This window comes from Arvicanthis niloticus, chromosome 1 (genome assembly GCF_011762505.2).
Source record: "Arvicanthis niloticus isolate mArvNil1 chromosome 1, mArvNil1.pat.X, whole genome shotgun sequence".
In the NCBI taxonomy this organism is placed as follows: Eukaryota; Metazoa; Chordata; class Mammalia; order Rodentia; family Muridae; genus Arvicanthis; species Arvicanthis niloticus.
Genome location: NC_047658.1, coordinates 123,901,561 through 123,972,942, shown reverse-complemented (window position 1 = coordinate 123,972,942; position 71,382 = coordinate 123,901,561). Strand labels below are relative to the sequence as shown.

The 71,382-nt window shown below is 43.7% G+C and overlaps 2 protein-coding genes across 2 annotated transcripts in view; both read left to right on the top strand.

Moving 5' to 3' along the window:
* Nucleotides 1-15,160, top strand: part of Cep78 (centrosomal protein 78) — a 31,758-nt gene extending 16,598 nt beyond the window's left edge. The window contains exons 9-15 of the mRNA XM_034490083.1: nt 3,009-3,144; nt 3,483-3,528; nt 4,774-4,902; nt 10,651-10,728; nt 11,941-12,107; nt 13,144-13,312; nt 14,527-15,160. Of these exons, the coding sequence (XP_034345974.1) occupies nt 3,009-3,144; nt 3,483-3,528; nt 4,774-4,902; nt 10,651-10,728; nt 11,941-12,107; nt 13,144-13,312; nt 14,527-15,090 (1,289 nt within the window). The 3' untranslated portion in view covers nt 15,091-15,160. The remainder of the gene's footprint in view (nt 1-3,008; nt 3,145-3,482; nt 3,529-4,773; nt 4,903-10,650; nt 10,729-11,940; nt 12,108-13,143; nt 13,313-14,526) is intronic.
* Nucleotides 15,161-41,838: 26,678 nt separating this feature from the next.
* Nucleotides 41,839-63,726, top strand: Psat1 (phosphoserine aminotransferase 1). Its single transcript, XM_034519945.2, has 9 exons — nt 41,839-42,201; nt 46,487-46,547; nt 47,899-47,968; nt 48,900-49,105; nt 50,063-50,235; nt 53,482-53,651; nt 58,588-58,716; nt 61,748-61,885; nt 62,680-63,726. The coding sequence occupies exons 1-9, from the start codon at nt 42,142-42,144 to the stop codon at nt 62,783-62,785; spliced, it is 1,113 nt and encodes a 370-aa protein (XP_034375836.1). The 5' UTR covers nt 41,839-42,141; the 3' UTR covers nt 62,786-63,726.
* Nucleotides 63,727-71,382: the final 7,656 nt, after the last annotated feature.

Here is a 71,382-nt window from a genome sequence, read left to right as displayed (position 1 = left end):
AAACTAATGTTTGTACGATAAACTTGAGATTCTTCGAAATGCACATTTTATGTAATTTGGCTCTGATATTTTTGTGTTTCTAAAAAGTTTTTTAACTTTTTTTTTTTTTTTTTTTTTTTTTGAGATCAGGCCTTCCTCTGGCTGGCTTTGAATTTGCCATGACTCTCCTGCGTATGCCTGCTAAGTGCTGGGGTTATAGGCACTAACTTTGCAGTAACTTATTTTCTAAAACGCTCTTAGTCTTGGCCCAGGATAGTTTTGAATTCACTGTGTAGCCCCAGATGGTCTTAAACTTTAAATCCTCCTGTTTTTACCTCCGAATGTTGAGGTGACAGACAAGTACCACGATGTCCAGAATTTCATGGTGATGAGTAAGGATGAAACTCAGGCTCTCATAAATGCTAGCACTCTTAACAGCTGAGGTATAGTCCAACCTTAGAACACATTACCTTTAGCACACAGAACTTTTTTGTGATAAGAAAGAATGACAGCATGGAACAAATCCAGGTCTAATAAGAAAGGGATACACACCCGCACACATACACAGACACACATATACACATATATACATATATATACACACATATATATGTATACATGTACATGTGCACATGTATGTACATACATATATATATACATGCATATGTATATATACATATATCTGTGTATGTGTATGTATGTGTGTGTGTGTGTGTGTGTGTGTGTATGTACATATATATATATTGAAACCATAAAGACTAAAATAGAAGAAACAAAATGTTTATTATCAGCCACTTCCAGAAATATGTTTTTGGTGACTTTCTATGCCATATAAACTTTCAAAAAAGAAGAACATTTTCCTTAAGCAGTTGATTTGTAGTAAATAGTGATGAGTGTCCTGAACAGCAGTTGATTGCTTGCTGTGTCAAGAGGAAGTGGTCTGCAGCTTCAAGTTCAGAGCAGCAGTAATAGTGTGTAACAGGAAATAGTGTGTAACTGGGGGTTTAGGTATCGTGTTGTTACCTAAAGTTTATATTGTAAGTATTATTCGAAGTATTTCAGTTGGTGCTTGATACAATATTATAAAATGAAGAAAAGGCTATGCAATATGTCTTGGTGTGGCTTTAGTTGTGACCTGTGGCCAGGCATTTCACAATTAGAAGAGCAAGTATCTGCTTGTTAGTGCTGCCGGAGAGAGGAGCTGTGCTGCAGTTCACAGCGCGCTGAGGAAGAGGAACTTTATTTCTTGGCTCTTTTGCTGTTTGTCTCAGTTGTCTGGAAGCACGGAGGTCAGCTGGCCATCGTCTCCTGTGTAGAGTTTAGTGAGGACAGAGCTTATATGTTATTGTGTAAGTTTTGTTGGGAGTATGTGTTCAAGAAGATGATACAACTACATTTTTTAACACGATACATACCAATTATTTTTGTCATAATTAAAAATATTTTAACATAGCCAGATGGTGGTAGCATTTCTTTAATTCCAGCACTGGGGAGGCATAGGCAGGTGGATTTCTGAGTTTGAGGCCAGCCTGATCTACTGATTAAGTTCTAGGACAGCCAAAGATACACAGAGAAACCCTGTCTTGAAAAACAATCCCCCCCCCCACACACACACAAAAGCTAAGATTTTCTGAAAAATCAAAAAAATGATAAATGCCTATAGGAGGTCATATGTGGTCTACTACCATAGACTGAATTGTTTGTTCTGTGAAGATAATTAACTTAAAAAATGGAAGTACTTGAATGGTAGGGGCATGAGAATCAGAAGTTCAAGGAGATCTTCAGGTATAAGCAAGTTTGAGGCTACGTGAGATTCTGGCATAAAAAATAATAGTAATAAAGTGAAAAATGCAACAGCACAGGATGGTCAGAGTTCCTGTAATGTTTAACATTAATATATGCAGAAAATGGCACAGGACTGAGTGGTGGTGACACACCTGTCTTGGGCCACTGAGATGGCCAGTGGGTGAAGGCAGTTTGTTACCAGCAATCCTGATGCCCTGAGATCAGTTCTCAGGACCCGTGTGGTGGAAGGAGATTACTGACTCCTGCAAGTTGTCCTCTGGTTGTCACCTGTCTGCCACAGTACACATATACAAATCAGTGTAATTTTACAAAAATTAACTTTAGGAGACTGGAGAGATGGCTCCGTGGTTAAGAGCACTGACTGAACTTCCAGAGCACCTAAGTTCAATTCCCAGCACCTATGTAGCAGATCTGTAACTCTAAGATCTGATCCTCACACAGACATTCATGCAGGCAAAACACCAATTCAAATAAAATAAAAATAGATATTTTAAAAATTGGCTCTAAAATAAATATATTGTATATTACTGCATATGCAGCCTCTTAGCTGGCAGCCCAACACTGCTGAAGTCCTAACATGGCCAGAAAGATAAGCACAGCAACCACTTCATTTTGTTTTTATTATATTTTGGGTTTCTTTAAAACAGGATCTCACCATAAGACTGACATAAAACTCTTGGGCTGAGATGAAATAGAACTATTGTAGTAACCCTATGTTATTTGTTTTCAATGGTAGCAGAGACGAAAACTTAAATGCGAACTTGAAGATTTGTTATAATTGTTAATATATGGGTTTAGCTGCTATATGTATTTCATGTTTAAGCCTCTCATTTTATCCTTTTTTTTTTTTTGATAAATTTTGCATTTGTTCTCCTTTCTCTCTCTCTTTGTGTGTGTGTGTGTGTGTGTGTGTGTGTGTAAACTTATGTGAGGACTGAAAGCCATCAAATTGAGGACACCATCCACTCAGCAACCTTTAGCCCATTTGCAGGTATTCCTGTAATCCACATACTTATAAGGGAGAGGCCAGAGGGTTGTGAGTTCAAGTGTAGCCTGAATTACCTAGGGAAAACCTGTTCCAAAAGCAGTTTATAAATTACTCGTACTGTGATGGTTTTGGTGTCTAGTCCGTTGTTCATTTGTGTTCTGTTAGGAGTGTGTGAATGGTACTCTGTAGACCTTTAGTGCATCCTGGTTTTCTTTAATCACTTCCTTGAACATAGGTTTAGCTACAAAGAAACCTGTGAGTAATGGGAGAAAGCACGGGCTCAGTAAAGACTGCTACGCTCCCGACCCTCTGCCTCCAGGAGCGTCTGGTTTCTTGCCCTGGCGCACGGCAGAACGTGCAAAAAGAAGCAGGTAAGGTGTTCTTTCCTGTGCCTTAGTCCTGACAGCTGTAATTTGGGAATTTCTATTGTGTAGTTCTCCTATTGATTCTGGGAGTGGAAGGGGCCGGCTCACACACAGCCTCTGCCCAAAGAGTGCCTTAAGGAAAGATAACAAAATATTGTGGATCCCTGGAGCTGAATGTGTACAAGTAACCTGTCAGCCATTCTGCTCAGTCTGGTTTTTTTTCATAGCTTATTGAGGTATTTAGTACTCTGGTTCTATATGAATGGTGTACATAATACAAATAAGTTTTGATCCTTTAGTGTGCATACATCAAAATGTAACTTAATTTGTTGATATCTTTTTAGGAGTTCTTCAGTAATCAAAACTCGTGATCTATCTAATCACCTGAAGGTATGTATTTGTCATATTTCTAACATAAGGGATTACAGTAGGTCATCTGAAAGGAGCTTTGTAAAATGGATTTCCCTTCCTGAAATAAATAAATTTAAAGTCTCCTGATTCCTGTCCCAGTGCCATGGTACAGGGCATTGTACCTTCTATGCATATGCCACACACTGGGGAGGTCTTGTTTCATCCATAGATACCCCATTTCTCCAGGCAACATACAAGCTGATGCTCACAGTTGGTTTGACCAATTGTTTCTTACCATTACAGAACTCATCACTAAAACATGTCCCAATTTTTAAGGAATGTTGTTTTGGGTACAGGTATATGTTATATACATTCTCTCTCTCTCTCTCTCTCTCTCTCTCTCTCTCTCTCTCTCTCTCTCTCACTCACTCTACATGTTAAACTTAGGGCTACAAACAATTCCTATCCCACTGGCTCAGATCTGGAGCAGGCTAATTCTGCCAGACTCCTGTATCCTCCTGTAGTTAGTTGTTCATGGAGGCCACAGATCTCTAAAGAGTAGGAAGAGACCATCTAATGTACCACCCTGCGTGTCAGCACTATACTCTACACACGGAGGTGTTAGGATGCCATCTTGTTCTGTCATGGAGGATTTGCTTATCCTGCAGAGTTGTTCCTGCACTGGCTCAGTCTGTACATTTTCAGTAGTGTTACGACCACATCAGTTTTTAGCTAAAGGGAAACCTTATCTTAGCTTGACAGGAGAATCAGACTGTTCGTACACTAGTTCAGGCTGTAGGATGAAGAGAAGATGAGGTGGGCTGCTTTCAGTTGTGTATATGGATGTGATTTAATTTTTAAAACCATTCTAGTATTTATTAATTACACTTACTGACTTTATATTCTGTTCATTCTTTTCCTCCTAAGAATTATACTTCTGCACTCTTTATGTCTCATAGTAGAGAATAAATTTATCATCTGTGTTACAAAAGTTGACCTGAAAAAGAAGTGTTTATTTTGGCTCCCCACTTGATTCATCTAAGAGGAACTTAGCAAATATGTGCAATGCCAAGCAGTAATCAGCCATGTGTCGTTCGTGGTTTTGTAGTTAACAGCAAGAATAAGTTAGTGGCATTTTTCTGTCACTGATTGTTTTGGGCTAAGCAACAGTGAGATGCATTTATAGAAAATCACTTGATATTTTAGAGATCGATTTGATTAGGTGTCCTCTGGTGTTTTGTATTTGGCTTATAGTATTAATAAGTCATGTCCTGTTTATTTAAGCAATCAGATTTCCCTGTGACTGTGACAGTAGAAAGTCCTTCGTCCTCAGAAAGTGACGAGACTGAAGATTCTTCAGAAAGTGTCCATGAAGTGCCTCAGAAAACCAGCGTCAGACAAGAAACATTACAGGTACACAGCTCCTCCTTTCAAGGTACAGAGACCATTGCAAACACCATTTCAAAGTGCAATCGCTTCTCGTGGTGAAGCTTGATTGAAACAAACCCAGGCAGCTCACTGGAGCCCTGTTTGCCCCTCTCTTGTAACTCTTACTCTCCTCAGTGGTGCAGAACAAGGCAAGATGAGAGTATGCATACTCTGCAAAATAAAACATGGCACCAATATCTCCTCTTTTTAGAATCAGAATTTTAGCTGTAGTGAGAACTTTAATGACCATAAAATAAACTTAAGGAACTTGAGTACTGACACATAGTCCACTGATTCAGTGTTCTGTGTGTGTGTGTGTGTGTGTGTGTGTGTGTGTGTGTGTACCTATACATGTGCTCCTTAGATATGCATGTGGAGGCCTGAGGACAGCCTTAGCTGTCGTTCCTCACTTGTCATCCACACTGGGTTTGTTGTTTGGTTTTAAGATAACGTCTTTCATTGGTTCAGAATCTGCCAGTTAGGCTTGTCTGCCTGGCTAGTGCTCTGCCCACTTCTTCTGGGGTGCTGAGACTGTGAGTGTCCACACCACACCCTGCTTCTTCCCATGCTCTGAGGGTCACCTTAGGTCCTTATGCATGTGTGGCCTGCCTTTGACTGGGCTAAAACTCTTGAGTACAGCACGGTGATATGAAAGGCCAGCAAATTGATGATAGTGCTAATTGAACTTTTATCATGATTGAAATATAACTTTGTTTTTAGTAAAAGTAAAATTGGAAAAGGGTTCTTTTGTTTTAAGATAGAGTCTTACATAGCTTAAGTTGTCCTTAAAGTCATTGCACCTCAGACTGGCCTTGGGTTCCTGGTCTTCTCCTAGCCTCCTATGTAAGCTACCACCCCTGGCTTTGAAAAACTTTTGCTACTGATACTACCCTTTCACAATTTTAAAAAATGAAGAAGCTATACTTTATTTTAAAACTGGGCATCTAATGTTATTTCATTTTTCTGTTTAAGTAAGCAAAAAAGAAAATTAGCTTACTTAGCAGATTTTTGTACCTTAAACATGAGGTTTATTTGGACGTTAAAGCAGAGCTGATTTGTACTAAGTTCTGGGAGAACTTGCCTTTTCTTGTGGGTTATATGATTCACATGTAATTAGGGGAAGCAGCTAGGACCTGCGTTTGAACTTAAAACCTCATACTGTTCAACATGCGTGCTATGACTGAGCCACACTACAGCCCCACAGTGACTGCTTAGAACTTGGTCTGCCTTGGTATAGAACTTACAAATCCAGAAATGGCTATTCATCCGTTTTTGTTTGTTTATTTATTGGCTTAAAACAGCAGAAATTTGATTTTCACATTTCTGAGAGCAAGGACGTCCATAATCAAGGTCCACCTGGTTTGTGTGTGGTTAGGGCTCAGATTTCTAGTTCCCACATGGTACCTTCTCAAAATGTCATTAATGGTTGAAGGACAGTCACATATTTCATTTATTTTATTTAAAGCCCGCTATAGGATACAGCTTCAATGGCAAACCAGTTTCCTAGCCAGCATGTAAGGCCTTAGGTTTAGCCCCAAGCATTGCACATGCCCTGAGGATACATGCCACAGCTGCTTTTCTGTTTTAATTAAAATTCACAAGGCTTATATAGAGAAGTCTTGAAGTAATCACTTAGAAAAGTACAGACTTTAGGAGAGAACCTGTGTGGACCACGTGGGAACGCTGGTCGTCTTGGTTGTACAGAGCCCGAGCCGTTTGTTGCTAAGGTGCAGAGGAGCATTGAGCCCTCAGCATTGTTTTCTAGGCGTTGGATTGGTTTCCTTCTCCATCGAGAGAGCTTGATCAGTTTTATGAGGTTGTTCTGTTTTGTTTTCCTTCTGATTGTTTAAATGCTAGAGACTGCACTTTATTCATGATAGACAAGCTTTCTATTACTGGTCTGTGACTGTGACAGGAGACAATTCATCAAAAGTGTCTGTAGTCACTGAGGAAGACCAAGGCTAGGAACTGCAACTAGAGAGTTTCTTACTTGAGTTGCGTTGAGGACCCTCTTAGTGTATATTCACTTTGAGAATCAACTAAACCGTGTAAGCCCACAGTAAAGAGAATAGAAGGGATTCTCACTTAACTAAAACAGGAGGTGCGTGGAAAGAAGTGTACCTGATCCAGTACAGCATGGGAAATCACCACTTAGTGCTGGGGCAGCCTATAGCTCGGAGGGAGCCTAACCTGGGTTCCACTGTGCAGTTGGAAATGGGACATGCCAGCAGGCTTCCTGGGGGTCTGGGGGTGGTGCTGGGCAGCCTTAGGTGGTCTGTCCGTGAGTATTCTCTGTGGACTTCATTCTGTGCACATTTTGGCATATCAGTATTCTGTGGCTAAAAGCCTGCCTCAGGCGGTGGCTGCCCTAGAGTGCTGAATGTGCGTGTGGGAAGAGGCTGATCATAAGCTTGTCTATAGTAATTGAATTCACATGTTCATTCATTTGCACTGACCAATTGTGAATTCATGCATTCCTCTGAGTTTGTATATATGCTGATTCACTTAATCACTGTGCATTCAATAGATAAGGAAATCAGGGCCCAGAGTTATAGAATTTGCCAGTTAATGGGCCAGGACTTTGCCCTCAGAGAATTTTCAGTTTTTAGGGAAAAAAGTCAAAAACCAAAATTGGTCATTAATTGAGAAAATGCCTTACAGCTGGATCTTATGGAGGCATCTCCTCAATTGAGGGTTCTTCCTCTGACTCCAGCTTGTGTCAAGTTGACATAAAACCATCCAGTACATCGACTTTGTTAGTGGAAGCAGTGTCAAGTCCTAGGCATGTGTCAGAAAGCTGTTAGGACACAGGTTCATCCAGTACATACCTCTAAACCAGGAGACTGACGAAGGAGGATGGAGAGTTTGAGTGCAGACTGAGCTACATAGTAAGCCATTATCTCAAGAAGAGTGCTGAGAGGAGGGACACTTGATACAAATCTGACATTGTCTGACTCCCTCCACTAGGGGGAGAAGCTGTTTTGTGTCATTGCACTTGGCTGTGCTGTGGAGAGCCTGTCAGAAATGGAGATGTCAATAGATTGCCCAGCCCATGCCCCTTTAAGTAACCCCTCATTTGTATCATACAAGTGAGTCCAGGAAGCTCATTGGCTTGCAAAGGAAAGGCACACTGTAGTCTCCTTTCTCAAGCTGTGGTGTGTTAAATCATGTGAATCATAAACACAGGAGTTTGCAGTATCTTTCCATAAATGAATTTTATGTGCTGGTGAGACAGCTCAGTAGTTGACGGAGTCCTGGTGCCAAGCCTCATAACCTGAGTTTCATCACCAGCATCCCCATATCCCCATGGTGGAAGAGAAGGTGTTGTCTGACCTCCATGTATGCACTGTGGCACACGTATGCCTCACACATAGACACTGTGCCATAAAATGTACTGAACATTTTATGTTAGTTCTAGGAACTGTTAGTTGTCTCTCTGGAAACGGGGCTCAGCAGCTAAGAGCATGTGGCACTTTTACAGAGGACTTGAGTTCAGTTCCTACTGCTCTTGTCACGTGGCTCTCAACTACGTGTAATTCCAGTTCCAGGGGACCCCGTGCCCTCTTCTCCCTCTACAGGCACTGCATGCACATGCAGAAATCCATCCCCACATGCACACAGTAGAAGTTTTTAAAAGATCAATCTTTAAAGAGAAAAGGAATTTGATATGATCAAAGCGTTTAGCAATATTCAGACATACAGTCTGAGTGTAAAAGTACTCATTTCCATTGAGGAAGTATTTTAAAACAGTTGGTAGAAAGGGAAATAATTTTGCTGACACACACTTAGATATTTTATATATTTGTTTTCCTTAAATATATGACATTACTTTTTAAAAGATTTTTATTTTATGTATATGAATGTTTTGAGGTATGTATGTACCACATGTATGTCTAATATCCAACAAAGCCCGAAAAGGGATCAGATCCCCAGCAACAGTTGTGAGCTGCTATGTGGATGCTAGAAATGCAGCTACTGAGCTATCTCAGTGGTCCCAAACTTATTTTCAATTAAAATTCTGTGTTTAAGTAAATGTTCAGAAGCGCTTAAAATATAACCCCAGAGGCCACATGTTAGCTCAATGTTTAACTACTTATCATTAAAGCTTAAGGGCTGTTTGGATCAGAACCGGCAGAAATGCAAGGTGTGTGTGGTGGCTCACCTGTACTTCCAGGCTCTGAATGTAAAGATGGACTCCTCAGAGCCAGCTGAGCAGCAGGACCACCTATGTTTGTGACCTCTGCATTTGATTAGGAGACCTGCCACAGGAAAGGTAGAACAGTGAAGAGCAGTTCCCAACATCAACCTCTGGACATGCACATTCACGTACATGCACACAATGCAAAGCCAAGCGTTGGGCTACAAACCTGCAATCCCAGCACTTGTGACGCTAAGGTAGTATCTGTGGGTATAAGTACATTGTGAGATTTTAATAGATCCAGGTTTTATTTACTATTATACAATCAACTACTCAAAAAATGGTGGTTTATGACAATAGCAGATACTTGTTTTATTCCTAAGCCTGAAAGTTGAATTTGGTGCTGTAAGTTTGACGGCTTAATATGGTCCCTTTTTATGAGCTCACAGTTCTGACATGAAAGTCCAGACAGGAATACCCTGCTCAGAGTGTCACAAAAACTGAGACCATGCTGTAGGCCAGACTATTGCCATCTGGCAGTGCTGGGAAGGAATCCTCTTCCAGGCGTGCTGGTGTGGGCAGCGTAAATCGGCTCTGAGGGCCTATTGCTTGCTACTTGTCACTCAGGGAACCCTCTCATCTTCTGTGGGCCACCTCCTCTTCAGAGCTGTCAATGAAGAACTTCTCTGTTGTCTTAACTCCTCTGTACTGAAAATATTTTTCATGAAGAGTCTGGTACTTTTAAATAGGTTCCCTAATTATGTCATGCCCACCCATCCTAAGGTCACTTGCTGTGACAGTCTTACTTATCCCCTCACAGCAGCCCCTGCATGAGCCATGGCATTGGGGAAATATTACAGCCTGAGAAGCCTTGGGGACCACTTCAGGGCTTTATCTACAACAAATAATCACACCTCCACCATTAAAGACCACAAAATCTCACTCAGTTCCTGGAAATGAGGAGCAGGTTTGCTCACAGGTCTGTTTTTCCCTGATCCTGGTAAAGAGCAAGGTGAGGCCTTGTGCAGCCTAGACTCTGAATTCAGTGCCAGCCATGTGGGCAGGCGGGGTGTGTTCTGCTCCGTCCGCCGTAGCCGCCGTAGCCGTAGCCTGCTTTCCTTGTAGGGCTTGATGCTTAGGTAGGGAGCGCCTAGAGAAGGAAGCACAGTGCTTTGCATGCAGTAAAGCGCTTTAAGAGTGTTACATTTTTAAGTATGCATTTTTGTACCAGCTGCATGATTTTGGTATGTTAAGAATGATACACAGTTTTCTATTATGAAGAACCCACAAGTAAGAATAAAAATTTCCTTTTTCAACTTTAAGTTTGTATTGGTGATTTACTGTTATGTGTTATCTACTTTTTCTGGTAAGCACTGCAACCATAGGGTGGGATTTAAGTGAATCTGTAATATGCTAATTTGATACATTTTAGTAACTAAGTGCACTAGGTGGTATGTGTACAGTAATGACATGTCTTCCCACTGCCTGAGGTTACTTTGGCTCTGCCCTCAGTTCTTAGTGGTCTGTGTAGCTGGGAGAGTGGAGGGACAAGAGTGCACTGTAATCACCGCATTTACTCCATCTCTTCTTCCTAGGAGAAACTGCAGGAGTGCCTAAAGCAGCTAAAGGAGGAGAGGGCGGTCCGCTTCAAGGCTGACAAGCGCGTCAGTGAGGTAAGCACGACTTTCCCCCAGATTTTGAGTTACTTGTTGGTTTTGGTTTGGTTTCAAGTTGCTCTGTACTTACAAACTTTAAAATACTTGAAAATGATAAGGCACAGTGTATTGTGAACTGTGTTGAGCGTTTTAACCTTGCATTCATTCATTTAGTGTGACTAGACATGTTCCAAAGAGTGTATTGTAAAAAATGTAAGAAATAGCTCACTGGGTGGTGGTGGCGCACGCCTTTAATGTCAGCACTTGGGAGGCAGAGGCAGGTGGATTTCTGAGTTCGAGGCTAGCCTGGTCTACAGAGTGAGTTCCAGGACAGCCAGGGCTACACAGAGAAACCCTGTCTCGGGGGGGGGGGGGGGACAAAAACAAAAACAAAAAAAGAAATAGCTCGCCCCTCCCTCCTGGCTTTTAACTGCCATGTAGGAAATGTATTTATTTGGCTTATACTGTGTAAGTGACGTAAGTGGAGGTGAAGCTGTCTTCTCACAGTGGATTAGGGAAGCAAATTCTCCAAGCCTGGCTGTGGCACCAGTGCTGAGGTGGCCAAGTCTTGGGGACTATGCCTGGCCGGACGCAGTTTTTTAAAATAGAAGTCTAAGGTAATGGCAAGTTCCTGAGAATGCTGTGGGAGATAGAAATTTATAGTGTGAGCACTGAATTAGACTACTGGGCTACTTTGCATAACATTGACAACTCTACGGTAGTGCTTTTTTAACCACCAAGTAAGTGTAAAGAAGAGTCTTCAAAGTGTATGTATTGTAACAAGTTCTGACCACTAGAAGACATACATATATGTTAAACAAAAAAAGTTGGCATATTGAAATCAATCCTTAGTAGATTATAGCAGGATTATAATTTTGCTTGGATCAGACTGTTGTGTTTTCTAATATCAAATGAACCTTGGGTGGTTAAATCTCTGCTGCATACTGGTCCAATGTGAATCTAAGCAGTTAAGGATGTGTTCTTTGGAAACACCAGTAAAACAATAACTCTTTTCATCTACTTGTTATACAGCAAATTTCACCAAGTGTCTCCAGTGAAGATCATTATGTGTCATGGTTAATGTCTTCATTGATTGAGAATTAGATTAGTTAAGTGGTTTAAAAAATGTGATAAGTTAATTACATTTTTGAATGTTTTAGTTTAGGTATTGAAAACGTTTCTTTAAATAGCTGTGAAGAAATCACACTACATTTTCACCTTCTTTTGTAGCTGGAACATGAAAATGCCCAGCTAAGAAATATAAATTTCTCCCTGTCTGAAGCCCTCCAAGCCCAGTCGCTGACAAGCATGGTTCTGGATGATGAAGGAGTCTTGGGCAGCATTGAGAGCTCTTTTCAGAAGTTCCATGCTTTTTTGGATCTCCTTAAAGATGCTGGGTATATCTGGATGGGGAGAGGCATTCTTTCTTTAGTGGCGTTAATGGTAGCTTGCTGAGGAACTCGACATTTTTTAGCTTCCACGGGACATTTAACATGATTTCAACAGTATGTTTGATTTGCTTTTCAGTGGGAAATTCCTTTTAGAAGAAATGCACAATGGTAAACCTGTCTTCTTAGAAATCCCATCATAAAAAAGTAGCATAAAGAGTGCTTGGTGGTCTTGGTAAAGATAAGCTACTGCATTGGGCGTGTGAATTATATACAATTTTGTCTGCTATAAATATATCTTTTAACATGTTTTTTAAAAGACTAAGTTAAAGATTATTTCATTGAAAGTATTTAAGAATATACAGGAGATTTCTTACCTTTTATTCATCTTGCTTAATAAATAAGTTTTGAGTTAAATTCTTCTGACCGCTAGGCTTCAGGATGTAGTTGATGTCCACAGGTGCTGTAGACACAGGAGTAGGTCAGGGTTCTCACCTAAGAACAGTAGTGTCAGAAGAAGATGCCACTCAGGCATGGTGGCACACACCTGTAGTCCAGCACGTGAGTGGTAGAAGGAGGAGCAGAGTTCAAAGTCACCCTTAACTACATAAAAATTTTGAGTGTAGTTTGGGCTACGTGAATCTCAAAAAGAAAAAATTGATGCTAAAAGAGAGAGCTGAAGGAGGCTGATGGAGTGTTGGGGAGTGCGTAGTGGCTGGAAGGGGAGCTGAGGAGATGTATGGAAATGGGTCAGATGTGTGGAAATGGAGAGGATGAGCTGTTGGAATAGTCTTTAAAATGAAGTAGTGATGGCTGCTATGGAAAGTCAGGTGATACGAATGTATCCCTGAGGGGAATTGGGCTGCTAGGAGGATGGGATGATGTGGTCCAGAGGTCACAGAACAGGGTAGAAAGGCGGCAGTTAGGATGGGGCTATTGTGTGAAGTAGGCATCGGCTCCTAAGATTTTTAGATCTTGGTGTTCATTTATGTACCTATTTGATGCTTGTGGGTGTGGGTGACTTTCCTCCTCTTCCTGTCGGCAGGCTTGGGCAGCTTGCCACTATGGCTGGTATAGATCAGTCAGACTTCCACCTGTTAGGTCGTCCCCAGATGAATTCTACGGTTAATACACCTGTAGAAGAGCAGAAAGCACCTGAAGATGAAAATCTGGGTCTGAAACAGACTGCCATAGCACAAATGCAGGATATCCAGGTAAGTGGACCTATTAGACCTTGGTTCAAGCCATTAGCCAGGAGTTCCCCAGGTTAGAGAAAGTAACGGTGGTCTATCTCTGGCACAGTTAGGTTTGTACATAGCTATTTTCAGATGCTGCATCATTGTCAATAAGGAAACGGGTATGGGCGTGGCGATGCACACCTTTGATCCCAGTGCTTGGGAGGCAAGGACAGGCGAGTCTGTGAGGTTGAGACTAGCCTGGTCTGCATAATGAATTCCAGACCAGTCAAGACTACATAGTGAGACCTTATCTCAAGGGGAAAAAAAAAGACAAAATTGGAAGTTTTTTGATAATTTATACTTGGAATAAGCAATCTTATTCCAAGTCAGTAAAGAAAGAAAGAGTAAAAAAGTAATTGGAATTTAAAGTGTTGTAAACTTTACAGTTTAAAGTGTTCATGTCTCCTCTAGGCTTCTGTCTGTATGCAGTCAATTTACAATGAAGGGACACTGATAAAGGTCCAGGTGCTAGTGCAGAGAGCATCTGAGAGCAGTAATCTAGACAGACTAGCATGCTTACAGCCCCTGTTAGTGGATGGAGGATGCTGGCCGTCACAGGACAACCCCTCCACACCCCCACCCCCGATAGTTTTTCTTCTGCCTCACCAAGACCTAGCAGCCAGTCTAAGACTTGTCTGAGGAGCCATTGTCTTGAGAGCTCAGTCATGTCACACCTTGGATACTTCACATACAGAGAGAGGCTAGAAATTAGGTTTGTAGAAATTTTAAGCTAATTATAGAGAACAAAAATTCTAAAAAATATACAGCTAATTCTGGATATATATATATATATATATATATATATATATATATATATATATGTTGCCAATCACATGGCATCGTATAATTAAGAAAACAAATTGACTGTAGAATGTTCTGAGTGGTGAACTGACTGCTCAGCAAGGGCTGGAGAGCAGCCTGACTGTTGAGACAGCTTAGCTCTTCTATAGGATGTGAGTAGAGTGCCTAGCTCCCATGTTAGGTGGCTCACAACCACCTCTCACTATAGCTCCAGGGAGCCTATGCCTCTTCTAGCCTCTGCAGTCAGATACACATCACACACATGCGCACGCATGCATACCTCTAACTAAAAATAGTAAAAGTAAACATGAAAAAAGTCACAGTTACAGTGAGACTTTCACCTCTATAGTGGCTCGCTTTGTTCTCAAGCTTTATTGTTTTCCTCGTAGATTCAGAAGATTACAAGTGATGCTACGATCCCTGTACCTCTCGACACTGTCCAGGTTTCAGCTTCTACACAAGAGGCAGCAGTAGCTTCTAGAGACAACCTGGGAGTTGTAGCCCTGGAGCAGCAGGAGGGATCTGCCGCAGGATTCATTGCTATAACAGGCTCTCCCTTAGCAGATGGCATTTCTGGAGGCAGGAGTCAAAGAGAAGAGGTGGTGTTGTCTAAACACAGCAGGTCCTCGTCAGAGAAAGGGAGCACGGCAAGTGAGCCCTCCAGAAGGCACTCTGCTGAGAGACACTTCAGGAAGGACCTCCTTTCTGACTCTGACTCTCCTGTGAACTCAAAAAGCAAAGGACCTGGGGAAAAAAGGTCTTTGCTTAATGAGCCAATTAAAAGTGAATCTTTGAAACAATGCACGTCTATCAAGAAAGAAAATAGAATAGTGACTGTCTCAACCAAGACTATCAAAAGTAAACCCAATCCACTAGAACATTCTGAAAGTGATACTCTTGGGTCTGACTTTGAATTTCAGGAACGTGTCCATTCGTCAGCACACCTGACCTGACATAGGTCTAACCTTTTGAAATTATTATTTTTGCTTTTAAATTTTAATAAATTTTCTTATGTTTTTATTATATTGAGTGATATATTAAAATACAGGGCTAGAAATACTATAGGGCAATTTTTCTGTACTTATTTTAAAATCTTGTTTTTTCTTTTCACTCACATAATTTATTTGGCATATATTTGTGGAAAGTCTTAATTTATAAACACTTGTGGGTGTGGTGGCTTCCAGCAAATAAGGAAGCAAAGTCTTTGCCTTCGTGGAACTGCTACTGTGTGGAGGGGACAAAATGAGAAAGCAGGGTGTGGGGCCAGCAAGGGATGGGACTAACTACCTGAAAGGCTGCAGCGTCTGGTCAAGTGTGGAAGAAGGAGTCACTCCAGAGAGCAATGGCCTACCCTAGTAACTGCCCAGAGCAGCAGACAGCTTTCTAAGTCCTTAACTACATTTTCAACAGCTTGGTTAAGGAATACTGGGCCTTTTTATAAATTAATTTGAAGAAACAGTATGTGAATAGCCCAAAGTTGTAACCACTTAGAAATAGGTGGTACTGTGGAAGTTCAGAGTGGATCCTGTGTGCTACATCATTTAGTTACCCTGTTTTCCTGTTAGGAACTGGACAGTTCAAAGAAGATGCCAAAGAAAATCTTTCGGACACTGGCAGTTCATGAGCAGGGCTATCAGAGGCACATCTGTCCCTTACCCCAGCTGGGCAGAGTATGTTAGAGTTAGTTATCCTAGGGATAACTCTAGGCTAGTTATCCCTGCCTGGCAAAACACAGAGAAGGTGTGAGGAAAGCTGGTGGTGGTAGCATCTCTTGTAGATAGCCCTGCGTGATGGTAAAGGAGGCTATGAGTTTATTAATCATAGATTGTCACAGGGAAAACTGCACAGGATATAGTCTAGTCTCTGCCCTTGAACAGAAGGGAAGACTTACATGCAAGCAAATGTCTTTACCGTATTATATTCTATAGTGGTGATGCTGAGAATTTAATCATAAAGGAGGGAGGCCATCTAAAGAGAATAAAGGTTGTGTCTGTCCAACAAGCAGTTACCTCACATCCTCAGTGAAGTTAATCTGGTTAGATTCTGGTGGGTGAGAACCTGAAGAGAAGGCGGTACCTAGGACAGGGAGCAGCGGTGTCTTGTGTTTGGAAACTACAGACAGTTTTAGCCTACTGGAGCCATACAGGCAGTGTCCAGGGAGACCACAGAAACTCTTACAGTCCGTGCTGCATTGGGGTAGAAAAAGTGAACAGAACACCAAAATTACATGTGTAGGTTTCATTTTTATTTTTTAACTTTTTCATGCTTGAGATTTCAGGAGTGAACCAAGGCCTCACGTGCCAAGGTTTACCTTCCAGATCCTTAGCCTTACTGTGGGAGCAGTGGCCGAGTTTTCTGTACTTTTCTTTAATCCCAAGTGCTAGGAGTAAGGCATGTGCTACTGTGCCTGGCTGTGGTTTTTGTCTTGGTTTATTTTTATTGTTTTTTGTTGTTTTATTGGTTTTTTTTTATTTTGATTTTGGGTTTTTTGTTTGGTGTTTGTATATGTGTGTATGTTTGTGTTTGTGTACAAGCGTGCTACAGAATGGAGCCCAGGACCTTGCACACAGAAGATACTGTATCACTGAGTTGTATCTTACCGAACTTTTTCCTCTCCTACCCCTCACCCTGCTGGGATTCTAAGTATATTCCAGCACACCTGTAACTTGTTTCTTTATTTTTCAGTTTTGTTTGCTGAAAAAAGAAATTTTAGATGTATTTATTTTTATTACATGGTTGACTGTTTTGCCTCCATGCATGTTTGTGCATGTCTGATGCCCACAGAGGTGAAACAGGAACTGAAATAGTTGTGAGCCACTGTATGCGAGCTGGAAACTGAACCCAGGTCCTCTGCAAGAACAAGTGTCCTTAACTTCTGAGCTACCTCCTCAGCTTCCTTAGTTGTGTTTTGAAACTGTTTCTGTGTGTATTCCTGGATATCCTTGACTTTGGGACAGTTCTGCCTTTTGAATGCTAGGAATACAGGCACAAGCTACCATGCCTGGCCTTGTTTTTGTTTTCCATATTAAGTTTTTAGTGGAGTAGTGTTAAATGATAAAACGTAATAATTTAAAACTTTTACTTTGTGTGTTGGTGGTGGTATGTTCGTGTGTGTGTGTGTGTGTGTGTGTGTGTGTGTGTGTGTGTGTGTGTCTGTCTGTCTGTCTTGGGGTGCCCATGTGCCATGGTGTGTGTGTGTCAGTCAGAACAACTCTGGAGTCTGTTCATGTCCATCTTTACATGAGTTCCAGGGATCAAGCATAAGTTGTCACAGTTGCACAATAAATGCCCTTACCTGGTGAGCCATCTCATCTGCCTTGGAATAATTGTAAAACATTGTGTGTATATGTATATGTTTTAAAAATTGTCAGGAGCTGAAGAGATGGCTTAGTGGTTAGGATCACTCAGTACCTGTGGCAGTGCACAGCTACCTAACTCCAGTTCCGGGAAACTGATGCCCCTTTCTGGCTTTTGAGGTCATGAGACACTCATGTGCTGCACAGAAATACATGCAGGCAAAACATTAGCCCACTTTTTTTTTTTTTTAAGATTGTAATCATAGAGAACATTCTCAGGTCTCTCCACTTTGATCCTGTCTGCTTGCTCTAATGGCATACAATTAATTGTTTTAAAAATTAGTATTTTTAAAGCTGGCCCTTTCTGATGTTATCTGTTTCTCAGACTTAATGCTAATGTAAGAATTTCCAATGATGACCTCAAAATGATCTGTTCAATCTGTCTTTATGAAATGGGGGTCGCCAGGCGGTGGTGGCACACGCCTTTAATCCCAGCACTTGGGAGGCAGAGGCAGGTGGATTTCTGAGTTTGAGGCCAGCCTGGTCTACAGAGTGAGTTCCAGGACAGCCAGAGCTATACAGAGAAACCCTGTCTTGAAAAACAAAAAAAAAAGAAAGAAAGAAAAAAAGAAATGGGGGTCAGGGTGTGTCTTATAGCCTAAGATAACCTCAAACTTGCTTTGTACAGGCTGTAATTGAACTCATGGCTGTCCCCCGGTCTCCACCTCCCAAATTAGGTTCCATTTTAAAGAGCAGAACCCAGGGACCCTGGAGGAGCACACAGGAGAGACACCTGTTTATCTTCCCCTTCCCCTCAGCTCTGCCTTGGGTGAAGCAGCTGCCATAGGGCGTCTACCCACTTTCCGCAGAACCAGATTGTGGCACTCTGTCGCTTGCCCTGTGCAGTCCCTGCTGTGCACAGGCCAGGGGGTGAGAGGCTGCCGCAAAGCCCAGCTGCAGCCTCTTGCAGTTTTCTATCTCTTCCCTTCCCTTTCCGTCCACTTTTCCCTTTGGTCTTATGTGGGCCTGAAATAATTCTATTAGGTCTTAACTACTCCTGAAACCACGTCTGAGGTCGTCCGCCTTCCTTTGCGATTGTTTCTCCTCTCTGAAGTAGAACCTAATGTGCAGCATAGATGTCTCTCTCTTTCCCATTTCTTCTTTCTCTTTAGTTTCACATGTGTCTAAATTACAAAGCATCTGTTGCCGAGATCCAGACGTAAAGAACGTGATTTATAATTGTACTGTGGTTTTGCTTGAATGGTTTTCAAGCCTATGTGTAGAGGCATGAGGAGATTTGAAGGGAGGGAGACACAAAATAAAGGCAGGGACACCAGACATTTTTTTTCTTTATTCTTCCTTCATAGATTACATTCCAACTGCAGTTCATCCCCCCCCCCCCCCCCTTTTCTGACATTCCCCCTTCACCCTCTCTTCCCAAGATCCACTCCTTTCAGAACAGGGCAAGCTTCCCAGGTTATCAACCAAACATGGCATCTCAAGTTACAATAAGACTAGGCACAAACCCTCATATGAAGGCCACCCATTAGGAGAAAAGGGGCCCTAAAAGCAGGCAAAAGAAACAGCCCAGGTTTCTACTCTTAGGAGTCCCACAAGAACACCAAGCTACAGAGCCATAACATGGAGAGGACCTAGGTCAGCGGTCCCTGGTCATCATTCAGTCTCTATGAGCCCTGGCTAGATGATTATATGGGCCATTTTCTTGGAACACCAGGCTCTTCTTTGTCCAGGAAATAAGTTCCCTCCCTGAATGAGGACCCCTTTCCATTACCCCCACTTGGCTGTTCCTGTCTTTAAAACATCTGTTTTCTGTGATCAAGGAGCTCAGGTTAAACAGTTAAAAGCAAGGATTCCCAACCAAACTTGCTAGTTCAGCCTACTGTGAGCCACAGACCTCATAGTGAAAGGACAAAGTCGAGAAGGAAATTTTCTAGCCTTGAGACAGGAAAGAATGTTATTTTCTTACCTCCTGGCTAGCTCTGCCAGATGTGTTACCAGTGGTCAGAACCTGGGCTGGGTGTTTGCAAGTTCTTGACCTCTTTTTCAAGAGTAAAACAAATACAATGGGAGAAAGCCACAGGAGTGAAGGTGCTCCCAGGACACTCACGGGAGGGAAGCTAGTGAGGGCTCCAGGTACTGTTTGGAGCTTTCTGTCATGGGGCTTAAAAGGGGAGGAGTTTGGTTATTAGGAACATAGTTTGGATGATTCTCTTAACTTTGATTGACAGACAGCCTTTGTTCACTCATGTCCCTTCCCATAATTCATCTCATTTTAATCATTTACACCCCCTCAATTATTCACAGACATAAGATGGTACGTAGGGGATTCTCCCTAAAAGCTCACTTGGAGACATAGTTTTGTTTCATATTCCCAGTTCTATCTGAGTTGGCCCTCATACCTTGGACCAGGATGTATTAGGAGTAAGATTGAATTGGAACTGTCCAAGACTAGGCTGGTAAGATGTGAGTAGAGGCACTTGCCACTAAGCCTGGTGACCTGATTCAAGCCCTAGAACCCACACAATGTCCTCTGGTCATGTGTGCTCTGGCATGCCCCCTCGACAACTACATAGGGGCTGAAGAGATGGCTCAGCAGTTTAGACCTCTTGCTGCTTTGTAGAGGGACCTGGGTTGAATTTCCAGCACCCATGTAACAGTTCACTATCTTCGATAACTCCAGTTCCAGGGGTTCTGACTCCTTTGGGGACATGCCATGTATGTGGTGCACATATATAAAGGCAGGCAAAACACTCAATAAATCTTAAAAGAAGTAAAACAACTCTTGAAAGTGTGCCAGGTTTGTTGGCCATAAAGGAGAGGGAGAAACTTGCTCCATTGTTTGGAGTTCTCCAGTGTTTGGTGTGCAGCTCTTTGCAAAAGCAACACTACCTTCCAGACAGGTTCTTCTGAGGCTCCTGACTCAGGGTTTGGTGTGTATGGATAGTGCATTCAGGTGAGGCTCTCAGGTACCACATGCATTATTAATAGACTGCTGTGTGCACAACTCAAACCAAGTAGAGTCCCAACTTATGAAACTTAAGCTGCCTGCCTAAAAGTGTCCATGCTATGTGTCTTAGTTAGGGTTTCTATTGCTATAATGAAACACCATGTTCAAAAGGCAAGTTGGGGAGGAAAGGGTTTATTCAGCTTACACTTCCACATTGCTGTTCATCACCAAACGAAGTCAGGATAGGAACTCAAATAAGGCAGAAACCTGGAGACCTGAGTCCAGAGAGAGGCTGTGGAGGGGGTGCTACTTACTGGCTTGCTCCTCATGGCTTGCTCAGCCTGCTTTCTTACAGAACTCAGGACCTCCAGTCCAGGGATGGCACCACCCATAATGGGCTGGGCCCTCCCCCATCAATCACTAGGAAAATGCTTTACAGTTGGATCTCATGGAGGCATTTCCTCATTTGAGGCTCCTTCCTCTTTGATGACTCCAGCTTGTGTCAAGTTGACATAAAACCATCCAGTACATAGGCTTTGTTGCTGGACAGTGTCAAATCCTAGGCACCTGTCAGAAAGCTGTTGGGACGCAGGTATTTAAGGGCCCCAGAAATGTTCGTCTAATGTATACCTCTAAACCAGGAGGCTGAGGCAGGAGAATGGAGAGTCTGAGGCTAGACTGAACTGCATAACGAGCCACCATGAATCTCAGGGATTGAACTCAGGTCACTGAGTTTGGCAACAAGTGCCTTAACTTTATTAGCCATGTTGCCCCCTTACTGTAAAAAATGCTTTTGTTACATTTATTTATATATTGCTGTGTGCTCAGGTGCATATCTGTGAAGAGATTTAACACAGGTATTTAAGTACCAGGACTATGAGAAAGTCCTTTCAGGACTTTCATTCAGAAAGGAGGGAAGCCATCTAAGAACATGGGTGTAGGCTTTTCAAAGGAGAGACTCTGGATTCTGTTGGGGAGGGAGGCTGGCAGTGAATCGTTCCATATCCTGACTTAGGTGGCTGGCAGCAGGCATCCACTTATGTTTGTTAAAATGAACAGAACTGTATACCACAGGACTAGTTTTACTATATAACAATGTCAGAACTTACAGTCGGATCTCTCCTACCCTTCACTTGATTAAGATGAGGAAGACAGGTGTTGGAGCGGGCCTTTTGTGCCTGCAGCCCCAATGCTGGGAGCTGAGGTGGGAGGGGCAAAAACAACTTAGAAAATTCAAGAAGGCAAGGTGTTGTACTATACCCTAGATGTTTTCTTTGTATCTAACATAACAGGAAGCTTAATCTTTTGGAAAACTTATGCAACCTTGTAAAAGTGATTTGTGGAAGGCAAAGAAAAATAGACGTAAAATGCAAAAATCCTAAAAAGCAAATATTGTTTGGAAAAAAAACCACAATAAAAATCTAATCCTTTTAAAACTGATATAAACTGAAATGAATCCAAAAGTCCTATAGATAACCTCTTTCTGTGCCATTTAATAAAAGCAGACAACAAAAGGCCTAACCACCTGGAAACATTCACATGATCTAAACTCATTTAAAAGGAATCACGTGCACTTCTGAATATTTCGACTTCAATCCCTGTCTGTTTCCCGTTATTTTCCCTATCTTGCCTTATTGCTCCAGTTCCTGCCTCCAGCATTATGCTGAAGAAGAGTGGGGATCATGCCCAGCCTCATCTCATCCCTGATTTTAACGGGATTGCTTTGAGGTTTTCTAATTTAACAAGATGCTGGATGTGGGTTTGTCATACACAAATCCTGTATCCTGTTAGGGGCTGTTCCCTCCAGTCCTCCTCTCTCTAAGGCTTTCATCATGATTTTGTCAGAGTTTATCTGTTTGTTTGTTTTCTGAGTCTTTTGAGATGATACTGTGATTTTTTTTTTCCTTCAAGTCCATTTATATAATTTATTTCATTTGCTGACTTCCATATGTTGAACCATCCCTGCGTTTCTGGGATAAAGCTAATGTGATCATGGTGGATGATCTTAACATGTGCCTGTATTTGGTTTGTTAGTATTTTATTGAGTCCGAGTTGTTGTTGGAGTGTATTTTTATTGGAGTAAAACTGGCTTATTAGAATGAGTTTGGGGTGCTTCTGCTTTTGTTTATTTTTGAATGATTTAAGAAGGATTGGCTTTAGATCTTTCAAAATCCATAGCGTTTTACTGTGAATCTCTCTGGGTCTGGGCTTTTTCAGTCAGAAGATTTTTTTTTATTACTGTTTCAATCTCCTCAGATGTTATGGGTCTGTTCAGGTTGTTTATCTCATCTTAGTTTAACTTTCATGATTTGGATGACTCTAGAAATTCAGTCAAGTATTCCAACTTAATGAAATAAAAATATTTCCTTGGGAAGATACCCAGAGACCTGCTTGCTGGGCGGCCCAGAGCAAGAGCCGCTACAGTGTGCAAGTATATGGTGGAGAGATGCAAGAGAAAGAGAAGCAGAGTGGTGTGAACATTATGAAAAAAGATGGGCTGGAGACTGGAGGGTGGAGAGGAACAGCCAGGTGTGAATAGCCTGCCTTGCCATCAGAGGCCATGGTGAAGCCCTGGCCCATGCTACTGCTAAGGGCCATGTCTGGGTGTCTGCCATAATCAAGTCTGGTGGCCATGCAGCACCAGAGATCTGGGTCGATGTCTGTGGCCAATAGTACTACCAAAGACCGTGCAGACATCCCTGCTCTGGGCTGCAGCCTGGGACCATGTTGATGTCTAAGGGCTGTATAGAGCTGGCCTGGTCCTTGCTGGCTGTAGCACTCAGGAAGATGCCATGGGCAGCACGGTAGAGCTGACTATGGTGGCCGGGAGCTCAAGCAAGCCAGACTGAGGGTGTGAAAGCGGCAGAGCTGGCCCCGCCTCTCACCTTCCCAGTGGTGGCATGGGCAAGGGAGAGATGCTCTCCCCTATTTCAGCCTTCGCCACCTGTACCTTGCCTGAACAGCACGGTTGAGTTGGCTCTGGTTGAGTGGACACAGGTGAGTTGCTGGAGGGCAGGAGAACGGGAGATCTGCCTTCGCTCCTTACTGGCTGAGCCTTTGGGTGAGGTAGCCAGGCTAGGGCTGGAAAGCTGGTGGGCGCGGCAACCCAGCTACAACCTAGGTCTTTGAGTTGGCCCGCCCCAACGTCTACCTCATCTATAAACTGCTGGAGCACATGAAAGGGCCAATCCTGCAGATCCAAAGCTACAGGTTCTCCATGACACAAGGCAACTACAGGATATCTGAGAGGAGTCCCTGTGAGGATCCAGTACTGATAGGGTAGCAGAATCCAGAGGCTTCGAACCAAACCAATGACTCATTGCAAAGAACATTTGCAAATAAAGATGTGTGGACACAAAGGTAGACTGTATGACACACTGTGACACAGGGCAGCTTCCACAACAAGACGGCCTTGTTGTTGTTCTTAATTTTTACTTTTATTTTTTTATTTTCTTTTGAGAAGGAGGTTGCAAGGGTGGAGGGCAGATATGAAGTGATGGGGAGGCGAGAGGGATGATGTGAAACTCACAAAGAAATAAAAAGTCCTTGGATCCTCACAGGGACTACTCTCAGATATCCCGTTGTTGCCCTGTGTCATGGAATTTTTTAAAAATCCCTTATTCTGAATTTCTTTAGTAACAGTTGTAACGTTCTCTTGTTCATTTCTGATTCTATTAATTTGGGTCCTCCTTTGTTTTTTTTGGTTACTCAGGCCAAGGGTCTCTCAATTTTTTTTTTATCTTCTCAAAGAACCAGTTTTTAGATGTATTGGTTCTTTGTACTGTTTTCTTTGTTTCTACTTCATTAATTCTGCTTTGATTATTGTTTTTGTTGCTTTGGGTTTGGTTGGTTCTTTTCCAAATTCTTGAGTTGTATCATTAAGTCATTTCTTTGTGTTCTGATTTTCTTTTTAAGATTTATTTGTTTGTTTTATGTGAGTACACTGTCGCTGTCTTCAGACACACCAGAAAAGGATTTGGATCCCATTACAGATGGCTGTGGTTGCTGGGAATTTAACTTAGGACCTCTGGAAAAGCAGTCAGTGTTCCTAACTGCTGAGCCATCTCTCCAGCCCTCTTGTGCACTGATTTTTTAAGTGTAGGCACTTAATGGTATGAATTTCTGTCTTAGGGTTGCTTTTAGTATGTTCCAGAGGGTTGTTTTAATTTTAATTTTTCGATTTATTTGTTTTTTTATTTTATGTGTATTGTAGTTTTGCATATGTATGTCTGTGCACAATGTGCATGCAATGCCCACAGTGGCCAGAAGAGGGCACCAGATGCCCTCCCACTGGAAATAACAGATGGTTGTAGACCGCCTGCTGTGATGAACCTCTGTCCTCTAGAAGAGTACACAGTACTTTTAACCCCTGAGCCTTCGATCTAACCTTTATTTCAGAGGTTTTGTTGTGTTCCAGGCATATTTTAACTTCTCTCTTGTTTTCTTTGATCTAGTCATCATTCAGTAATGAGTTTATGCACTTACTAGAGATTGGTTTGCTGTTGATTTAAAGTTTTATCACATAATACTCAGATAGGATTCATGGAATTATTTCTTTTTTTTTTTTCTGATTCTGTTATGGTTTGTTTTTGTGTCCCAGAATGTGATCTATTTTAGAGAAGCTTCCATGGGTTGCTGAATAGAGTGTGTATGTTCTTTAGTGTATATTCTTGGGTGGAATATTCTTTAAACAACTGTTACATTCATTTGATGTCTGATGTAAATTAATTTTGATGTTTCTTTGTTTACTTTTTGTGTGGATGATTTGCCTATTGAGAAAGTGGGGTATTTAAATCACCTACTATTACTGGGTTGGTGTTAATCTATGCCTTTAATTTCAGAAGTATGCTTTTTATAAAGTTGGGTACACCAGAGTTTCACGAATATATGTTTAGGATAATAATGTTTCCTTGATTAGATGTCCCATTGATTAGAACAAAGTGTCCTTCCTTCTCTTCTGATTGCTGTTGGTTTAAAGGCTTTTTTGCTGGATGTTAGGATAGCAACACCTGCTTGCTTCCTGATTTCATTTGCTCAGAATACTTCCTTCTACCCTTTTGCTTTAAGGTGTTACCTTTCTATAAAACTGAGTTTCTTGTAGACAGAAGAAAAATGGGTTTTGTCCCTTTATACATTCAACTAGCCTATATCTTTTTGTAGGGAGTTGAGGCCATTAATATTTAAAGTTATTAATGAAAGATGTATTGATTGCCATCTCTTTTTTGCTGTTTATGTTCTTGTTTGTGCCTTATATTTTATTAATTATGGCTTCATTCGGTTTCTTTCTACAGTCTCTTGTTCTCTTTAATTCAAAGTATTGTATCCAATATTCTCTTTAGGGTTGTTCTGGTGATCATGAAATTTGGGGGCTTTTTGTGTCATGGGAAATGTTTATTTCTCCTTCTATTACAACAGATAGTTTTGCTGAGTATAGTCCCATGAACCATAGACTAACAAAACTGCCAGTGCCAGACATGAGAAATCTCCATTCGAATTGTTGGTCAGGGTAGTCCAAGTGACTCCAAAACAACAGAGGGTACACTGTAGCCCATTGTTGCCCCTGAGGGGTTGAAGGTAATCCCTATTGTTGAAGACACCACACACTTCACACATGAGACTCAGAAGATCGAACTGGATCTCACCTGAAAGCCTCCATCCTGGATTCTAATTATCATATTGCTAGAAAGCACTATATAACCTGCCAAGGGATGGAAGTAATCCACACTCCTGCCCAGCTCTGATGCTTATGAGTCACAATGACCAGCACGACAGGATATCCCTAAAGTTGCAATGGTGGTGCATATATCTCGGTGGTAACCAACAGCTGTTTAACTGGCCTCAAGGCATACTCAACAGGAAGGAAATCGAGCCTGGTACGAGAAATCTAGCCAATCACCTGTTGCTGGCTAGTGAGGTCATGAATCTTAGATGAGAACCCACCACATCAACTTCACTAGACCAAGAGTTCCTTACTAAAATTTTACTCTAAAATGTATTCTTATCGCCACAGATAAGTGTAACTCTCACTACTCCTCAAAGAAGCATCTCCTCGCAGCAGATAGAAACAATTACAGAAAAACACAACTAGTCATAATGCAGATATCCATGTGTCATGGGAAGCCCAGCGCTAAAGACCATATAACACACCACCTACAGGTCTATAACACACTGCCTACAGGTCTGTAACACACTGCCTGCTCCGGGGCCGTCTCTGAAGAGGAGCTGAAAAGACTGGTAAGAGCCAGAGGACCAAGGAAGTCTGTCATGATATTGTAACTCCTAGAAAAGACAGAAAAGTTACACCTTATCTTCTCCTTCCTCTCTGTCCCAAGTCCCCGGAATCCTGAAAGCCCTGTCTCTGTCTGCCCTGCCCAGCCATTGGCTGTCAGCATCTTTATTTACCAATCAGAACCAACTGGAGGCAGGATTCCTCAGCGTCTTCCGTGTGGACATTCCTATGAGCAGTTTGGGGAATGTAATTAGCATGAGAATACAAGCAGCCACAGTTACACGGTATTTAAAATGTATCTGCCTTGTTCTAACTGTAGTCATGCAGCATAAAAAGCGATCCATGCATTTGTCAGAGAGCCAGGTGTGGGAATATATACAGAGGCATTTTTCTAAACATTAGAAAACATAATTGCACATGAAGGCAGGAATTGATGAACTGGAGAATACTAACCTATGCCATGTAATATTCTGCAGCAGATAAAGCGTGAGCATAAAAATGTTCCTAAACATACTGAACCGACAGCGCCATGATCAATCATATCCTTTGGCTCAAGCTGGCTCACATCAATCTAATGAATATTTAGTCTGTGCGCCTACAAAATAGCAACAAAATAGACCAAGTCATCAACAGGGGTTTCTCTGGCCAGAGGCAGCTGCGTTGGTAGGTGTGAAAGGTGATGTCACATTTTACTCTACTTACTTAAGGGTTTTTGATTTTCTTTTAAATAAGCATGTTTCTATGTTTGACAAGTAAATAGGTAATTTCCCCTCAGAAAATTTGCAAAATGAAAATGTATCATCTTCTATTCTTTATCTCTCAGGTCCAATCTATCTCTATGTTTCTGCTAATTTCTTATCTATATGAATTGAAATGAGCTTAAAACCTTTAAGAACAGCCAGGCAGTTGTGGTGAATCCTTTAATCCCAGCACTTGGGAGGTAGAGGCAGGCAGACCTCTGAGCTTCAGGCTAGCCTGGTCTGTGAATCTAGTCACAGGACAGCCAGGGTTACCAGAGAAACTCTATCAAAAAAACAAAAACAGAACAAAACAAAACAAAAATCTGTAAGAACTTTGAGTCTGTATCGTTGATATATATATATATATATATTTAACTGTAGTTTACGGTAAAAAGTAATGGTTTCTGTAAAGTGAATGGTAGTGAGGGCTGGGGCTGTAGCTCAGTATAGTGCTTGCCTGTGCATAAACCCTGCATTTGATCCTGCCCCACCTGCCTGGGTGCACACAAATGGAAAATTCCACCAAGCAAGGCGGTGCATCCAGTGACTCACACAGATAGGGGCTGCTCTAGTTCGTGTCTTTAGAGAAAATCCCTTCACAGCTTACTGTTTCGCAATCCACCACAGGTCATGTCCTGCTGTTTGAAAAGCGTTTCCCACATCTACGCTATGGACCCTGACAAAGCAGTTCCTCGTGCACAAGTTCCTTCCACTTTATGGGCAAAAGGCATTGCGGTGCTGCTGTCTGACCTCCAGAGCCTAGCTCCCGTGAGCTGGGTAATGCTCAACAGGTCGCTTTCATTAAATTCTCTTTTAAAACCCTTTCATGGACTAAAAGCTTGAGCTTTCAAAGGGACACATCTATCTGAGAGCTTTTAAATCCTGTTCGGATAAAATAAAGCAAGAAGACTCTCAATGATGGAAGGCAATCACTGGATATGCCCCGCAGCACCACAGGCACAGGACGTACCTGAAAGGAAACGCCTCCAATGAGGGCCGGCTTCTCAGTACAGAATGTAAAATTTAAACCAATGTGAATGTACAAAGAAAGAAACAGAGGTACTTTAGAACTAGATAAGAACATCCTCCCCCTGGATGACATAAATCATTAACTTTGTTCAGGGGGACCTGCGGAGATGGGTTGTTTGTTCAGTGTTTCAGAAAGATAATCCTCACCGGGCAGTGGTGGCATACGCCTTTAATCCCAGAATTTGGGAGGCAGAGACAGGCAGATTTCTGAGTTCAAGGCCAGCCTGGTCTACAGAGTGAGTTCCAGGACAGCTAGGGCTAAATGGAGAAACCCTGTCTCGAAACCCACCCTACCCCCGCCCCCCCACCCAAAAAAGATCCTCAGGATCCCTGCCATTCAGGGGAGGTGTTTACCTCCCGCCCCCCCCCCCAAAAAAAAAAAAAAACCAGACACCTTCCATAACATCTTAGTAATGGATCATCCTAACTGAGGATCTTGAAGGGTTAAATTTGAGTAGGGCCCGGGAATATTTAAATTCGTTTGCCTACCAATCAGCACTGAGTCTGTTGCTAAAGTTATAGTACCTAACTCTCAGAGATGGACTGTGTTGTTGAATCGCAGAGACAGGATGCACCTTCTCTTTATGTCCTGTCTCACTGACTTACAAGATGCCCGTGTTCTCTTTTGAAGGACAGCAGTGCTGTTAGGAGGCTGCAGAGAAGCAACGGGCAGGAGCTGGATCTACTTCCAACCTGGTTTCTTCCCAGTGTGGGTTGCTTCCAGCCACTTCCACAGGCACAGACTCCAGACAGTTACAGTCTCCTACCACTGCCACGTAAAGCCTGTTGACAGACCCTGGGCCCAAAGAGCCTGAGCAGGACACTGCTTTAGACTTTAATTTCCTTTATTATTTTATTATTATTGTTCTTTTATTTGCATAGGTGTTTTGCCTACATGTAAGTCTGTGTACCACATGTGTGTGCCCGGTAGCTGCAGAATCCTAAAGAAAACGTTGGATCCCCTGGAACTGGAGTTATAGACAGTTGGGTGCCGGTAATCAAACCCGAGTCCTCTGCAAGAGCAGCCAGTGTTTTTAACCACTGAGCCATCTCTCCAGCCCCTAGACTTTACTTTCTTTAGCTCAACGTCCAAACTAAAGGGGACTTTAATGATTTTAATAATTCCTTGAGAATGTAAAATATGTGTAACATATATTTGCTCAAATCAGAGCAATGTGATGTTGCCGGCATGTATTAACTGGAGAAATGAAATGCTTCCACCTGAGTGAGTTGTATAGTCTCTGGAGAGCTGGACAGATTGGCCTGCTCAGGAAAATGTAAGGTAGAACACTGATTGGGGGAAAGAGCTTTTACGTTAGAGCGTGGATAGCCTTGGGAAAGTTCAACTCATGCTCTCTTCAGACCTACGTCAGAGACTTCAGAATCAATCCTGTCACTGGTCTCAGGAGGATGCCTGCAGGAATGGGCATGGGGAATAACCTCTAGGACTGTCTCTCAAACAGTTTCCAGGTAGGATGGCTGCACCAGGCTGTGCAGAGCCTGTTCTTCAGATGTCAGGATAAATCAATGAATTGGTGGCTGAGTGTCTACTTCCCCAGAGTTTGGGGAGCTGCGTTTTCCCTCTTCTTTGCAGGCTCCTGCTTTACCCAGTAGAGTGATTCATTCAGGCTGGTAGTAGGAGAGGCAAAGGCCTTAAGCACAAGGCCTCTCCTCTTCTGGCTCTTGCCCATCCTCAGGCGGTCTACAGTCTTCTGCCTTTTGCCATTCTTCTCTAACAAATTCACTAGCACTTTTTTTTTTCTGCCTCTGTTGCAAAACAGGGTATACCAGGTCAGCCCTTGCCACCTAAGTAAACTCCATTTGTTGGGGAAGAAAGGGAAGACTGTCCTGGATATGACTTCCAGTTTAGTTGACAATCCACCTCTGTAGCTGTGCCCAATTAACACTATTCAAATTGATCCTGTCAGCAGCGTTTTCCTTGATACCGGCCCTAGTGTTCTGGGTTCCCAATGAAAGACACATACCCTCAGCTTTTATATTTATATGTGCCTCAAACAGCTCAATGGCTGGGCCACTTTGTTTGTTTGTTTGTTTGTTTGTTTGTTTTTTGAGACAGGGTTTCTCTGTATAGTCCTGGCTGTCCTGGAACTCACTCTGTAGACCAGGCTGGCCTCAAACTCAGAAATCTGCCTGGGCTGGGCCACTTTCTATCCTCTACGTGGCTAATCTACCTTCCTCTGATATTCCTAAATTATTACTTACTATATTCCATCTTAACTGCCCTGGTCCCAGTTGGGCAGCCTTCCTGTGACCACCCTTCCCCAGGTCCTACATAGTGGTGATCACTCTGTCCTCCATCTTCTCAAGTGTGGCATCTTTCCTATCCTCCTCCTGTCATGGTGGATCTCCTTCCTCCCTTGGTCCACATCTGTCTCCCTGCCCAGCACACTAGCCACTGGCAACTCTATTTACCAATCAAAACCAACTGGGGGCAAGGTTCCCTCAGCGTCTTATGTGCAGATGTGTGGATTCTTGTGTAATTTTGAGGACCCAGATTAATGTAATACAAGCATCATTGGACCAAACAGGATCTAGAAGTCCTGTTGACAAATATGGCAACTCCAGAAAATAGCTGTGTGCTGTGTAATCTAGTCAAAATCAATTCAAATTTTAAAAATAGGTAAAGATAGAATGAGCATAGGCTAGTTAGTATTCAATTTCTATAGGAGCTTCTAATATTTATGGTAAGTTTTATTTGGGCTCAAAACTTTGTCAGGAACTGAGCTGTAGGACCGTGATAGGATGGCTGGTTTTGGTTGAAGCGCTGGCTGGAAATAGCTTGGAGACCCAACAGGTGTCCATTGCCTGTGAGGGACGGGCATCTGTTCCGCCGCGCTCCCAGAATCCAGGCTCCTGACACGTGGCGTGATATCCATTTGATCTACACCTTGCAGTCACGTTTGGCTAGAGAGGGCATGACTATAGGGTCTACAGGCTTCATATTCAGAGATTTACATATTCCTGAGTTACCTAAAGGTGGGGGGGAGGGGGCATAGCTAAATTAAGTTAATCCTTTTCCCAACCCCTCCTCTTTCCCCCTCCCTATTTAAGTCAGGCCCGCCTTGGCTTAGACTGGGGGGTGCACACCATGACAATAAAACTCTTGGAACCCACGGACTTTCTTGAGTTATTGGGACCTGCCTTCGTGGAAAGTACCCCCTCCCCGCTGCAGTTTTTTCCCCACACTGAGTAGGCTTAATTGATATTGTAAAAACTCAATAGAATGTCTTCCTTCGCAAATTGAGGAGCACAACAGTGAGCTTCAGAGTCCCACCAATACATTGTTGCTCTGTCATATAGAGAGATGGACTTCCACAGGAAACAATCTCACATCCATTAAGAGAGATACTATTAAAAGCAGCAAATCAAGCTGGGCCTGGTAGTGCAGGCCCCCAATTCCAGCTGCTTGGGAGGCTAAAGTGTGAGGATAGCAAGTTTGCGACTTGCCTGGGCTACAGAGTGAGTTCAAATCCCACCCTGGTAACTGAATGAGACCTTGCCTCAAGATACAGAAAGTAAACAGACGGCCCAGCATGTAGTTCAGCAGTAGGCCACTTGTTAAAAATAGAACTGTCACATGTGCTAGCCTTCACTCCTGGATATCCAAAAGAAGTGAAAGCAAGGCTTTGGATGGAGCTTGCACTCCCTTTTCTCTGTGTCCTGACCTGTGGAGTCCTGACAGTAAGCTGCCCCACACTCCTGCTGCCCCACACTCCTGCTGCCATGGCCTTCTTTACCAGGATAAATTGCACCTTTAAACCAGGTAGCTCCCCAGGGCACTGTAGCTGGGAGAAGGTGCCAATCTACGACTCAAGCTGTCAGGGTCACTAGCTCAGTGGCACATGTGTGTCTGTAATCCGCGTCCTAGGGAGGTGGGAGCAAAAGGATCAGAGGTTCCAAGTCATCTTTAGCTAAAAACTGATGACATCATCCTCAAGGTGCTAGTGTTTCAGGGATTCAAGGGGTAACAGTTAACAGAGGCATGTACCAAGCTTCCAGAAAGCCACAATGGGCTGGAAATGTAACACAGACATGCATTCCTGGAGAGGAGCCCCTGAGAGGCCATTTCTGCAAGGAAACTGTGAAGGTGAAGTCTGAGTTGCAGCTGAGACTCTAGCAATGTGGAACATGGAGCCTTTTCTGAGAAAAGATGCAGACACTGAATGGCACTGGCCAGTGAGAGAACTTTGTGGGCTGCAGACAACAGAACTGGACCAGTAGGGATGCCAGATCTGTTGGAGGCTGGATGATGCCACCAAAAGACTCAGGTGTTGGACTTGAAACTCTATAGTCTGGTGTTTGTTCTGCTGAGTCTCAAAGTCCTTATGGTCCTGCCTTTCCTGCTGTGTTCTGACACTTCCATTTAGAGCAACATTACTCTGTGCTGCTGTATTTTGGATATATATATATATATATATATATATATATATATATATATATATGTGTATATATATATATATTTATATTCACAGATTTATTATTTTTATTTAATGTGTATGGGTGTTATACCTACACATGTCTGTGTACCACATGCTTATAGTGCCCATGGAGAACAGAAGATCACATAGGAACCTTTGAAACTGGACTTACAGACAGCTTGTTAGCCATGTGAGTGCTGGCAAACCAGACCATTTCTGTAGTTTTATTACAAAACGAGAGTTGAGCTGTTTATTTATTTATTTATTTATTGAGGTTTTCAATCAGAAAAATAAAATCAATCAATCTCAGGTATTCAATCTGAGGTGACCAGCTGGTAAGTGCAGAGATGTTTTCGAGAAATAACTTTTAAACATTTATTTACTTAGTGTGTGTAGGTGGGATGGCTGGATGCTGCAGCAATCTTGCAGAGGCCAGAGAGCAACTTGGAAGATTGGTTCTCTCCTTCCTTGTGTGGGTTTTGGAGATGATACCTAGGCTGCCAGGCTTTGAGGCTAATGCCTTACCTGCTGGGCTATCTCCTCAACCCAGTGATTATTGTTTATTTATATTTGAGACAGGGTTTCCTGTAGTGCTAGCAGACCTGGCCTTGAATTTCTGATCTTCCTCCCTCCCTCCCCCAAGTGCTGGGATTGCAGGTGTGCACCACCACTCTCTGCTAAGATGCATTTTTTAAAGCGCTAGAGTGGATAAGAATGTTCTTGTGTGATTTATGTCTTCCAGTAAGGTATTGTACTCTGAATTCAGCTGCGTAAGGTTATATGTAATTTAGAGCCATCAATATTTAAAGAAAACCTTTTTGCTTTTGTAACATCACCTTGCGCCTTGGTTCGTAAAACATGGTAAGTGAGGATTTTCTGTGGGGACACGTAACTCATGTTTAGGTAGCCTCTTCACATGGATAATAAATTTAAATGTCCGGGAGATTGGGAAAGTTATAAAAGGTCCTCAGGATTTGGGGATGAGGTTCTGGGAAGATCTGTGTAAAGGAGGAAAAGCAAGGTATAGACATGGTGCATGTTTCCCAGCCCCCGGGCATTCCTGCAGACAGCATCCCCTTTGTGGGGGTGAATTACTCCCACCTCTTTCTGATACTGTTGTTTTAGTGAGTGCTGCCTACCCTGTCACTATACTCTGCTGGGTGCGGGAGTGGGTGTGTAACCTGAAGACATTGGAGTCCTTCCAAGATGATTTCAATCCAGGAACAAGACAGAAGAGTCTCTTCTTAATGACGAAGATGGTGCAATCACTGGCGCTGGTTGGGCCTTGGAGCAACTTCCAGAATGAGTGAAGAAAAGGATATAAAAACAGAAGCAAGAAGGACTGCACTCGGGATTTTTGTTTAGCTAGTCACTGACCGGCAGCCTCGCCTCAGTCCACCTACACTGAGGTTTGGTTCTGTGACTATCATTTTTCTTTAGCCTAAAGTGGTTGGAGTTGTATTTCTGTTACCTTCCATTAAGGGTCTAGGAGTGCAGCTCAAGGCACTGGGTACAGGCTAGCTAGCCTACACACGGAATAAAGAAATAGAAAATAATAATAAAATAAAGAAAGCAAAGAGTGTCTAGAAAGCGTCCTCCTCGCCTATCTTTTGAAGGGCCAGAATCTTATTGAGTAGAGTCATAGCTCTGTGCAGCAGGAAGCTCTGAAAACAGGTTTCCCAAGAAAATAGGTTGCATGTCATACCCTGAGGGAAGTTAGCCATTTGTCAGACAGCTGCAGAAAAACTGGACACCAGGGCAATGACGTCATCAAACTTGGCGATAACCAGATGAACAGAAGTGAAAATCAGTTTAGAATGAAATGTCACAGCTCTACAGAGAGAGATGGGAAGCCTTAGCAAAGGTTGTGAAGGGCTCAGCAGATTAAATCTATGGCTGCAGACACAGCGGGCCTTTCTCAGGGACAGAGTCAGGCCTCGGGAACTCTCTTCTACAACCTGGATCCTGTTGGAAAGAATGCACTAGCCATGGTCAAGCAGCAGAGCGAGGCAGGGTACTGCCATCCCATGCTGGTTCAACAGTTTCCTCTGTTCGCACCCTCCATTTTCTAGATTTTATCTGATCATGCAGGTTCAGCTTATGTTCTGCTGAACTGGTTTCCTTCCTGGGAGAATTGAAATGGCTTTTCTGACAGCTTTAGATCGCTTTTGAAAGCAAGGCAGTGTGCATCACAAGGGCGATATCTGCTAGAACAGAGATGCTGCAGGTTGATGTCCTCTCTTGGTTCAATGATTAGAGACTTGTCGACCCTGGACATGTCCTCAGTTTGCAGGTTTGGAATGTGGCTCAATGGTACAGAGCTTTCCAAGCAAGCATGAGTTTCTGTTTAACCCTCAACACTGGAAAGGAACCAAAACAGAATGAAACACATTTAATTTGAGTTCACCTTTTCCCTTTATGAAATGCAAAAATAGTTACCACTGATGTACAGAGAGGTCACAGGGAAGGCCTGTGTCTTAGTTAGGGTTTTACTGCTGTGAACAGATACCATGACCAAGGCAACTCTTGTAAGGATACTATTTAATTGGGGCTAGCTTACAGGTTCAGAGGTTCAGTCCATTATCACCAAAGTGGGAGCATGGCAGCATTCAGGCAGGCATGGTGCAGGCAGAGCTGAGAGCTCTACATCTTCATCTGAAGGCTGCTAGTGGAAGACTGGCTTCCAGGTAGCTAGGATGAGAGTCTTATAGCCCACACCCACAGTGATACACCTACTCCAACAGGGCCATACCTTCTAATAGTGCCACTCCCTGGGCTGAGCATATACAAACCATTACAACCTGTGTATCTTGCAGCACCAAGTTATCCCTTTGGGACACTTTATAAAGTAAAGGAGTTGCCCTAAATCCCTAAGATTTGGGTCTTGGATTACATAGTTCACCATCAAATGCTGTACATTCACACATACAGCACACAATGAAAATATTTTAGGGCTGGCTAGATGGCTCAGAGGATAAAGCACTTACTATGCAAAGCTGTTGATCTGAGTTCAATCCCCAGGACCTGCATAAAGATGGAGGAAGAGCTGCCCTCACACCTCCATGTTCGTGGCGGTGGTGCACACCTGTTACCTTAATAACAGTGGATAAAATGTATTAAAATGAAAAGATTGGTTGTTTGGCACCTGAAAATAGTTCTGTATTGCTTGGGGCTTTTGACTTGATTTTTCATAAATATCTTCTTCAGAAGTTCTGGATATATCCAGGACAAAAAAAAAAAAAAAAAAAGAGAGAGAAGAAAAGGAAAGAAAATGGAATTCATGCAGCCGCCCATGGTCCTGAGTTATACAGAGTCAGTAAATCAGGCTATGGTTCATTCTTCATCCAATTGTCCAAAAGAGTTTGTTTGAAGATTTGAGCACACAACACCAACTGCAGATGCCACTCCCTGTCACCTAAGTGTCCCGTTGTCACACAGCTAAAGGATGCTAGAAAATTTAGAGTTAATGTGTTTAATTTATTTTTTTTTTAAAGAATTATCTTTTCCATTTCTAACGTCTGGAAACCAATTCCCAAATTCTCAAGGCCAGTCTTCAGGAAATGACTTAGCTCCACAGGAGAATATGACTGTTCCTTTCCAATGCTTCAGGGCAATGCTGGGAGAGGGTAGCTGTCAGACCATGTGGGCAAGATGTTTCTAAATGGCATTCCAACATCCAAGGTAGCTTACTGTGTGGCAAATGGAACCATGCTAGACAGAAGAACTGGTAAGGTTGAAGCAGTTTCAAAAACCCTGGTAAATCTCATAATTGAGAACGTTAGGTGTTAGAATCAGCTTTCAGCCAGACTACCTGTCCTGGAACACGTGACCATGACACCCCACTAAGAGGACCACGACTATCAAAACCTAGGGTTCTCCATGATAATGAGGTATCTGGATAGGCCCCAAGTGTTTAGCCAATGAGCTTCCCTTCCTGGGCATCCCTTCCTGCAAAAGGTATTTAATTCCTGGTTCACCCTGAGTAAGACACATGCATTTTCATCTGCCATGAATAAAACAGTTTGGACAACAAGGACTGCCCTACACACACACACACACACACACACACACACACACACACACACGAATGCGCCCATGCCTATCGATAGATTCCCCACCACATGGGTGCTTGGATACAGAGAGAGCCGCACTATGCCACAGTTCTGGACAGCCACCTCCTGATGATGTCTTGCTCTATGCATGGAAAGATGGAAAGTACAGATGTGAGCTGGTCATTATGCACTCTGCCACAGATGGGCAATGTGTTCTCAGTTTACACAATTCCTCTCTCATTTCTTTTCCTGTGTTGTCCCTGGAGGCATGCATTTGTGGCTCTAAGCCTCTGCCCTAAGGGTGGTGGGTAGATCTTACAGAAGCATAGAAGGTGGCAGATTTTATTTCCAACAAAAAGGATTCCTATTGTACAGGAAAATGTTTAAATTTTAAGACATGTACGTGTTGAGTGACTAAATGAGATTTTCCTGGGCTAGAAGGAAGGCACACACCTCACTGTGGTGTGATCATATTCCATAAAATATGTTACTAGAAACTGCTCGCCTGCTGGGCAGTGGTGGTGCACACCTTTAATCCCAGTACTTGGGAGGCAGTGGCAGGCGGATTTCTGAGTTCAAGGCCAGCCTGGTCTACAGAGTGAGTTCCAGGACAGCCAGAACTACACAGAAAAACCCTGTCTGGAAAAACCAAAACCAAAACCAAAACAAAACAAACAAACAAACAAACAAAAAACTGCACGCCCCCAGGGAGGAATGGCTATATATTAGCATATAGAATGTTAACTATCTGTGTCCCTTGTGGAAACTGTATTAGTCAGGGTTTTCTAGAGTTACAGAACTTATGGAATATCTCTATATATTAAGGGAATATATTGTAATGACTTACACTCTGTGGTCAAACTAACCCAATGGGCAGCTGTGGATGGGAAGTCCAAGAATCTAGTAGTCGCTCAGTCCCACAGCTGTTTCAGCTGGTCTTCTGTAGAGGGAGGTTCCAACAAATGTGCTGGCAAGTAAGTGCAAGCAGTCAAAGGCAGTCAAAGACAAGAGTGAGTCTTCCCTCTTCCAATGTCCTTATATAGGCTTCCAGCAGAAGGAGTGGCCTGGATTAAAGTGTACACTTACCATGCCTGATCCTGGGACTTGCTTTGTCCCAGGCTGACCTTGAATTTAGAGATCTCCTTGCCTCAGTCTCCTGGGATTAAAGGTGTGTGCTACTTTACCTGGGCCTAAGCTTTTTTTTTGTTTGTTTGTTTGTTTTTGTTTTTTGAGACAGCGTTTCTCTGTGTAGTCCTGACTGTCCTAGAACTCACTCTGTAGACCAGGCTGGCCTCGAACTCAGAAATCCGCCTGCCTCTGCCTCCCAAGTGCTGGGATTAAAGGCTTGTGCCACCACTGCCCTGTGGGCCTAAGCTTTTCATGGCCACTATACCTTAAGATTTCCATGCCAAGATCCAGTTCAGAAACTTGTGTCTTCCAGTCTCAAGATCTGGATCACAGTTGTGCCCTCCATTTCTGGATCATTCCAGATATAGTCAAGTTGACAAGCAGGGATAGATAGCCACCTCAGGACCCAAAACTAGTAGGAAACTGAGAATAGGCATATAAAGCTGGACAGTGGAGATAACAGTCAGATTTCCTGGTACAGAGGGCAAAATGAATGTGTAGTCATTCTCTCCTGTCAGTGGATAGGGAGAAGAACCCAGCACTGTGCCACAGCCTGAAGAATCTCTTCTCCCTTAGTGACCTCTGCTCAGATAAAGTTGGGTCATTGACTGTGCAGCAGAAAACAATTCTAGGAAGTCAGAGTGAAGCAGTTGGTGAGTTTATTACATATCCAAACAGAGAGACATTTGAGAAGGATTACACCCACTGAAGACAGGGGTGTGGGCTTCCAAATAGTCACACAGCTGCCTTTGCAACACCTGAATATAGGATTCTGTGGCTTTAAATTTCATTGTTCACAGGCTGTAACTTCCAATAGTTTAATGGTCCAGCAAAGCTTAGAACTTTTAGTAAAAATTAAATAAATGTACAGGCTAGTTTAGTTACTTCTTTTAAAGAACTTCTTTTGATAATGAAACTGAAGGTGGTTTTTATGAGGTGCATTGTTGAGATTTGGGGATGAGAACTCACAGGCATGCTGTTCTTACACATTTATTTACTTGTTTTGCAGGGAGGTGCCTATGAGCCACGGACCAGGTCATCAGGCTTGGTGGCAAGCACCTTTACGCACTGAGCCATCTTGCTGGCCCTGCTGATGATCGAGCTGCCTCTAAGCAAGCTGGCGCTGAGAACCGGACCCAGGGCTTCACACACACTAAGCAAGAGCTTTATCACAGCTATGTTTTTAACCCTAGTTGGTTGTTTTTAATATCTTTATTTGTGAAGTCTTTTACTTTATACATATGGGTGTTTTGTTTGCCTTGAGGTCAGAGGTGGGTGCCATGTCTCCTGGGACTGGAGTTAGAGATGTTTCTGAGCTACCATGTAGTGGGTCTTTTATGTCTTTTGGAAGAGCAGCCAGTTCTCTGGTTCTCTTAACTACTGACTCAGCTCTCCAGGTCTATATTGAGTTTCTTGATCCTCATTCAGCAAACCACAGTGTGGGAAACTTGATTTTTTTTCCTGTCCTTCTATCTTGCCTCATCCCCATTCACTCTCTGGGACTGAGCTCGTGTTTAAAGCTCAAAGAAGACCAAAAGCAAACATTGTTCTAGTAGATTAACTCTCTCTCTCTCTCTCTCTCTCTCTCTCTCTCTCTCTCTCTCTCTCACTGTGTGTGTGTGTGTGTGTGAATTGTTTAAAACTACTATATTACACAAACAGTGGGTATTGTTGCATCTTATTTGTCTGGTTTAAGGGCTGGGAATCAAACTGTTCATTTATGCAATTTTCTTTTCTTTTTTAAAAAAAATCTTTTCTTTATTTTTAAAGACCAAGTTTTTGCAGGATATTTGATCACACTGTGAACCCCTGAGTTTGTTATTTACTGAAATAACTCGTTTCCAGTGTGGCATGGCTCATCCCTTAGCATACACTTTTAATCCTAAACAAGGAAGATAGTAAGTTAAAACTAAAAGTTAGTAAACCTAAAAGTAAAATAAAATAAAAACTAAAAGCTAATTTGTAGAAAGAAGCAGCCCTGTTTGAAAGTGCTATCTAACTGAGTGGCAGACAAAGTGATGAATCAGAGAAAGATTTGACAGAGGAGAGAGTATGTTCAACTATCACAAGGAAAAGGGAGCTACTAAAGAGAGAGGAGCAGAGGGAGGAAGAGAGGAAGGGAGGGAAAGAGAGAAGAGAGAAAGGGAGAGAGGAGGCAGTTTTATTGGGACAGTTGTTGTACAGAGACAGGTTGAAGAAAGAACAAGCTAGACACAGGTAAAGACAGAACAAGCCAGAGAATGAGGAACCAGCAGATTAGACTAGATTGCCAAATTAGTATGAGGCCAAGCAGAGAAATTCAGGAGAGGTTGAGAGAGAGAAGCCAGATAGAGAAGTCAGCTTGGAGAGGAGTTTTGAGCCAGCCAAGTTGAACCAGTCAACAAGCATACGGAAAGAGCTGATAAGGGCAAGCTTATTGAGCAGTAAGTCTCAGAGGCTGAAAATATTATAGGTCTATCTTAGATTATATTGAGGCCAGAAGCTTCCAGGACCTCGTCCTGTTAGTTAGCAGACTGAGGCAGTTAGGCTCCAGACAACAATGAAATCGGTGAATACAAGTTAAATTTTTACCAAGTTTTTCTTTAATAGTCCCCGCTGTCCTGGAACTTGCTTTGTAAACCAGGCTGGCCTTGAACTGGAGATCCGTTTGCCTCTACTTCTACCTCTGAGATTAAAAGTGTGAGACACCACCCCTCTCCAGTTATGCAAGTTTTTAAACTAAGGTGCTGAAGAAGGCTGTGACCTGGCTTTATTCAGCTTTCTCAAACAATTTTGCTCTACTACTCAGACTCAAAGCAGTGTTTCTGTTCTCAGCCACATCCCTTCTATAGGCTATAAAAAACAAACAAGAGCCCAAATTCAGAAAGGCTGGATTGCAAGCCTGTGAAACCAAGGCCACAGATGCTGAGGTCGGCACTAACGCTCAGCAGGCACCGTGCCTATTCCTGCCATCCACTGCACAAAAAGAACTTGGGAAAATGTTTTCGTAGTAAAGGAATCTGGGTTAAACTGCAAAGTAGGGGAAAATGCTTTTAAAATGTTCTGGACTTCAAAAGAATTACCCTAGCATAGAAGGGGTCTTCTTGTTCCAGGATCTCAAGTGAGCCTCCAGCACAGTTCTTTTGAAAAGGGAACTTGTGTGGAAAAGTTTGAACAGATTTGGCCCTGTGCCCAGCTCGGCTCAGGGCCACATTCCTCTGGTCCTGACTACTTTCAGCTTGCTTATTACGCTCCTGTTAATACCGCCTCACAGCTTGAGGGGCTCCCGCAGAAGAGCCAAAATTCAGGTTTCTGCTCCTCAGTTCATGAAAGAGATAACGACAGAACTGAGACTCAGCAACTTGAAAGAGGCTGTCCAGGATGAGGGTGGCTGTAGGGGTGGGGTGGGCCGCCCCAAAGTTCTTAGCCACCTCTGTCCTTTCGTGGTGCAGTGAGTTAGAGCCCAGGTGCAAATACAAAAGCTTCTTATGTTATTTTTTGAGACAGGGTCCCTCTGTGTGGCCCTTGGCTGGCCTCCAAGTAGCTATCCTCCTGTCTCATCCTCCTGAGTGCTTTATCAGGTGCACCGGGTCACAATCCTATGACCTCACTCTTCAGCCCTTTTTTCACCCTGCACATCCATCTTTGGGTGTCCTGTCTCTATATCGGAGTGTCTGTAAGGGTCTTAGGAAAGTCTGGTGAACTAATGGGGGACTGGTTCTGGAACAAATGCAGCAGAGCCCAGCCCAGCTGGGGGCGGGCCAGGAGCAACGGGTTTGGGCGCCACCTAGAAGTTGTTTAGAGGCCAGGGCAGGGGATTCTGCGCCCAAACGTGTGCGAAGGCAGTGTAGGCACCTCGCCAAGCTGGTGGCTGGTGCAATCCCCTGCTCTCTTGCGTTGAGTGCTAAGGCGGATTGAAATTCTAAACTCCAGGAGGAGCAATTGATCACAGGCTCCGATAGTGAGCGTGGCCAATGGGGGAGGCGAGCTTCTGAGTGAGAGCCAACCAGTGAGCGGCCTGAGAAAGCGAACCAATGGAGCGCCGACTCTGCAAGCTGAAGCCCGCCCTACCTTTGCATCCGGAGACGCGGGCTGTTCGCGTGGTCTCTGCCCCTGCCATTTCCCTCGCTGTCGCTTTAGCACCATGGACGCCACTAAGCAAGTGATTAACTTTGGGCCCGGGCCTGCCAAGCTGCCACACTCGGTAAGATGGCTGGGGTTCAATCAGAGTGCGGGCATCGGGATGCGGGGCATCGGGATGTGGCTGTTGAGATACAGACGTCAGTGAGCAGGGATGCCACCTTGGAGAGATAGTTGCTGAGGCCAAAGTGCGCTCTTGTGCACAGATGCAGGCGCTTACCTGTAGCCTCAGGCCGGGCCTCCCGGCGGTGTGGCCTGGGCGGCTCCTGCACGCACCGACGAGCGTGGGAGTGTAAATGAATGGGTGGTCGGCTGGCGGGCCAGGGGCGAGCAAGTCTCCTTCCGGGGAGCGCAGGCTAAGCTCCGCACGATGGGAACGTAGACCTCAGAGCTCGGAAATTGAAAACTGACAGCTTCTCCGTCTTCACCCCCACCCAACCCACCCAGCCCTCAAGCCTTTCTCCTGGAAACCTGCTTGTCTTCGCAGACTCTGAAAGACTTTAGTCTGTTTGGCCAAGTTCCATTCATTCACTTGATCTGGGTGCCGTCCCGTCCCGTCCTGCGCGGGTTCCTCCCGCACCCCAGCTGTGCGGAATGAGATGCCTCTTAGTGGCCTGGAGCCCATGGACCAGCTGCCCAGGCTGCTATCTGATAACTGGTTGACACAACGCGCAGGCATGGCCAAGAATTGTACAATTATCTTTTGTTGAACACTGGCGATCTCCCCGGGACACCACGGTCTCTGTTGGGTAGAAACAGGATCTCACAGTGTGAGAGGGGGAAAGACGCCTTGCTTTTGTAGGGACTGCCACACAAGCTGGGAACAGGGCTTATTCTGCAGTCAATGTACTTCATCTTCTGTGACGTTCTTTGCTAGAACTGTGGGAACTTCTGGAGTCCTCCCCCACCCCCACTCCTCTCTGTTTTGGAGAGCTCTGTGGTTTTTGTTTTTGTTTTTTTTCCAGGTAGGGTAAGGCAATGTCTCAGTACAGGCTAGCTCAGAATCTACTTTGTACCGGAAGCTGGTTTTGAACTAACTATTCCTGCCTCCACCTCCCAAGAGAGGGTGTTTTAGGGTTACTATTGCTGTGATGAAACACTGGGACCAAAAGCAACTTGTGGAAGCAAGGGTTTATCTCACTCACAGTTCCCTATAACAGTTCATTATCAAAAGTAGTGAGGAACCTGGAGGCAGGAGCTGACACAGAGGCCATGGAGGGGTGCTGCTTACTGGCTTGGTCTCCGTGACTTTCTCAGCCTTTATAGCACTCCAGATCACCCACAATCAATTAGACTCTCCTTCATCAATTACAAATTCAGAAAATGCCCTTCAGGCTTGCTAACAGCCGGATCTAATTGAGACATTTTCTCAATTGCGGTCCCCTTTTTTCAGATGACTGTAGCTTGTGTCAAGTTGACATAAAACTAGTCAGCATGTAGGAATTACAGGCATGTGTGATTAACTTCAATGTAGGAATCTTGATTTAATTGGATTATAAGGATTAGAGACGCTTTTGAAATTTTTGACTGTCGTCCTTAAAGAAAAAATGATTTTTTGAAATGCTGTACGTGAGGCTGCAGAGATGGGCTGTAGCATCTGGCTAGGAGTCTCTCTCCTCTCTCTTTTTTTTAAATAGTGGTTTTGGTTATAAAATTTTTATTTTTAAAAAATTATGTGTATGCATGTGTGGGTGTGTGTACACGGGTTCAGGTGCCTGAGGAAGTGAGTTAGATGGTTGTGACCCAGCTGATGTGGCTTCTGGAGCTCAGACTCCAGACTCCTGGAAGAGCAGTGTGTGCTCATCCCAGCTGAGCCATCTCTTCCATGACTCTTCCGACTGTCATTTAAAGGAATGCACTTAGAAAAATACAGTGCTGGAGAGATGACTTAGCACTTGAGAGTGGAGGACACAAATTGTATTCCCGGCACCCACTTTGGTTGGTTCACAACCAAAATTTGTAAGACTCCAGCTCCAGGGTATTGGATGTCTTCTGGCTTCTGAGGGTATATGTACAAATAAGTGAATAATAAAGTACATGAAAAGACTAAAAAGTTCAAAGATGGTTTCAGGTAGTTGGTGAAGGGATCTGGTAGAGAGCTCTTGTCTGCCAAGGCAGGTCCTGTTTAATCCCGTTTAACACAAAAACCAAGATCTTTTGCAGGTTTGTTTTTTTGTTTTTGTTTTTGTTTTTTTTTTTTTTTTTTTTTTTTTTTTCCTCGAGACAGGGTTTCTCTGTGTAGTCCTGGCTGGCGTGGAACTCACTCTGTAGACCAGGCTGGCCTTGAACTCAGAAATCCGCCTGCCTCTGCCTCCCTAGTGCTGGGATTAAAGGCGTGAGCCACCACCGCCCAGCGCAGGTGTTTCTTTTACAGATTTATTTATTTGTTTTTGTTTTGAAACAGGGTTTCTCTGTATAGCCCAGGCTGGCGTGGAACTCACTCTGTAGACCAGGCTGGCCTTGAACTCAGAAATCCGCCTGCCTCTGCCTCCCTAGTGCTGGGATTAAAGGCGTGCGCCACCACTGCCCGGCTTCAGGTGTTTCTTTTAATATGAATGTGTTCACTAAAATTTACTTGAAAGTTTTTGGTGTGTGTGTGTGTGTGTGTGTGTGTGTGTGTGTTTGTGTATGTATGTATGTATGTGTTCAAGAATCTGTTGCAGGTTTCTTTTAATATGAATGTGTTCATTAAAAATTACTCAATTTTTTATTGATATATACACAATATGTACATACTGATATAGATGTATATTACATGCACATATGGCCAGTGCAGTTTCAACATATAATTTAATGATATCTCATTTTCTCTCCTTTTTTTTTAAAGCTAGATCAGCAGGGTGGGATTTGGACCCTTGTCAATCTTCCACTAGTTAAGGTTACAGAACTCCTGTCTACCCCATCCAGTTCTTAGATAGTGTCTCTTTTTGTTTGAGATAAGGTCTCATTATATAGCTGTGGCTGACCTATTACTAATTATTTAGACCAGGGTGGCTTCAAACTCAGATATCTGCTTACTTCTGCTTCCCAAGTGCTGAGATTAAAGGCATGTGCCACCACACCTGGCCTGAGCCTTTCTTTATTAATGGATATCTTTTATTTACCTGCCATTTCTTGTCTCATCAACATTCAACATATTAACATTCTTATTTAGGCAAACTGAGCTCTCGTAGTTTTAATACTGTTTTTTAAAATTTCCTGCCTTAGATAAGGAGAACATATATCCTATTTTCTATCCCTCCTTCCCCCCTTTTACTTCTGATTCCTCTCTTCCTTTTCTTCCTCATGATTTCCTTTCTTTTGGTGTTGTGAATTGAACCAAGGACCCCGAGTGTGCCCAACACATTTTATACTACTGAGCTACATCCCTTGCTTCTGGTTTCCATTGCATTATAGGGGGATTGATATTGCTTATTTGATTTAATAAGAGATGTTTATGTGATTGGTTTCCCAATTAATGTCACATCAATAAATTTCCATGGCCCTTCAAAGGCTGCTTTATCAGAATGGAATAATTGTATGCAAAGTCAAGATGTAGCCCACAACTGAAAGAAAACCTTTCTTTCAGTCTGGGTTGAATGCATTTTTCTTTCCTCCACCTCCTCCCAGCTTTGCTGCAAATGAAACCCGGGTGTTTCCTATGTGCCAAGCAACCGCTTTACCTCTATCTGTATTTATCAATACTACTATTGGTTCTCATGTAGTATAGCCTCAGCTCCTAGAGTTTATTTTAATTCACAGCAAGTTCTTTCCCTTGCCACCCATCCGAATCTTTGTGGCCCCTCATGCCCAACTGGCCTGCCTGTATATGATTTGGACATGACATAGCTTTTGTTGCTGTTGGTCTCTGAACTGAGAACGTTCTATGTTTAGTAAGTGAGCTGCTGCTCCTTTTTTTTTTTTTGGTTTTTCGAGACAGGGTTTCTCTGTGTAGCCCTGGCTGTCCTGGAACTCACTCAGTAGACCAGGCTGGCCTCAACTCAGAAATCCGCCTGCCTCTGCCTCCCAAGTGCTGGGATTAAAGGCATGAGCCACCACCACCCAGCTAGTAAGTGAGCTTTTAAGAGAGAGGTGAATGAGATTTCTAGGGGGCACGTTTTCTAGGAAATTGGTAAATTTGTGTCTTTGAAAAAGTTAGACTCAGTCATGTTGCCTAACTTCAGCCTCAGGTTGTGTAAGTTGTACCCTCGAGGCTCTGGGGAGGGAGGGAGGGAAGGGGCTTGGCTAGGAACAGAAGCCTGACACCTCCCAGGCCTCTGCTCAGCTGTTCCCCCCCCCCCACACCCCCAGGTGTGTGTGAAGAGGAAAGTTGTACACAACATGGTGAAATCTTTCTTTTCTTCTCCCAGGTATTGTTAGAGATACAGAAACAGCTACTAGACTACAAAGGACTTGGCATCAGTGTGCTTGGTAAGGTTTACTTTTGGATTCTGTTACTATCCCAGTTTAAAAAGGAACAAATCCCTCAAGCCCAGGCTTTGCCCTGTATGGTCTTCCATACAGAGTAGTAGGTTAAAGGTACAGTATAGACTACAGTATGAGAGTATGAGTATGAGTTGGCACAGGCCTTTAATACCAGTTACAGGTCTACTTTAATGTCTTGGGTCACATGTTTGCTGGAATCAAGATTAACAAAGCCAAAGTGCGAGTGAGAAGTTTAGACATGGCTCACTGGTTCATAATTGGTTTTTACTGAGCACAAGATGTGAGATAAGCAGATACTATACATTTGCATAAGGGGGCCACCAAGTGTATGTAATAATGCTTTACATTCACTATAAAGTTTTTAATTAAACTTTAAATAAAAATTTGTAAGTTAAGTTCACAAGCCTCTATGAAGATCTTGCTCATTAATAATTTATTTATTAAACTTTTGCTGTTGTTTAGGAAGAGAACCTCTAAGCTCTAAAATTTACACATGTCTATCTGTATGTATGTATGTATGTATGTATGTATCTATCATTTTCTTGCAAGTTTCATGGGCTGCCCTGTATGAAGGGACTGTCTTCTGTATTAATTTTTGTTCATGTGTGTTTGGCGTTTGGGGCTATACTTAAATTTAATTTTAAATTTTTGATACAGGGTCTCTTTATGTCTACATAAAGGCTATCTACACAGGCTGTCCTCTGTGTAGACCAGGTTGGCCTCACAGAGATCCTCCTTCTGTGCCTCCCAAGTGCTAGGATTAAAGGTGTGTGTCATCATACCTGACTTTTTTTTTCCTAAGACAGGCTCTCATATAGTAGTCTAGGCTGGCCTCAGACTCTTTGACAGTGGCAATCCTCCTGCCTCAGTCTCTGAATACTAAGGATATAGGAGTAAGTCACCATGCTTGCTTCTTCTTTTATCTTTAGACAAAAATCATGCTATTAGCTCAGGTTAGCCTTGAATTTAAATCCTCAGCTTCCTGAATGCTGGGATTAGGGAATGACCTGGGTGTGACACTACTCTTGCTTGGTCTCTGTGTCTAGACTGGGAAAAGAGATAGAGCAGGGTCTGATAAGAAAGAACCTAAGACTCAGTTAGTGTTGTACCTGAAAAACCACTGTGCTGTGAGTGCAGGACTGAGATGTGACAGTTCCAACATCAGCCTGAAGTCAGTCACCTCCTGGCACAGTAAGTGAGCATGTGTCTACCGTCTGAACTCAGAACTTTCCTTAGATTATTTCACCATAAATTTCACAACCATTTTTATTTGGTATTATACATGAACTTTTTGTTGTTGGTTGTTGTTGTTGTTTTGTTTTTGTTTCTTCCACAGAAATGAGTCACAGGTCGTCAGATTTCGCTAAGATTATTGGCAACACAGAGAATCTTGTGAGGGAATTGCTGTAAGTTTTAACAAGTATATAAAACATTATTTTATTTTATTTTATTTTATTTTATTTTATTTTATTTTATGTGTGTGTATGCCTGAGTATGTGCATCACATGGGAGCATGTAGAGGTCAGAGTAGGTGTTAGATCCCCTGGAACAGGAACTACAGACTGTTGTGAGCCACTGTGTGGGTGCTGGGAATTGAACCTAGGTTCCCTGCAAGAGCAGTAAATGCTGTCAACCAGTGACCAGCTCTGCATCCCCACATTGTGCCGTTTCTTAAAAGACTAACTTATTAGTTTAGTTCTCCATGCCACAAACCTGGGTGTCTATTACATTATTTTCTATACTACATACTTTGTTTAGAGTGTCCACAGGAGGCCAAAATCATCATGATTTGAGCCAAGATCTCGGCCAGTGGAATCTGGCCGAAGAGCCAGCTTTGCTCACTGCTCACTCCCTGAGTTGGGGTTGGCTGCAGTTGAATTCTGAGGGTTGTGCAGCAGAAGTGGGATTCCCTATAGAAAGCAGGGCGTTTCTAGGAAAAGGGAAGTCACTGTAGGTTTCTACCATCATCAGTGTCTAAGAAATCAGTAAATAAATGACTAAATTGGCTAAAGTGATAGTGAGCCTTTACTGTATCTTTTTCTTATTAAGGTTTATTTTGGATGTGTGTCTTTGTGTATGTGTGTGTACCCACAGAGGCCAGAAGGGGACATTGGATACCCTGGGGCTGGAGTTACAGACATTTGCCAGCTGCTTGAATGTGGGTGCTGGAAACTGAACCTACATTCTCTGCAAGAGCAGACTGTGCATTTAACCACTGAGCCACCTCCCCAGCCTCTGGAGAGGAAGATGGAAAGTATGCATTTAGTGGAGCAGCCCTCGTTCTCCATATTTGACATGTTAGTTTAAGTATTTATGGTCACTTGTTTTTATGCCCAGAGCTGTTCCCAACAACTACAAGGTGATCTTTGTACAAGGAGGTGGGTCTGGCCAGTTCAGTGCTGTCCCCTTAAATCTGATTGCCCTGAAACCTGGAAGGTGTGCGGACTATGTGGTGACCGGAGCTTGGTCAGCTAAGGCTGCGGAAGAAGCCAAGAAGTTTGGGACTGTGAACATTGTCCACCCCAAACTTGGAAGTTACACCAGTAAGTTCTGGGAACTGAAGATGCAAGGGGAGGTGGTGGCTGGCCATTGCCCTTCCTGTTCTGTTGCTACTCTCCTCCTGACAGTAGTGATCTCTGTTAGATTGTGTGGCAATGGTGGTCTACTGGCTACTTTAGAATGATGAGAGTCTTACTTACCTAAAAGCCAAGGAGTAGTTTGGTGTTTTTTATGGGGAGCTCAAGGGCCCCAGGGATGCTGTCCAGGGATGCTGTCCATGTCTTAGTCGCTCCTTACCTCCTCCAGAGTAGAATGTAGTCTGGAAGTTGGTCCCTTTTCTAGGAAGATGGCTGCAGCCGCTCTTGAGCTTGTTATATTCTAAGTTTCAGTGCCCTTGCTAGAGCATCCCAATAATACTATCAGATGCCCTGCTGTGAAGCAGTCACTGACTCTGCCTGAGTCCCAGTTTATCCCTTGGGGGTATAGATTTGATTGGCTCTGCTGGAACCATATGCATCCAGAGTAGGTAAGCACTGAGGTCCTAAGAAAAAGATAGACACCAACAGGAATAGGGTACATGGATGCTTGGTGACCAACTTTCAGATAACCTTCATCCGTTTTGGCTCGTTCCTTTGGTCTTTTGAGACAGGGTCTTTTCTACCTCTGTGTCTGACCTGGTAGTTTTGATGTAGCACAGGCTGGCCTTGAACTCAGAGTAGTCTTTTTGCCTTAACCTTCCAAGTGCTGGGTTACATGTTCGCTTCAGAACACTTGGCCCCTTTGTGCTTTACTTGAATGCTTGTGCCCAATGCTAAGAGTGTGACAGGTCATCCCCAGCTGTTAGTGGTGATGGCAAGAGTGAGTGGGTAGGTCCCTGTTCTTGTCAAGCGCTTTGGAGTTAGTCTTCCCCTCAGGAAGTTAGCCAGTCTCCTGGGTGACATCGTCTACATATGGAAAAAGGAAGGAAGTCTGCAGAGTCTCAAATTTGCCCTCTTTGACAGAAATTCCAGACCCAAGCACCTGGAACCTCAACCCGGACGCCTCTTATGTGTACTTCTGTGCGAACGAGACTGTCCATGGGGTGGAGTTTGACTTCATACCTGACGTCAAGGGAGCAGTGCTGGTCTGTGACATGTCTTCAAACTTCTTATCCAGGCCAGTGGACATTTCCAAGGTAGAGTATGAAAGGTTGGTTTGGCGGAACCAGTGAATGTTTCTTTGAGCTGTTTTGATATGTGGACTCATAGGAAAGACTTTGGGGAGTCTGGGGCTGGCAGAGACTCTGAAGCCAGGATAGATGTCAATACATAGGCTGACAAGTGCTTCCTTCATCATTAGCTGTCTGAACATCTGAGTCTGATTGCTCATGGCCTACCTGCCAGGCTTTGGGGAACTTGCCTGCCTTTGGCAGTGGCTCTTGAAAACTTGATGGCCAGCATACTACGAGTGGCATGCTCATTTAGAAGTCAGGTTACCAAGCTCTGGAGTTTACCCCTGTGTGAACTTGAACAAGAGAGAGATGCATGTGTAGAGTCAGAGGGTAACTTCATGGAGTTGGTTCTTTTTGTTTACCTTCATGTGGTTCCAGGTGTGGCATTCTGGTTACCAGCTGAGCCATCTCCATACTCCGCCTTTGTGGTGGTGTAGATGTTGTTGTTGGTGGTAGTGGTGGCAGTGTTTCCGAATAAAGGTCAGAAATCCTGCTAGACAATTTTTTTTTTTTTTTTTGGTTTTTGGTTTTTGGTTTTTTCAAGACAGGATTTCTCTGTGTAGCCCTGGCTATCCTGGAACTTATTCTGTAGACCAGGCTGGCCTCAAACTCAGAAATCTGCCTGCCTCTGCCTCCCAAGTGCTGGGATTAAAGGCGTGTGCCACCACTGCCTGGCCTAGACACTTCTAAAAGGATCTGTAACAGTTCTGCCACTCTCTCCACCCCTGATTTGCTAGTTTTGAGCCAGGGTCTCTGTATAACCCTATCCTTCGCTGTCCTAGAACTCCTATGTCCTGTGTAGACCATGTTGGCTTTGAACTCAGAGATCCTCTGCCTACGGTGGGCCACAATACCTAGCTATATTCCCCCTTTTAATGTGGTAAATTATGCTTAAAACAAAATGTATTGTTATAGTCATAGTTTAAAAAAATATTTAAGTCAAAAACAATTTAAGTCAACTATTTAAGTGGTGGTGCATCCCTTTAATCCTAGAGCTGGGGAGGCTGAGGTAGGCAGATCTCTGAGTTCAAGGCTGGCCTGGTGTGCAGAGTGAGTTCCAGGACAGCCAAGACTGTGAGAAAACCTGTTTCAAAACAACAATAAAAATTAACTCTACGTGTGGTGGCATAAACCTTTAATCTCAGCATTCAAGAAGCAGAGGCAGGTGGCTCTCTATGTTTATTGGGTAGCCTGGTTTATATTTTGAGTTCCAGGCTAGCCAAAGATGTACAGTGAGACTGTTTACGTATTTATATGTATATATTATTTACCTGTTGTTATAGTGTGTATTTGGATGCACACTTGCCATGTGTGTGGTTGGCAGGTTCTTTACTTCTGGACCACCTCACTGCTCCATTTTGACTACTTTTAGCCATGCAGCTCAGTGATTACCATTGCTCTGCAGCCTTCACCTCTGTCCAACTCCAAGAACGTTCAGATTTTGTACCGAAACTTTGTCCCATTAAAATTTCACACCCCAGCCTTTGCCAACCAGTCTCCAGCTTCATGAGTTTGTATTCAAGGGACATCCCATAAACGGGATCATGATATGTGTCCTTCAGTGCTTGGCTTAAATTCACCAGTGCCTTCACGGTTTATGTTGTGGCATATATCTGAAATTCAGCTTTAGACTAATATTCCATTATATATGTTTGTAACAGTTGGTTTGTAGCCATATTCTATGTTTCTAAAGAAGGATCTCACTATATAGCTCAGCCCAGCCTGGCCTTGATCCTGAAATCCTCCTGTCTCCTTTTGTGCTGGGATTGCATGTGTTTGGCTACTCCAAACCGTGTCACTTGTAAACCATACACCTTACTTGGTTTCCTGAGGATTTCATGGGGGATAAAGAAACAGGTCTGTTATCTTACACAACAGAATGTCCTCAGGAACTGTTAGTCATTCCCCTTTAGAAGGTGTCTCGCACTGTTTTCAGCAGTCCCCTTCAAAACAACTTCTGAGTCTCTCTAAATGGAAGTTCCTGTTGATTAATTTTGACCTAATGTTTTTTAGATTGATGAATTTTATTTTACATGTAAGGATGCTTGTTCTGCATGCATGTGTGTGTACCAGATACGTGTTTGATGTTGGCAGTGGTCAGAAGAGCGGCATAGTGTGAGTCCTGGGAACTGAACCCAGGTCCTCTGAGAAGAAGCAGTAAGTGCTCTAAACCACTGAACCATCCTGCAGCCCATTGATTTAAATTTTTAAAAATTTATATTTTAACCCTTTCAACATTTAATGAAAATATATAACATTTTTATTTCACATTATGAAAACATTAATAGTTATACAAAATAATTTTTTAGATTAAATGATATTTTGGTTACCAAAGATTCAGAGGCTTTATTTTTATTATATTATTTTTCAATGTTGTGCATGAAGCCCAGGCTTTATGCATGATAAGCATGTTTTATTACTGAATTATACCTCAAGCCAGAGAGTGTTATATACCAGGCTAGCTTTGAACTCACTGTGAAGCAAGCCAAAGGTGACCTTGAACTCCAGATCCTTCTACTTGAATTTCCCAAGAGTTGAGATTATAGTTGTGTACCACTAAGCCAGGACCAGAAGGCCTATATTATGTAGTTGAAAAATTTTATTTTAGATTTACTAATATTTCCTTCCCCCCCCCCAGAGAAGAGGGTTTTTTTATGAATGGGGGGGGGGGAAGTGAGGAAGAGAAGAAAGAACATACTTATTTCTTATTAGATGTATATTAGTGTATGTCTATACAGGTGCCATGTGTGCTCTTTGAATCCTCAGAGGTCAGAAGAGGGTGATAGAACCCCTGGAACTAGAATTACAGATGTTTGTGAGTAACCGTGAGGTGCTGGGAAACAAACCCAGATCCTCTGTAAGAGCAACAAGTGCTCTTAACCGCCAAGCCATCTCTCCAGCTCTGAGAGGGCCTGATCTAAAGACTGGTTTGGAAGCAGAACAAGGATTGCGAGAGCATGAGTATGTCAAGCAGGCCTTCACAGTCCTGGGTGTGGAAGGTCTCCGGGCAAAGGCCAGGCCTTGGGTCTCAGAAGTGCTGACTTGCTTTTCTGGATAGAGATTTCTATAGTATGGAACGCTCCTAGCTAGAAATGGGTTGCTTCACTGAAACAGCTGTTGAGGGGAGAGCTAGATCTTGGCACGCATGGCTTAGGGATGACTACAAATGCTGCTGAAATAGCCAATGTTTGCTTATTTCTTTTTTTACAGTTTGGTGTGATTTTCGCTGGTGCTCAGAAGAACGTTGGCTCTGCTGGGGTGACGGTGGTGATTGTCCGTGATGACCTGCTGGGGTCCTCCCTCAGAGAGTGCCCATCAGTCCTTGACTACAAAGTGCAGGCTGGGAACAACTCTTTGTATAACACACCTCCGTGTTTCAGGTAACTCTGGGGCTCTGTAGTCTTCCATCCAAGCCGAGGTAAAGTAGAGCATGCTTCATTAGCCAGTGACCCAAGAGCCCCAGACACTCTCCTCTAGGCACTGTTTGGTCAGTTTGTCTTGTCCTTTTTGGTAAAGATGACAATCTTGGTTTTTGCTTGATCTAGATAATCTGGGCGCCGACTGTTGACCATTAACACACAAGGTCTCTGTAGATAAAGTGCCAGGCCTGTGTCTCAGACAAACGGGGTTGCTTTCCAGAAAGACGAGGGTCAGGCTAGAGAAAATGTGCTAGAGTTCCTTCCTTGCTGTAGAAAATGATTGATTCCCCACACACAAGAAGGGGAAGAGTTTGGAGTTGAATCCGATTGGATGTTTTCCCCGTGTTTCTGTGTCACCCACCTGATACAGAACAGTCTCCTGTCTCCCCCCGACTCCCTTCCTTTGAGTAGAGTGTTAACTTTCCTGGTTATTCCTTACTCTTGGACTTTGAAGGTGTTTTTGTAAGATGAATGTTGTCCAAGGGGTGGGATGGGGTTCACTTCTATGCTACCCTGTTTACCTTTGGGGTTCTAGGCAGTGGGGGAATACCGGTAGACATTAGTCAAGAGGCAAAAGCTGAAGACAAGGGTGGTAAAGGTACCATTGGGGACCACCAGTTGGATTCCTGGAAGAGCAGTTGAGGTACCAGGCTGTGTGGGCAGGATGTTAGAAAGTGGGGCCACATCCTTGCTTTGTAGTCTTCCATGGGGAGGCTTTAGAAGAGAGAAGGGTGAGACCCATGTGACTGTGCTCACCTACAATCCCAGGACTAGGGGACGGAGTTAGGAAGATTGAGACTGTGCTACCTAGTGAAACTCTTGTCTCCAAAACTAGATAATGTGAGAAGGTAGGACCAGATGGAATGAAGACTGTCCTGTAAATGTGTCCAAGGTCAACTGAAGAGCCAGGGTGAGCAGTGTACACACCCTGGGGCACCTTTTCTGAGAGTTTTAAAGAGATGTGATGGGCGTGTTTCCATGTGGTTTGTTAATGTTACACTTCCTTGTGGGGTGTCTCAGAGCAAGCCAGGGTGGTAAATACATAGACTGAAACTGAACAGATACAGAACAGCTGAAAGGAAGGGCCTGGTGGTCATCCCCTCGGCCCTTGCCTGGTTCTTATCTTTGTTGATAAGACAGTGTTACTTCTATGTGACTTAAGTACTCAAAGTTCACTACAGTGCTTTAACATTCAAGGATAGAACATGGCTCACCAAGAGCTATCTTCACATGGAGATGACAGCGTATTCAGGGCTGGGGAGGTACCCTCAACCCTCTCAACTCCACATGTAGGCAGATAAGTATATAAGCATGTCTGGATGATGTTCTTTGTTTTCTTTTTTTGGTCAGAGTCCAAAGATTGTGGGCTCTGGAAACTGTTTGAATCTTCTGGATAAACTGGGCCATGAATTGTTGGTCAGTAGCCTTATGCAGGAACTGGGCTAGAATAAAGGACTCTGATGACTTTCTTTTTAAAATAAACCATTGGAAGAACATATTCAACCCTTTTAGAGGGCGGAGAAGATATTAAACAACCCTTCAAACTTCATAAAAACACTTCTTATGCATATTGAGATGTTAAGCATAGATTGTCTTTATCTCCAATGTGAGGAAAAAATGTCTTTTATTCAATTGTCTTATTTCAGTTGGTGAAAATATAGACACAATGACATGTGCCTGTATCCCCAGGGCTTAGTAGACAGAAGAACTGGGAGTTCAAGGTCATGTTTGACTATTTAGCAAATGCAGGAGGTGCTCTCTGGAGGAGGGGAGAAGCTGGAACCCTCAGGTGTAGGGGAGTTGACCTCAGGGCCAGCTGTGGGAAGGCTTTCACAAGCTCCTGAAAGTTTTGAGACCTGGATCCTATCCCAGAAGCTCATCTATAGCCTGGAGACTTCTGGTGACCTTTTCTAAACTCTGACTCGCAGGGTATAGTTCATATTGTTTTTAAATATATATATAACCCACTCTTAGCCAAAGTTTCCAAGTTACCAGGGAACTTTCCAGGACCCCCAAGGAGTCCAAAATTCTTAGGTGATTAGATTGCTTTAAAATGGCATAGTATACAGGTATGCATCCTCCTCCATGCTTTAAGTCATCTTGAGATTATAATACCTAATATAATATACACACCCTAAATAATTTATATACTGTACCAGGAAAGCAGTAAAGACAAGGAAAATATTTGTTTGCATTCAATCTATTTATTTATTTATTTATTTATTTATTTATTTATTTATTTATGTTTTTCGAGACAGGGTTTCTCTGTGTATCTCTGGCTGTCCTAGAACTCACTCTGTAGACCAGGCTGGCCTCGAACTCAGAAATCCGCCTGCCTCTGCCTTCCAAGTGCTAGGATTAAAGGCATGCACCACCACTGCCCGGCGTTTGCATTTATTTTAGACGCCGATTTTGAAAATTTTTTTTCCGTACAAGGTTGGCTGAACCCATGGTTGTCAAATTCAGGAGTTTGAAGAGGTCAGCTGTATACCATCATATATTTAATTGTGTCAGTGAACTATGAACCACGCAGCTTAGGCTTATGCGACTCCCCTTTTCAGCCCAACAGTATACTGTGGGCATTCTGCTGTGTTAGGTTAATTGCCTGCCCCTTTCCACCGTCCTTTTCATGGCTGGATGCTATTGCAGAGGGCATTTCAGGTAGGCTTAGGCTTAGGTGGTAAGCGCCTATTCGGTGTGTTTGTAGGTAGCCTGTTTGGAAATAGAGGCATCAGTCAGTTAAAAGTGTGCACCAGTGGTGGAAAGAATTGGGCCCAAGTTGTGAGTCCAACATAGCACTGTAGGGCTCCGATGGTTTCAAGAGTTTTGGCTTCAGAGGACAGAGGCTTGAGTTAGCGATAAAGCAGAAACCCGAAAGATTTTGTGGTAAGCATTCACGGGGTCCCTACAGCAGTGCTTAGCCAGGAGCCGGGTGGGAAAGCAGGCAGGAGCTTCCTCTCCCCAGGACTGTCTTTCTAGTTTCTGAACACCCTGCTTCCTTCAGCTCCAGCTGCTGCTAAGGGGCCTGGCCGCAGGCAGTCTGTAGAAGTGTGTGTTGGCTTTTCTGCTGCTGCTTTGGCCCGCTCAGATCCTAAGAAGGCAGCGACAGTGTATGGGCAGCAAGCCTGAACACAGGCTCCAGTATTGTTCTTGAGGTCTGGCTAAGACAGGCCCTTGCCTTGGTTTGGATTTTCTTAGAGAATCTAAAGTTTTGAAACATAGAAATAACAAATCATCAGGTAAAAGAGACCATGGTTTCCTCAAAGTGTTAGTCATGATTCTACTTGGCTCTGGTAGGGGATGTTTCTGTGGCTCATAGGTGAGCTATAGATACTGGGGTGGAAGGAGCACTTTGTTCTTCTTGTAAAGTTCCTGTGTGTCTGCTGTTGCATTCTGGGAAAAAACTCCTCCATTCTTGGCCCACGTAGTTGAGACAGTGAATGACCAATCTGTCCATGTCAGAGGTTTCTGAGGGATAGCCCTGTGGCTGTCAGAACTCTGCAGAGATTTGGCTGCTTTCCCCAGGCCCTGTGCTAAGCATGGGGTTTGTGGAAGATAAGAGGTCTGAACACAAGTTAGACAGGGTTAGTGCTTTGTTGTGGCTGGGCAGATTAGAACCAGAAACACAAATCTTCTACCGTGGTCTACTGTAGCATGTTAGTGAACGGGAAGCAGCCTGGCTGAGGCATCCCCTTCACCACCGGCAGCTTCATAGACCACCTTTATCCTACACCTGGACACAGCTACACTCTAGAGAGAGTGGAGCTGGGAGCTGACACCTTCAGAGCCCCAGCTCAAGGAGGACGGGAGACCTGCTTCTGTTCCTTGGGATGTCCGTGAGGGGTATGTGGAATCTTTTTAAAGGTAGTCAGAGACTTTTGACAAACTACCTGCCATTCTCAAATTCCATTTAATTTCAGCCTAGTGTGGGTACCTACAACTACCATTTGTGTAGGCTGCTCTTGCCAGGCCCTGTGCCAAGCATGGGTTTTGTGGGAGATAAGAAGTCTTAACTCTTGGCTCAGAAAGAGATGGACCTGTGTTGTGTGTGGCTGGGCCTCAGAACCAGTCACACAAATCTACACCATCTATTCTCCAGTTCTTTTTTTTTTTTTTTTTTTTTTGGTTCATTTTGAGAATAGTCTTGTTATGTAGCTCAGGTTGGCCTTGAACTCTATGTAGTCCAGGCTGAACCATCCTTCTGCGTCACTCTCCCACTCACTGAGTTTACATTACAGGTAGGTTGCTCCCCATTTCTGATCCTTGATTCTCTAGCCAGGATGTTGGCTTCTTTGTTTAGGTAGAAATGAGACTGGTGGGGTTCATCTTCTACCTGGGATGTGCTAGTCCAGGTCTGACTTTTCCCACTCCCAACTTAAAAGATCCCAGGGAAGTTGCTGATTGGTGTAGTTAAGTCTCATGCCCACCTCTTATGACCAGGGGAGCAAATCTTGCAGCTGAATCTGCATGTTGGATGTGGGGGTGGAGCTGAGAAGAACAGGATAGGTCAACTACCAGGTGTCCACCACAGGTAGGGATGACTGCCCTCAGAGGTGAAGACAAGGCTTATATTTCATGGTGACCAGTCCTGTGTGGTTTGTCTGGACTCCTTCCTAATGATACCAGGCTTTAATTCAGTCCCTCATGTTGTGCTGACTCTCAACCATAAAGTTATATTACTTGCTACTTCATAACTGTAATTTTGCTGTTCTTTAGAGCACCACGTGAGCTTCAGCAGCAGTGGCTTAGTTAACTGTTGCTTGCTCTTCAAGTGGTCTGCTTTTATCCATTTGTAACGATGCTAAAAGTGTCAGTGTGACTCCCAAAGCCAATTTACATGCCCTTTTGGCTTTTGCAGAGCACAACTTAATGGTGTCACGTTTCATCCCTGCTTTAGCATCTACGTCATGGGCATGGTCCTGGAATGGATCAAGAACAATGGCGGGGCCACAGCCATGGAGAAGCTCAGCTCCATCAAATCCCAAATGATTTATGAGATCATTGATAATTCTCAAGGATTTTATGTGTAAGTCAATGCATTGTATCTCTAATGAAACTCTCTCAAAACTTACCTTTCCCCAGAACACTGTCGTCCTGGTGAGTGATGGTCCCATGCCTCTTGAGCTGGGGGTGGAGATTTCTTGCTCTTATACCCCACGCTGGGAAATCCCAGTCTTTTGGGTCATGTCCCCAAATACTCTGACCTGGGGAAGTGTGCATTGATGTCTGGGATAGGACCTCTCTCTACTCCTTCCTCCCTTGTGACACTGGAAAACTGTCACAGGAAGCTATCAGCTTTGCCTAAGGTTGCCTGTTGATTGATCCCTCATGTTGTGTAAATCCCTGCCCCTGATATCTTCCTCCCTGTGTGGGCTTGTGCACAGGCACACACAGACACTTTGCTTGTATAGGTCAGAAGTCAACCTTCTTGTCAGCCCTCCCTTTCCATCTTTGAAACAGGGTCTCTTGGTTTTTCCTAGTGACATTTGCCAGGCTGTGAGCTTCCTGGGATTCCCTTCCCATCTTACCTTACAAGCGCTGGGATTACAGATGGGTTCTTGCCCCCCAATCAGGCATTATGTGGGCTCTGAGAATTTGAATTCAGATTCTCACACAGTATGAACAGTCTTGCCCACTGAACCTTGCCCTTGTAACAGAGTTCACTGCCTCCTTTCTTCTAGGACAGGTGTCCCCATGCTCACCTGTAGTCTGAATGAGATTGGCTATGGCAGGGTCGACTTTGGTCTAGCTAAATACTTTGACAGGGATGGGTGATCATGTGTCGATCACTGGCTGCATTTGTGAGGTCTAGGCAATACATAGATCTTGTAGGTGTTTCCTGGGGCTGCTGTAGTAAAGCATCCATAAACTTGGCAGCTCAAAACAACAGAATTTCTCCACGTCAGAAGCCCAGAGTTCAAGATCAAAATATTCTTGGTTTGGTTCCCTCTAGACACTCTTGGGAAGAATCTCTCCCAGCTTGCTCCTGGCTCCTCTTGGGTCTCTGTCTTTAGTAGCCTTTTTCTTTCTTGTTTTCTGTTTCGTGAAGATAAGCCATTCGACTTACGTGTCCCCCAGTGCTTTGGGATGATTTTGTTGTCTTGAGATTGGTTTCCGCTGTGTATCCCAGGCTGGCCTTGAACTTTCTATATCCCTGAGACTGGCCTTGGATTTGTCCTGCCTTCCTTTCCCAAGGACGGGGATTATTAGACATGGGCTGACACGCCCACCTTTCATGGTAGCTTCATGAAGATCATTGTCATCATTTTGTCTGCAAAAGACAAGTTTTCCAAATAGGTCAGATTCATGAGTTCTAGCTGATGAGAGCGATGGACATGTGTCCACTATCCAACATGCCACACCGAGCTTTTGGACATAATGGCAGATGGGATGCACCTAGAGTAGTGCCTGGGACTTAGAAGCATCATGGGTAATAATGGCATTTGAGCTTCCTTAGCCCTCAGGTGGGCACACATGTATGTTGGTCATATATCATGTGATATGTTGTGTTTATATATTCAACTCTAGGAATATACATAAACATTTATATTCAGTGAGCAAACCAGAACCTCTAATTTTAATGGTCATGATTCTTTGAGGTTTTGTTTATTGTAATAGTCTGCCAGATAGTAACTTGCACTCACTTGCTTTGAGTATTTTATGGGCCACATGGAATAGAAAAGACTGATGCCGCAATCCTACATTTTAGCCAAGACATGCTGAGTTTGTGCAGGTGAAGGGTGTGGGTGCATTCTTGGATAACTAGGCCAATAAAACATGCCACTATCCCCTTTCCCATACTATGCCCCTGTCTGTGTGAGCGCTTGGCTTACAGTGGCTCTCTAGCCACTGGCTGGGATTGCAGAGGTGTACCACCATGCTGGCTTTCCGTGGGTTCCTGGTTTCTGAATTCAAGTCTTCATGATTGCACAGCAAGCAGTTGGCTGACCCAGCCATCTCCCCAGACCCCATAGCTATTTTTCTAAAACATAGATCTACTGCTGTGCAAACTCACTACCCCTCATCATTTAGGGATCCAGTCAAATGCCAGAAGAGTGTCTGCAGGCTCTCCATGGACCAGGGCCATGTGCCTCCAGACATCCCTGCCAGGAGCCCACCATGCTAACTGAGCCAGAGCCTGGCTGACTCCTCCTCCTCCACACAGTCCTCCTGTTCCCTCTTCCTCCTCTGTGCTCCGCCCCCTACTTCCACATGTTCCCCACTTCAACACTGCTCAACAAGGTTGCCTTTTGGGAACTTCGTACTCCTCTCCAGCTAACCATCCTCCTCGCCTTGAGGTCTGATTCCCTCTACCATCTTTCCCTGGGAGGAGAACGACTGTTTCCCTTCTTAGTCTTGTATGAGGGGCATGGGGTTGTGGGTGACTTGTAATGTGCTTGTGATTCAGTCTTCAGTTTTGAGCTTTTATGGCATGATTGTTTAGTGTTTTCTCACACAGTATTTCTCCTTTCCTGGCAGGGTGGGTAATTAGCAGGCATGATCTACATACTTAGTTTTCAACCAGCTTGTCTGCAGCCTTGTAGAAAGAAAAGAAGCTTGTGCTGTGTGGCTGACGTGTGCCCGTAGCTATGTAAATGATTCCCTCAGTTGTCACACATAGCGTGAAGCAGACAATGCTGCTTCTAATATTCAAGTGAAGGGACTGAGTCTGACAGAATGCTTGCCTACCGCTGCATGCATGAGGGTTTTCCCCATGGGTAAGTCATAACGTTCTGGGGAAGAGTTTGTTTGCTTTCGTTTCCTTTCCTTCTTTTTATTCATCCCTTTGTTTATTTTTGAGACAAGGTCTCTCTCACTTAGCCCCAGCTGGCCTTGAAATCACCATGTGGCTATGGATGACCCTGAACGATGATCCTCATGCCTCCACTTCCTGAGTGCCGGGTTACCAGGTGTGCACCACCAGAATCCTGTACACGTTAAGCACTCTGTCAGCTGAAGGCCAGCCCCATCCCTCGATACTGTTTAAGAACCTATACGTTTGTTTATGACATTATACCTCTTAGAAACAGAGCTGGGATAATAAACATGCTTTTCAGGTGTCCAGTGGAGCGCCAGAATAGGAGCAGGATGAATATTCCATTTCGCATCGGCAATGCCAAAGGAGACGAGGCTTTGGAAAAGCGATTTCTTGATAAGGCAGTAGAACTCAACATGATCTCCTTGAAGGGGCACAGGTAAGCACGCCTTGTCTCCAGGCCTGTCAGAGGCAGAAAGAAGCAAATCCAGGACCTTACACAGCCTGGGGTAGCAGTTACAGACTTGCCGGGGAAGAAGCCCACTTCTGGCTGGGTTGCAGTGCCTCTTGCATGGGGTTCCATCAGCACTGAAAGTGTCTCTGGTAGGGCTGCCTGCTCCACTCTGGTGTTAACTGACCATCACTGGGCTCAGTTGAACATCAGATACCCTGAACAGGAGACCTGCAGCAGCACAGGGTTTTGTCTGTTTGGTTAGAACTGTTTGCATAGGCATGGCCCCAGACCTCTTCACCTGGATTTTTCTCTAGCCCCTCATTTAGTTTCTTCTTTATCAAAGGTGACTACTTCTGGGTGTGATCAAAGTCCAGCTTATGTATGCATCTCTGGAAATGCCACCGTGAAACCCATTAATTTGGACAAATAACAAGCCAACAACTACTCTAAAAACATAACTAGTTTGAGGTGATTCAGTGGGAGCATGGTGGATGACCTTCATGGCACAAGGGATTTCCTAATGACTTGGAAGCTTCATGCTACCTGCTGGGAATGTTTTCAGGTGGGAGCCTGAGCATCTGGGCTCAGAGCTGCAAATCTCAGGAGGGGTAGCCGGTGAAGGTTGTGTTGTGCTAAAGCAGATGCCTTTTACATTTCACATTTTTCTGTGTTGTTGAGGTTCAAAGCTGGAGCCTTATGTCTGGTAGGTGAGGGCTTCAACACTGATTTGCCTTCTCCCGATTTTCTTGATCTTACTGGTCTGGTCTCTGTTGTTCTAGGTCAGTGGGAGGCATCCGTGCCTCTCTGTATAATGCTGTCACAACTGAAGATGTTGAGAAGTTGGCTGCCTTCATGAAGAATTTCTTGGAGATGCATCAGCTCTGAACAGGACCAGCCACACTCTTGCCTGTGTGCAACATTCAGCATTTAGAGTAACTTGGGATTGACTACAGAAACTTAACAGACATGGATTTTTCCAAATACGTGCTTATTACAGATTCCTTTTTCAGAGAATAACGACTAAACAACGGGGTTCTGCAGGGCTGAGGAAACTGCCAGCTAACGGCCACCTTCATTCTTATGTGACTTGGAAGCATTTTGAAAGCTTTGCTTTTCTAATGAATTCAGCCTGTCATCTTTGCTGCTCCTTTCTCTAGGTGGATGGAAGGACTTGCCTTGGACTTTTCCCTGCTGGTTCCAACTGGTTATTATTAGGAGCGTATCACAAGGAGGTTGAGAGGCCCTATGTGTTGGATTGACAATTGTGTGTTTGCTGGGTTCTGCAGCTGTTGGTTAAAGTCAACAGCAACTCCTGAGCATTTTGGATCTGTACACTGCTAGTCCCTTACAGAGAGTGGTGTGATAGGCTGTGTTTATGTAGTGGGTATTTTTTAAAACACCATACAGTTTCTATCTATGCCTTTACATTTCTAATGAAACAGTTCTGTAGAGGCTTTTAGAGTTTGTTCAACCCATGACTTTGTACATGACTGTCATGTTATGGACACCTGCACCCTCCCCCCCACCTACTGCCTTTTAAAGCTTCGTCATGAGAAGGATCTAAAGTTCCGAGATTCACTTTTCTTGCCACGAGTAGAAGAAATGGTTGGTTCTTTGATTTTTTCGGTTCGGCCGTTAAACAAAACTCAGCTACGCACCCCCCCCCCCCCCCACACTCCAACCCCCAAACTGTGATTATATGGCTGTTTTTGTAGTTTGAACAGCGAGTGCAACACTATACATTCCAGGTCTTTTCTGGTTGTTGATGTGTCATTAGTATTTTCAGTTGACTGTATGAAGAACATTAAAGTCCTAAGTCACCCAAACCATTGTCTGAATTATTCTGCTTGCTTTTTTAGTCGAGTGCTGCTTTTAAACATTCCGATGGGGGAAGCCCAGGGTTTACAATCAGCCTGTGATAGGGTAATGTAGTCCAGACAAAGGTGTCAGGCTTAGTTCTTGTGCAACTCAGTGTGGTTGCTTGCCTTTTACTTTGGAACAAACACAGTCAGCAGAGTCTCTTCCAGTATAGCTGCCAGGATACAGTTTTGTGAACTCTGTCCCTGTTCGCCCAGAAAAAAAGGCAGCAGAGCAGCTTTGAGCTCATCTTGTTTCATTTGATTGCACAAGGAGAAGACGGTGATCAGTTGGTTCCCCTGGTCAGGTTCCACCCGCTCATTTGTGAAGAATTGAAATAACACCTGGCATCGCAGGATGTTCGTATTTAAAACACGCTCTCTTCGTGCACAAGTGCCCAAGAGTCAGTTTGATCATCCAGGGTCGCAAACAGCACTAGTGCTCAGAGTTAAACCCCCTTTCCGTGTGCTTGTAGACCCCCATTTTCTCCACTTCAACCCTTCATGTCACAGCCAGCCCTGCTGTGGAAACCCGGGGATTATTTCTGCATGTTATCTCTGCCTCATCCACTCCTCCCACCACAGATGCCTGGACTGACTTCCCCTCTCCTCTGTGTGTGGATGCGTGAAGGAGCCAGGCTTTTAGTGTGGCTGTCAGTGCTTCCCAGCATCTGCCTGGCTTCCTGTCTCTTGTGCTAATGTGTTTCTGTCACTTGTTTGTCCATGCCACACTAAGCTTAGGGGTCCTGGCCAGCTTGGTAAGACCAGCCTTCCTTCACAGCATCTGCTGGTGTCTTTCTGTTCTTTTTCCAGCTATTTTTGTTGTTTCATGGTTTTTTTCTTTTTTTTTTTTTTCCATTGGATAGGACGGTTTCTCTTCTCTTTGTGATGCTGGAGCGGCTGCTTATCTGTCTTGCACTTAGATGTTCAGACTGCCTAATGAACGAACATAAAGCTCTGCATGGTTTCTTAGTATTGCAAACAGCTTGGGGCAGCGAAGGCGGAACTGCAGTCTCAGCACATGGATTTGATCGAATATCAAAAGCTTAGTTCACAGTGCAGTTCATCTGCTGAAGGATTGACTGATTCTCTGATCGAGAGGGGAGATTTCTAGAATCATCTTTACCATTTGAAAGCTTTTGGAGGTAGCCAGTTGTCTGTCTCGCATGGTAGACTCTGGAGCACAGATCTTAGAAAGTAACCAGAGCATAAAATGTGACCTTTGTTTGCTGTAAGAGATCAGCTGAGGCCAGTCTGTTGGGCACAGGAAGTGTGGTGGGAGGGGGTGCTAGGGATGCAGCAGCTGGCTAGGCTTTGGGATGAGTCCCTGCTGGCCTGTCCCTGAAGGTTTAGAAGCAAGGCATCATCAGGGTAGCCTTTGGGGCCCCCATGTGGCTGGGTGAAGGATTGCCTCTTGTTCTGTGGGATCGTCTAAACTGATTCTGAAGTTTTATTTTTCTCTTTTAAAGTTCTTTACCTACATATGTGTCCTGATGTCATCTCATTGGGGGAAAAAAAGCTCTGTGTGGGTTCTGTTTAAGCTACATCAAATGAGTCTCTTCTATCAGATACTATAAAGCCTGGGATGATGACAAAGAATTAAATCTCTTCATATGTCCCACCTCATAACACTTATGCAAATCCCTCAACTCAACCCAGTACATTCTCAGCTTAAAGTGACTGGCCCTCCCCCACCTTTGTTTCCTGTACACCAGTTCTTTTCAGACTGGCCAACTGAATAAGAGTGAATAAGGTTCAACCCCAGCCAATGGGGAAAAGACACAGTCACCACTTAAGTTAAAATAAAAACCAAGTGCACGTCCTCTGATTGCTTACCCTTCTGAGCAACCCCCTAAACCCCAGAAGGTGGCAAGTTATGCCTGGTCCATTTCTTAGATCAGGTTTTTTGGTCTCTTTTGTGATCCCAAACGTTCTAACACCTGTATATTCAATTTCCACACTGCTTTGACTCCAATACTGTGGTTCTTTTCTTTGCACAAGAAGGGATTGAAATCTGTCCCAGCTCTTCCTTTCCCTGTTAGATTTCTGCTATTGGGAGACATGCCCAGCATCTTGTCATCACCCCGTGGCCTCGGAGCTGCAAGGCTTGGCATGCACTTGGGTGAGCTGAGGGAGTGATTTTTCCCCCTCCTCTCTTTAGTGCAGAAACAGCCAGTAAGATCATAAAGACAGACAAGCACCATTGACAAATGACATGGCCACTCCTGCCACAGGTGCTGCAGGGTCTGGCTTCATATCGCTGGGATTAATGTTTGTTGTACCACGTTCCTGGGAAGGAAAATAAAGTGAAGTTCCTCACATTTGATCTAGGTGAACATAATTTTAAAAAGTGTCGTGCTACCCAGTTGTTAAGAAATCAGTCACTTTAATTAGAACGAAGATTCCTTAGCTCTCTTACTGGACTCTTGGTAATTTAAAATTGGGATCCCTGACAGTTTGTGACAAATTGTCGCCTTTTGGGAAGAACAGGTAAATTCTTAATTACTAGTGGATTCTTCCAGAGTGGATAGAAAATCTTGATCAAAGAGATGTTGAAGAGAGCGGAGGGCTGGCAGTGGGCAAAGGTTTGTGGAAAACATTCTAAAGCTAAAGGACAAGTTCATTTGACGTGACAGAAACAAGAGCTTATGTATTTTAAGATGCTAAAGATATAAATTGGATTTCCTAGGAAAGTGGGAACTAAGCCTATTAGAAAAAGTTAACACAGAAAGTTCTCTAGGCTAACAGGAATTGGCCCTGTTCATTAACTAGTCTTGGAGCTGACTTGAGCTGACAAGTGGATCAGTGAGTAAAGGATCTTGTCACCAGGCCGGACAACCTGTGTTTGATCCCTGAGCCCTGGTGTGGGGAGAGAACCGAGTCCCGAAAGTCATCCATGTATGAGTCCCTTTCCCCAAACAAATTAGTAAATATAAAGAATGGTTTGGAGTTTAAGGTTTAAGTACTCCACACCCACATTTAAGAAAATCTAAAACGTTTTATTCAAATGAGAAAGTAAGTTACCAGACTACAGTCTAGTGAGTCCACTGGCCCTGCTGCTGGCCTAGCTTTTATTTCTAACTTGCCTAAGGACATCTGTGGAATAGGCTGGTTTAGATGGATACTGTGGGGTATACATTTATTTTGAAGTATATGTAGTTAATTTTTAAAATTGTTACCTGTAGTATATATTGTAAATTATATGAAATTGCATTGTACATAGTTATATAGACAGCTTTATATTGGGTGGGTGAAGAACTGGAATATGCTTCACTCAGAATCACTTCGCTGACAGCTCCAGGCAGTTCGGAGTCTGCTTTAGCATAGCCACATGTGTGTGTTTCTGAACTGTTAAGGCTGATTTCCTAGTTTGATTTCTATTGCTGTGATAAAACATTTGACCATAAGCAACCTGGGATTTACTTTGGCTTACATATTCTGACCACAGTCTATCAGGAAGGAAAACTAAGGCAGGAGCTCACGGCTAAGGAACCCAGTGGGAGGAGCTGGGAGTGTGCTTCTTACTGGCTTGCTCTCTCTCCATCACTTTCTCAGCCTACTTTTTTAAGTCATGCAGGTCCGGGGTGGTATCTCATGACAGCCCATATTAGTTAATCAAGAAAATGCCTCACAAGCTTGTCTAGAGTCCAATCTGATGGAGGCATCTTCTCAATTGAGGTTTCTTCTTCCCAGATGACCCTAGCTTATATCAAATTGTTGACCAAAAAACGAAAACAACAAAACCAACCAAACAAACAAAAAAAGACCTAACCAGAACCAGTGAGTTAGAGATATAGTGAACACTATATGGTGTCTATTTGTAAGACAGACCATTATCTTATAGCACAATTATTATTTTTAGATCTATTTGGTGTGTGTGTGTGTGTGGTGTAGGTCAGGACAACCTGAGGGCATTGGTCCCCCCTTTGGCCACGGCAGCACAGTAGAATCAGACATTTACATACAAGTGATCTGCAGTTCACACTCCAGTTTTACCATTCACCCTGCAGCATTTCTATTCCTATTTCTAATCCAATATTTACATCCCCCTGTCCCACTTAATTGTCACCTAATATGAACTAGTTCTTCAACTTCTTGTTTATATTATAGACAGGCTGGGAAAATTTTGAAGGCTGGTTGTGGAGTACATTATGGTTTATTCACGTTTTCCTGTGGCTTCTTTAAGATATATTTACTTGCATGTGTACCAGTGTTTGCCCGCATGAATGTATGTGCACCACACTATCATGCCTGGTGCATGCAGAGGCCAGGAGAGAGCATCAGAGCACTTGGAACTGGACTTAAGTTGTAATCCACCATGAGGGTGCTGGGAACTCTGCATGAACAGCAAGTGGACTGCTAACCACTAAACTGCCATCTCTAGCCCCTTCTTGTAACTTCTTCATGGCCAGCAGCTTGTCCTAACCTCCAACACACACACACACACACACACACACACACACACACACACACACACACACCAAATAGATAATAGTAAAGTAATAACTGTGTCACAGAAGTAATAATGTGTCCTCCATGCATCCTGCAGGAGACTGGTGTCTCAGGCTTCCCTGATATCTTCTTACTATTTGGCCCTTTGTGACAAGTAAGTTATTTATAGGGGAAATTTTTTAAGGCTAAATTTTCTTTTCTTTATTGAATAAGTGATACGTTCCATGGAAAGAAAATAAACTTTAACAAGGTGAAGCAATACACCGTTTATGGTTACCTCCCTCCCGTTACAACACTCAAGAATACAAGTTGAGGTGTGTAAAAGTGCATTTTGGGAGCCCTGTGCCAGCAGTTAGGTTTATATTGCAGAAGCCCTGAAAATAAACTCAAGAAGGTGAGAAAGCCCATGTGTTCTGGCTTAGATTGGGAATGCCTCCATCCCCCACTCCCAGTGCAGTGGTGGGGTGACCATTTCCGTCCCGCAGGAATAAGACACCGAACAGCAGGGTTCCTTCTCTATGCGGTTTACTCAGGTAATCAGGTACAGCTTAGCAGAAGTGGCAAGTGGCCCCGATCCCTTCCCGGGCGAGGCTTATATCCCTGATGGGCGGCCAACGAAGTGATTCCACGAGACATCTCCTCATAGGTCCTGCATGTGTGCGTCAGATCAGACCACCGGCTGGCACAGCCCAAATGCCAAATAAGGTCTTGTTTATCTCAAGGGTCTCAGGCAGTCGTCACCATCTTTAGGCAAGGTTCCTATAGGCGAGGGGATTTGGGGGGGCGGGGTCATAAGACGTGATCCCGTCAATAGATGGCCCATGTATGGATTGCCTGCATCAGCCACTGTCTCCAGGCCCTTTCCTCTTCTGCTTCTCACACTGCTTCCTTCCACATGAGGTTTGTTCTCCGTGATGCATCTGTTTTACCACAGTTGTGGAAACAATGGAGCCAAGTGAGCACAGAGTGCAAAGTCTGAAACCGAGGGCCCCAACCACCAAAAGACTGAAGCCAGAAGACCTTCCTCTAAGATGCTGTCACAGTGATGAATTACTGGGGGGCACGTGTCATTTGTTGAGCCAGGAAAAAAATTCTCTGTTCAAGACTGAGGATTCTGCTTGCCCTCTGTCTAGTCAAACTTATTGGATCTCACTATTTTTAGGAGTTCAGCCCTCTGGCAATATGGGGCTTTAATCTAATAGCCAGATCATGTGCCTCACAGTCTTGTTATGCTTTGAAAGATGTCTTTAACTTTTAACCACAAGTTAAAGTCAGTGCCAATAACTGTTGCTTAGCAGAACTGTCCCCCAGAGAAGGATAAAATCTTGGCCTCTGTGGAGCCAGGTAGAGTTGAAGGCATCTTAAATGTCTGAGAAGTGACACTTAGTTGAAGTGTAAGAAATGGAAAGGTAGAAGGTTGGGATCCAGCTCAAGGAGAGGCCCCAAGGCCTAACACTATCACTGAAGCTATGGTGTACTTACAAAAAGGGAGCTATCATGACTGGCCTCTAAAAGACACAACAAGCAGCTGAAAGAGTCAGATGCAGATATTTGCACCCAACCAATGGACAGAAGCTGCTGAGTCCTGTGGTTGAATTAGAGAAAAGCTGGAAGAAGCTGAGGAGGAGGGTGACCCTGCAAGAGGACCAGCAGTCTTAATTAACCTGGCCCCCCAAGATCTCTCAGATACTGGACCACCAATCAGGCAGCATACACCAGCTGACATGAGGCCCCCAACACATATACAGCAGAGGACTGCCGGGTCTGGGTTCAATCAAAGATGCACCTAACCCTCAAACAACTGGAGGCCCCAGGGAATGGGGAGGTCTGGTAGGGTGAGGGCATGAGGACATTCTCGTGGAGATGGAGCGGGGGAGGTATGGGATGTGGAGGGAGGACCAGGAGGGGGATAAAGTCTGAACTGTAGAAAAAGATTTAATAATAATAATAATAATAATAATAATAATAATAATAATAGAAAAAGCAATGTAAGGGAAAGGCTGAGGTATGTGTAACTCATTGGGTACAGTGTTGTACACGCGGTTCAGGGTTCAGTCCTCAGCACCACATAAACCTGTGTCAGACATAGTCAGGAGACTCCAAAGCTCTGGGCCATCTTCAGCTATATAGTGAATTTGAGCCAACCTGTGCTACATGAGACACATGCTTAAAAAATAGCTATAGGTTATCAGGGCTAATTATGTTGTCCAGAGTATAAGGAGAGCCAGAGAAGGAATTGTTTCCTTATGCTTCTTCTTCCCTGAATGAAAGCCATACTCTCCTGAGGGTCAAAGTCCTTGATTGAAGCAGAAATCTTCAGGAGTTATTGGGAAGTGACATGTGACCTAAGGATAGTTGGTAACATCCCAAGTAACAAACCTGCTCTCAAATGTGCTAGGGAGATACTTTACATTTGGGGTACATTTCACTAGAGAATAATTCATGGTTTTAAGAAAAATGGATTCAAATCAAAGCCCCAGCTCTTACCCACTCAGCACCACCCACTCTCCTTTCCCCAGCGGCCCATTGTGTGGCAACCATTCACGTCATTCAGTCTTCCGTGACCACGTTTCCTGTGGGTACAGCCAGTTAGTTATGAGCACAAGGTCAGGGCTTTGGATCATTTAGGATTTTGTTAGTTACAGTAGATAGAAAATTTGATACAAACTGGATAAAACTTTAAACTGTCAATAAAACGAACAAATAAATATATGTATTAGTTAAAACTGGAAAGCCTAAGGCCTGACCAGCCAGCCTCTCCTGAGAGCCTGTCTTCCTGACACTGAGACTGGTTGCGTTCATACCTTGCTTCCTGATCCCCATGTGGCAGCAGCAGTTCAGACATTGCCATTGCTTAGAGGCTGCTCAGGCCATGTCACCTTGGCCTTTGCTGAGGCACCTTCTGACTGGGCTGTCTTAGCTCAGGGTCTTGCCCCTGAGCCAACTGGAGGAAATAGTCACCTTGGTTAAACCAAGTCTCACTTCTGTTGGAGCTGAGCAGCAAGGCCAATACCAACTAAGCCTTATGGAAATTCAGTAGTCTGTCAAAATATCCTTCTTTTGAGTCAGATGTGGTGGTGCATACCATTAATCCTAGCACTCCATAGGCTGAGGCAGGAGGATTTCAAATTTAATGCCATCCTGCACTACATAGTGAGATCCTGTCTCGAGCAA

What these genes read in the sequence shown, in the direction of transcription:
- Psat1 (XM_034519945.2), top strand. Translation starts at nt 42,142, where the DNA reads ATGGACGCCACTAAGCAAGTGATTAACTTTGGGCCCGGGCCTGCCAAG. An exon ending in CTGCCAAGCTGCCACACTCG is followed by an intron (nt 42,202 to 46,486) that starts GTAAGATGGCTG and finishes TTCTTCTCCCAG; the next exon opens with GTATTGTTAGAGATACAGAA. An exon ending in ACTTGGCATCAGTGTGCTTG is followed by an intron (nt 46,548 to 47,898) that starts GTAAGGTTTACT and finishes TTTCTTCCACAG; the next exon opens with AAATGAGTCACAGGTCGTCA.